Raw genomic sequence first — 72,089 nt, 5'->3', positions numbered from 1 at the left:
TGTATTCAGGAAGGCTATTATTAAGTCACAGAAACTGTCCTGATGTATAATGGTGGAGAGGAGCTGGGGTTATGGAAAACGGGCATCTTCAGCTCAACACCTATTTTGTTTGTAAATTATGGCAACTAATATGTGAATGTGAGAAGTTTTATCAAGGTCAAGCTAAATAAGTATGGCCCTGGCACGTGTGTGTGTGTCCTCAGAGGAATGTTTAGAATGTTGCACTCATAGCAAATTAGATCAATAAAAGGCCAGACCACAGAACAGTGTGAGCTGCTCCAAGACAGCGGGTTGATTTTCCTGTCATCCAACATGAGCAGGAAGGCTGGCCCCAAGCAGAGGCCTATGAAGGAGATCGATGAATCACGTGAAGGACAAATTCAATTATCTGAGTCCGTGGGCATCTAACACTATGTAGGACCTCTTCAAATAACAGTTTTCGCCTTCCTGGAAGACTCTTGTAAAAGTATCTAAGGATACAGAAATAGGCGAATGAGAATAATAGAATGGAAAAAAATAAATGAGCAGTGCAGTTCAAAATAAAGACTCAAAGTCAAGAGGAATGCCTGTGGTTGGTTGGTATAGCGGATTGGCTGTCTGTGCGAACTCTCCAGTTCTTGTGTGCACCCAGGGCAGGTCTGTGAATGCATCACTCAGTGCTTCTTCTAGAAAATGATGCAGTTAATCTTTACCAATCTAGTTATAGGCATAGAGTATGTCCGTAGTGGGCTCGTTCTTAAAATGAATTCAGGTACTGTAAAACCATTAGACAGAAGGAATAAACATGAGGCCAATGGCCTGGAAGGGAGGCCTGCGGGGAAGCATTTCTATAGTATTGTAACTCCAAGCATCGTTTGAAACCTGTGGACAAAATTGTATCTGTCTGTTTGTGTTCCCTATAATCAAAACTTAATCAAATAGACATTCATTAAATTCTAATTATCTTTACACAAAATAGCTGTTTTCCCAAAACTTTATCGTTAATGACAATAATCTTTTAAATTCCCATTATGCGCTGGAAACAACAGTCTAAATATTTTTGAAAAAGCAACTACATCTACATGCATGTAGTACATATGTGTGTAATTCCTTTGGAGGCCAGAGAGGGCATGGATGCCCTGGAAGAAGAGTTACAGTCCATCCTGTGTGGCTCCATTTGGGTGCTGAGAACTGAGCGCAAGTCCTTTGGAAGAGCAGAAAGTGCACCTAACCATTGAGCCATGTCCCCAGTCCCAGAAACCATCATTCTTTCTTCAAAGCATAAATAAGAAATAAACAGGCTATTTGTTAAATGCTATGAAGTGAAAAACCTCAGTTACAAACTAACTTAGAATGAGGAATACCCTGTATAAATTATGATTGTCTATAATGAACATTCACCTGGTAATAAAGTTTATTTTATGATTCAAACTCTCAATATTATAACATCCTCAAGATGTTTCTGGAAATCCCTTCAGTCCTCATTGCCCCAGCGCCTCTGTAGTTGTAGAACCCTGCTAATATCGTAGTTGTCTAAGGTGTCTGTAAGGCGTGTTGGTTAGCTTGCTGCTTCTCTTTTGATGTTTTAAGCTCCCCTTCCCTGGGTTCAGCAGCTCCAGTTGCTGTAGAAAGAAGGAAAGACACCTCTGGCTCCCCAGAGCGTGCCACGTCTGTCCAATCCTGGAGCCTAGAGTGACTCTTAAGAGCGCCCTCTGTGGTTCTCCATGGGTAATTGCTTGATGTTCTATTATAAACCCTGGTGAAATTGCTTAGCTCGACCCACTAATGTCTAAGTAAATAAGGCATTTTTGGTTTTTTGGTTTTGGGGTTTTTGTTTAGTTGTTTGTTTTTACCAGATAACGGATGTATTTAATACATGGAATGAAAAGTGCAATTTGTAGATTTTCTTCGTAATTGAGGGTCTGCTAAGCTATGCAGGATTAACAAAGAAATCCTAAGTCTGAGTGGCTAAAAATCGAAGATTAATTTCTTGGTCACATTCTCTGTTTATGCTGGGAGTCATGTGCTTTGTTTATGCTGGGGGTCAGTCATGACTTTAGGGGGTGTGGATCAGTATGGAGAAACTAATTGAGGGCCTCTTCTCTATAATAGCCAGAAGTGGACAAATTGCCGTACATATTGTTAGTTGAAAATAGAAGGAAAGATTCTGGAGAATGTATGCAGACTCACTGCTCACCACTGGAAGAAGCATGTACCACGTAAACTCACAGTGCCTTGACCAAAGCAAGTCATGAATGAAGGGACTCTAGCCTGCCTGAGCATGGCAGGCTTAGCTTTGACAGGCATTGCTCTTCTCCCCGTTCCCTCTCTCTGCCTTGCTAAAAACTGTTAGATTCCATTCCTAAAACTAGCCACCAAGGTCTAGTCCCTTATTTGACCACTTGAGGCTGCCTACCAAGGTCCAACTATCAAAGTATTGAAGTTCGGCAATCAAAAGCCCCTTTGGCTACCTTAATTAACATGCCCAATAAAAATTAAACACCTCATCCTAACACAGGCTTTCCCCTTACCATTTTTCTATGGTCCATGTCTGTCTCCTCTCCCTCCAGCATCCCATCCCCACTGCAAGACAAGTACTTCTTCCCTTCTCCCTCATCCTCTATCTCTTGTCTTTGTCTTTTATTCCCTGTCCTTTGTCCCTCTGGGGCAAATAAATCTCCTTTGTGCTGAGAACTTGGTCATGGGGGTCCTGAGCTGATTCTGTTCCTTTCTGTACAGTCAGTTCTAACTCAAAGAGCAGTGATATATCATATTACCATATGCCTGGAAGGCGAAGTGCTACAAATATTTACTATGGACCAGTGATTATCCTATTTCTTTTTAAAATATGGTACTACTATTACTGCAATTATTATTATTAGTGATGCGTATGTATGCTGGAGGAAGAGGTGCTCACACAGGCCAGTGCTGGAACTTCCTGGAACTGGAGTTGCAACTGACTGTGAGCAGCCTGATGTGGCGCTGGGAATTGAACTTGCATCCTCAGGAAGAACAATATGTGCTCTTTACCACTGAGACAGCTCTCCAGCCCCCTGCTATTATATTTCAAAACAGCCTTCTGCAAATTAGAGTCTCTACCTCCAAAGATGCCACATAGAAGTTCAAAGTCTACCCTCTCTGTTCCCTCCTCCTCTCAATGCTTAAACCAACAAAACAAAAACAAACAAACTTAAAAATTAGTCGTATCTAGTAATTCAACTTAACTTGTGGCGATATTCTTGTGATAGTTGTCTCTTTTGTCAATTTTTGACAGGGTTTCACATTGTAGCCCTAACTTGCCTGAAACTCATGATGTAGACCAGGTTGGCCTTGAAATCGCAGTGCTCTGACTGCCTCTGCCTCCTGCATTCTGGGATCAAGGGTGTACAGCACCATACTTGCTACGGCTAGTGGCTAAGAAGATTGAGTAGACTTTGGTACTGTGTAAATTTAGGAAAACAAGAAAGGCAGATTCTGGACTGGACCTCCAAGGAAAGGACTTAGACAAGAAGTGGATGAAAAGATGGATAGAGAGGCGGCTCTTCTACAGGACCTGGGTTCGGTTTGCAGCACCCACTAGGCAGCTCACAACCATCTGTAACTCTAGTCTCAGGGAATCTGATACCCTCTTGTGGCCTCCGAGGCACATATAAGGTGCCAGGTCATATATGCAGGCAAAACACTCATACACATGAAATAAAAACAAAATATAGTAAGAAAAAATAAAGAAGTGAGTGAAAGGAAAAAATCTGATGAAACACTATACATGGGGACACATAGAAAAGACTGAGCATCCCAAAGAGTGCGGAGAATGGGGGGGGGGTGGCTTTGCCTTGCCAACAGGTCTGCAGTGCAGTAATCTTTGACATAAGCTCGACTGGCAATTAGGAAGCAGGTCATAATAGGCCACGATGAAGAATGTGCTCTTTGTACGATACAAGGGTCATTAAAAGTTTTTGGAGACAGGTTGCTGATTGCAATGTAAGAAGATAAATCTGTTTGTGGAGTGTTTGATGGATCTGGAGAGGAAAGCCCGGTAGAGGGAAACTAATTAGTGCACTATTGCAATCATCGAGGCCCAGGCAAGAACGATGACAGCGGGGACGCTGGAGGAAACTTGACGGGGAGAGACTTCTGAGCATGGGATGGAGGATGGAAAAGATGGGAAAGGCATGCTAAGGCATGCCAAGCAGGCCCTTGCCTACTTATTCTTCTTAATGCTAACACAGCCATCAGCAGTCTACGTGTGTGTGTGTGTGTGTGTGTGTGTGTAAGAAGGAAAAAAGAGAAAGAGGGAGGGGAAGTTCTTATCTGACTCACTGTTTCATCTTGAAATGTCTCAGAGGTTCCTGTAAAACTCTCATTCCCATCTAGTCATGTAACTAACCAGGCTGTAGGTACTAGTGAGGTGGGTTGGATATGCAATAGACAGATTGTGCTATCGGGCCAGGCATCTACTATTTCTAGGGTCAACCATAAAATTTACTTATTAACTGTTTTATGGTGAAATTTGTAGAATTCCACATTTTTGTTTTGGGATTACATGGTTAATCCCTCTTCCAATTCTGAAAGTTAATACTCAAGCTTTGGCCACAAGCTGAACTAAAGGAAGGTATCACGCTAATGTGAAAAGACTTATCATGAGGCCGGGCGGTGGTGGCGCACGCCTTTAATCCCAGCACTCCGGAGGCAGAGGCAGGAGGATCTCTGTGAGTTCGAGGCCAGCCTGATCTACGAGAGCTAGTTCCAGGACAGGAACCAAAAGCTACGGAGAAACCCTGTCTCGGAAATCCAAAAATAATAAATAAATAAATAAATAAATAAATAAATAAATAAATAAATAAATAAAATTATCATGAGCATCATTCAGGTTAGGTAAATTATTACTGTCCAGGGTTTTGGGTTACATCAGGTCTGTCTCCAGAGACTGCTCTCTGGACTATCCATTCATTCATGGGTTCATTTGCTTATAATCTGTCAAAACGCAATGCAATGTTAATAAAACAGGGTTGAGTAACCATCATAATGGATAGATGGACCACTGAAGTAGAAAATAGATTGCAAGATGGCATTCGTATCTATGGAGATTTGATGTATGATGGTAAGGAAAGAAAATAGTTCTATAAATAGGATTTGGAAAATCTAATACAGTTAGGGCAAAAATAAATTGTGATCTCATGTCAAACAATGTACAGAGATAATTTTTGAATGATTAAAAACTTCAGTACAAGCCAGGCTTGGTGGTGTGGCCTTTAATATGAGCAGGCAATGCAAGAAGGCTGGACGTTCAAAGTCTTTCTGTTCTGGAGAGTGAGTTCAAGACCAGTATGAGCAGCCTAGACTGTCACTCAAAATGAAATGTGAAAGCAAAATTCAAAACCCTGGGTTTAATAGTTGCCAGCACTGGGGCTGGGGAGTGGAGGGGGGGAAGCTAAATAGAAAGAGAATCAAGCCTCCAAAAAGAAGTAGAAATAATATAGAATTATCAAAGTAAAATAAAACTTTAATGTTATTTTGCATGTTGTTATTCAAGTATGAAGAAAAAAGCTTAAGACTGGAAAGATGGCTCAGACAAAATACTGGTCATAAGTACAAGGATTTAAGTTCAGGTCCCAGGAAGCTCCGTTAAGTCAGGCAGAGTAGCACACTTCTGTAAACCCAGAGCTCCTATAGTGGGATGGGCAAGGAGACAGGAGAATTCCCCAAAGCTGGAAGGCTAGCGAGCCTGGTACACAGAGAATGAACAGAGATCTCACCTGAAAAACAAATGAAAATCAAGGAGCACCCAAGATTGTCCTCTGACCTACAGAAAGGCATGGTAGCATACATGTGTACACACACACAGATATACACACATACAATTACATGCACACATGCAAAATAAAGTTTATGTTTGCTAATACAGAAAACTATATAAAGTAAAAAAGTCCTGATTATACATATACATATATATTTCTTTTATGTAATGTGTAATATATACATGTAATATTAAACATGCATGCATATCTCTGTGTGAACTATATATACTCATTTGTGCTCATAAGAATTACATGCATACATGTATTTATATGCATGTGTGTACACGGGAAAAAATAAAGATAGATAATTCTCAATAAGAAACTGGTTAAAAAAAGGTTTGTGGGTAAATGGGATGTAATTACTTTTTCTCTTGTCTCTGTTGTCTAGACTATATTTTGGTTCTTAAAAATCAAACCAACATTATTGCTTTTTAAAATAAAATATTTGTACCATTTTTTCAAATAACAAATATTTTAATTATTTGATTCCAATGAAGTAAGGCAACCGCAATATTGGTTACTTCCAAAAGTTCTTCCTGTCTGTCAGCTTGGGACACATCTGTCAAATATCGCCTCATAGGGCAAGCTACAGGAGATGTGCTGCAGTCCCCAGCTGCGCCGGCTCAAATGTCCTGTTCTTCACAGATTCCACAGTCCAAACTGGGGTGACATCTTAAGATGCCCTACATTTCTAACTGGCATCACAGGGTGATTTACACTTAGCATTTTCATAGTTCCTCCTTCAATGTTTGTTTTACTGTCCTGTAGACATCGTGAGAACAGGGACCGGGTCTGTCTTATTCCAGACTGAGAGCTCATCATTCAACCCACTTCCAAGCAAGCAGTAGACAAGTTGATAATAAAACAGTAAATATTGAATAAATGAATGAACGAGTGAATTACATAAGTGATGGAATTGTGTGCATGAATGAGGAAATAAGTTACTGAAGACAGAAACCACTTTTTATAATGTATATATGCTAAGTAGAGAATATAAACACAAATACCATTTACATGCAAAACACAAGTACCCAGAAAAGAAGTGAGCACCGAATAATCAGCATCTCCTGATTTTTCTAGTCTTTTCCAATAAGAACCATGCCAAGAAGTGCTGAGTGAGGGAGGTTAGATCTGTTATTTTTCCAAGGCTCCCTGAATTTTCCAGCTACATTTCAGATCAGGATTGGCAAGATAATAGGGTACCCGGGAGAGTTTTGTAAGTGGGGGGTTCTAAAAGGAAACCTACTGGTGAAATATGCAGCCCTCAGACCCTGGAAGGAGCTTAATGCAGGTCTGGCCCGAGGGAGCAGAAAAATCAATGGCTTCCACAGCCAATGAGACCTGCTTTCTCTAAAGCGAATGTTGGCAAAGAGGGAACCCTCGGGACACAAGTTGGCACCATCTCCATCAATTTCCTCTGGCTCCGCTTGGTAGCAGATAACAGCAGGGCCCGAGGTGAGGAGGGCTTGCCTGAGCCAGGGAGAAGACACCAGGGAAGCCCAGCTGGCTTGTAGACACGATTCCTTACCGCTTGGCTCTCTCCATCAGCCGTTGGAAACCCACCGGGCAGGGCATCTACCAGGCAAGAGCCTGACCCTGGGAACATTAATTATAGTCTTGAATTGAAATTAGGACTCAAGCTTGAGCCTTCCCTCCATCAGCCATTGTACTCCGCCACGTAATGGGGAAAAGATGAAAAAGATTTTCACAATTAAGGCCCCACCGCTTAGGCAGATGCCTCAAAAATGATGGGAGGAGCTCCGGGGGGGTGGGGGGCATGGTATTCCGTCCCATCTGTTAATGCCACAGAAGTTTTCAACCCCTCTTTCCCAAATGGTCTGTGTTCCTTCCAACAAAATAAGAATACTTTTCCCCAACAGTATGCCCTAATCAAAATCGATAGTCCCAAAGCTATATTTTGTTTCTTTTTGAGTGACAGGCAGAGCAATCACCTCAGAAGAGAACCCTGAACTTCCAGAGGCAAACTTTCTGGAACCATCCAAAGGAAACCATCCCCTTATGCCCTTAGCAGGTAAACCAGGGCTCCTTTTTCTAAAACAATGATATCGACTTACTCTTTAGCCATTGGTACAGTCTGATTATTTGAGTTTATGTTTATTTTTCTTTATTTTTGGTCTGACTTTAATTATAGCATCAGTGTAAAATTACACAGTTGAGAGAAGCTGGTCATCTCATTATGGTTTCTTTTAGAGGTAAAAACATCTCCACAAACATGCCTGTCTCATATCCCTGTGAGAGCCATTTTGACCCCAGTTTTGAATGTAATACACATTCAATTTTCATTTGGCTTGTAGATTTAATTGTTTATGGGTTGATACGTTGATTGTAATATATGCTAAAGGTAATCTAAAACTAAAGAGAATTAACTCAGGATTAATTTGAATTGACGTTTGTAATATTTAAAAACAATATAGGGTAAAAAAAAAAACATTAACTAAATACAAAAGAAGAAACCTCTGTTCTTTCACTGTCTTGTGGCTAATGGTTAAGGCCTGACTATAAACCAGCATTTTCTCGTTTTGCTATTTATAGGGTGAACACTTTTGCTGCCCATGCAATTTCAGTGCCGTCTGTGCCAGTGTATCCACTAGACTCTTCTGATTTAGCATGGTTATTTCTGGAGTGAAACTCAGAGAAAGTCGACCAGGTCTCAGTCCCAGACACACAGGCATCTCCCTAAAGCTGAGATTTATTGGGCTGAAGTTCTGCCCCTGGTCCTTGCTGTTGACAAGGAAATTTGAGCTCTGCTGGCCTTAAAGGGAGGGATTGGAATGTGTGTGTGTGTGTGTGTGTGTGTGTGAGAGAGAGAGAGAGAGAGAGAGAGAGAGAGAGAGAGAGAGACTCCAGTCATTTCTCATTCTCTCGTAATTGCCCATATCAGTACTCCAAATACAAAGCATGCATGACTTTTCAAGCCCAATGAAGAAGGCAGAATAATGCCAGCTACAAATATTGAGATCTCAAAAGTTCTGGGTTCAAGTACATGTTTGCTACATAAATATTCACAATGTATTTCTCTTTGAGGGTTAATTTCTAAAACTTTAAACCTAACTTGAATGATCAAAATAACACACATGAAGTCTTTGACACATCAGTCAGTGACTGTCATTTTGAATACATTGCTGATATTGAATTAAGACATACCCTCAAAATAGAAACAATGGTTTCCAATAATGAACAATCAATACACTTTTCTCCTTTTCTCGTGATTGCATTTGGCCAGATGGTCTTGATAGCCAATATTTGACACAAGGTGAAAGCATCCATAAATGTTTTTTGAAAAAAAAATTGCAGTCAACAATCCAGTTATGGCTGACTGGCTGTGGCTAGTTGAAATGCTTTTCTCAACTGCATAATCCCATGACTACATGCTGTAAAATTAGGGAAAATGGTCATTTATTCTTGTAATGAAACCAGCAAGATTGACTGGTTCCTCAGTGACTCCTAGCCTTGCCTGTAAGTTCCCCTGTCAATCTCCAGGCAGCTGTCCATCCCTACAAATGCCCTCCAACTTGCATTCACTTATTCACACATGCTTGTGTGTATTTCCCAGCAAAATATTTATACTTCATGAGAGAAAGGAACCTTACATTACCTGATTGTAATTTACTTTAAAACATTTCTTTCAAGAGAGGTCATCTATAAGCATAGCTGTATAACTGTTGTATCAAACATTAGCATGTTTACCTTTTAGTGTGTGATATGGACATGTTCATTGAGGCAAGCATTATTATTATTAGAAACACAAACTTTTTAAAGCACTCATTTCCACTATACAAATGTAACTGCAATTAACCATGGTTAACAGTAACCATGGGCTTTAGTTACTACACAATTTATGTACACAGTAACTGTGGTGGTTAGGGTTAATTGTCAACTTGCCAGAATGTAAAATAACCTGAGAGATAAGCCTCTAGGTGTGTCCATGGGGAGGGGTTATATTAATTGCATTAGTCTAAGGTGGAAGAGCTACCCATTATGGGGGACATCATTACCTTGCTAGGATCCTGGGCTATGTAAGTAAAGAAAGGAAGTTGAGCATACATTCATCTCTGCTACCTGATTGGCTTATGGGTACAAAAGACCAGTTGCTTCAAGCTGCTGTAGTGGGAGGGGTTAGAGGAAATATCAGAACAAAACAGGACCAAAGAACAGCTGGGCAAACTCCAAAGTCTGTATCTCCATGTTTGATACCAAATTGCTCTTCAGATCTCCAACTTCTTTCAGCTTTGTTGACTGCAAGGTATTTCTTTCTCTTGGTCTTAGTCCACTCTCTGTTATCAACTCTCCTCATCAGGCTTCTCATGGCTCTGGCATTATCCAAAATATTTGGATCTCCAAGGCAATTCAGGCTTCAACTTCACAACTTCACCCAATGGCCTTTCTAGACCTCCATTCATGGACACCCCTGACACATGCCTGGTCTCAGCAGCTTTCCTTGGTCATGGTGGCAAATTCCATAGCCCCTTTCTTCTATCCTTAACCCCAGAAACACATGACCAAAGTTGTTACCAAGTTCTGCTGCTTGCTGAGGCTGGAACATGGCCCCCTTGTTCAAGTACATCTTCACCAAGGTTCTGTTTTTGATGGTTTCATTCACACTTAGGATGATTTTCCTAAGCTTGGTTGTCCTAGATCTTGCTCTTATACAAGGCTGGCCTCAAACTTAGAGATCCACCAGTCTCTGCCTTCCAAGTTCTGGGCATTAAAGTGTGTACCACAAACTCTAAGCTTTTCTTTAAATCTTTTTCTTAATTGAAAAATTTAGCTGAGTTGGAGCTAGGTCATGACTCTATTCCATTTCTCAATCTGTTTATCTCCTTGAACACATAACTTAGCTCCATTCTACCTTCTGGCCCTCCTTTTCTCTCACATATTCTCCCTTGCCCAGCTTGCTCCTTTTCGTTATCTATCTTCATTACAGTCAACACTAATAACCACGCAAGAGTCTATACTAGGCTGTTTTGAGATTTTTTTTCTACCAAGGGAATTAATCTAAAACTCTTCATTTTAGCCCCTGGCAAGCTTTTCATACAGGGGCAAAAAGCAACCACATTCTTCACCAAAATATAACAAGAACAATTTTTAAACACACTAAAGCTCTTCTCCTCTGAAACCTCTTGAACTGGCCCACCACAGATCAAATCACTCAAGACTACTGTCTTCCACGCTCCTACTAGTATTGTCCTTTAAGAAGCTCTTAAAACATTTGACTCTTTTTCTAATCCACAGTCCCAAGGTCCATATTCCTTCAAACAAAAACGTGATCAGTCCCAGGTACCAATATCTATCTTATTCTATTGTGAAGACGCACCATGTCCACATCAGCTCTTATAAAGGAAAAGAGTTAATTGTGGTGGCTCACTCACAGTTGGAGGTTTAGTCCGTTGTCATCATGGAAGGAAGCAAAGCAGCATGCAGGCAGTCATGATGCTGAAGAAGGGGCTGAGGGTTCTTACATCTTGATCCTGTAGGTAACAGGAAGTAGTCAGAGATACTGGGTAGTATTTTGAGCACATATAAGACCTCAAAGTCGGCCTTCCCAGTGATATACTTCCTCCAACAAGGTCATGCTTACTCCAATATAACCACACCTCTTAATAGTGCCACTCCCTTTGGGGGCCATTTTCTTCCAAACCATCACAGTAGTACAATAAAAAGTGAACTTTAGGAGTTTTCATTTGTTTTTGTGGGCTTTTAACTTAGTTTCATTTTGGTTGGACATTGCTTTAGTTTGCTGGGTTTTGATTGTTTGTCAGTTTTGTTTATCTGTTTTTGTTTTTTAGGCAGAGTCTCGTTTTATACCTTTGGATGGCCTGGAACTCACTAGGTAGACAGGCTGGCTCTGAACTCACTGAGATCTACCAGCCTCTGCCTCCTGAGCACTGTGATTAAAGGTGTGTGTCACCATTCCCAGCTTATAATTCTTGACTTACCATTTTCTCCCTCAAAGCTCTGTATAAGTTACTCTGGTATTATTATCATTATGATGTTTTGTTATATAAACTTCATGAAGTATAAACTTCATTTCATTTTAAGTAAACTATCTTTTTTAGATTATTGAATATCTCTCTCTCTCTCTCTCTCTCTCTCTCTCTCTCTCTCTCTCTCTCTCTCTCTCTAGCTGTGACTGAGTCTCAAATTCAGAGATATCCACCTGCCTCTGCCTCCTGAGTGCTGGGATTAAAGGTGATCATTCAAGAGAAAGTTGTTTTAATTGACATTTTCTAGACTATGGAGATTTCAGGCAATGTGGACTTTCTTATGTTTTTAGGGGGTGGTTTGCAAATTTTTTATAACATTATTCTATTTTTCAAAATGATAATGCAATCACATCCTTTTCCTCTTCCCTGCCTCTCCCCACCCCCCATGCAACTCTACCCTTACTCACTCTCAAACTCAAGGTCTCTTTTTCTTGAATTGTTCTTAGATATATCCTAAATGCATAAATATAACCTGCTCAGTCTGTATAATATTACCTGACAATTTGGCATTGGATAATCAATTGGAGGGCTCTTCCCTGGGGAAGACCATTATCCAACTCTCAACATTCCCAAGTTGCCCATAGTTCTTTGTCCAGGGTTGAGACCCCACAAGCTTTTCCCCTTCCATGTTAGCACGCCCATCAGTTGTCACTGTTCCTCAAACCTACATAGGCAGCAATGTTGATGAGTCATGTGTCTGCTAGAAATGCCAATGTGTGCATTCTTAAGGAAGGCTTTCTTCTGGGATATATTTGTATGCTGGTTTTCTCCCCTTCCTCTTCTACATTATACATTCAGTTTGTTTCCTACTCTACACCTTGAAAAATTTATCTTTCTGTCTTAACTAGCTCTTATATGTGAATTAATCCATATTTTTATTAATCTACAGTCTACCACACAGCGTTACCTCTCTTTCATCTTGTACTTCCTGCCTCCTTTCTGTGTCTGGCTGATGGCTCCCAAGTGCCTAGACCTTCCTCCTGCCCTGAAAATCCTGCCTGAACATTCTGTCTAGCTATTGGTCATCCACTTTTTATACAGCAATACACCTCCACAAAGTGTACAAACATCCTACAGTGTGTGTGTGTGTGTTGGATCATCTCTAGCATTGCTGGTTCTAGATCCTTCGCTGACCCTTTTTGGTTCCTCTCAACCATTCTCATCTTGCTGTTGATGTGCTTTCATTCAAACCTGTTACTCAATTTCCTGCCAGAACATCTACTCATTTCCTCTTAATAATTTTTTCTTATTTTCTCATATCTTTTTTTCTTATCACTCTACAAAAGTTTTTCAGATTTGTCTTGCTGCTTTTCTTTTACCTTTACTTTTTTGTTGTTGTTGTTGTTTATTTGTTGAAAGATAAGACCCCACTCTACAGTCCAAGCTGGCCTGGAACTCACTGTGCAATCCGGGCTGGCTGCAATCCTTCGGCATCAACCTCCTAAATACCTCCTTTGTCACTGGTAGATTTTGTTCCCTGTCTTTCCACAGGTTCCTGTTCTCTCCCTGTTTCTCCTGGACCCAGGAAGAGGTGGAACAGTTCCACGGTCACCTCCAGACCCGCTCCACTCTTCTTTCTCACTCACGCCACAGCTTTTTCTGGTTGTCAATATACAGAAAGGGGCTGATGGAGAACATGATTCGTGGTGGAAAGCATCTGATGAGCAACCCTGGCTGCCCAGCTCTTCACTATCACAAGCCACGGGGATTGCAGTAACAGAACCCTATTAGGGATGAAACATTTGCCTGCTTTCTCCAGTGGACCCCTCCCTCAAGACACACACTGTGAAATACTAAGAAATATTGTGCCAGAATGGCTAAGAGTTCAGGTGTTATGCCTCCAGTGATGAAACTCTGTTCCAAGAAACCCAAAGAAAATTGAAAATAAGTCCTAATTTTGCAAATTCATTTAACACATCTAATGGGCCCAACATGGCCTGAGAAAGCTCATCCACTTCCATTAGCTTAGCCTTAGACAAAGCTCCTCTAACATGGAGCCCACTTTGTAAGTGTTAAGAATTCTTGCAGCTCATGATGGATGCAGTGAAAGTAAGAGCCCATGGTTAGGAGGGAAGCTTTCGCACCATTGGAGAGCTTAAGAATCAGAAACCTTGCTAACTCCAGCCAGGCACCGCCTGCACAGGTGTCTTGGATAACATGGCAGGGTCTCCAGTGCGTGAGTCAAATTAACTTCTGCTGACCTCAATGAAGCAGAAGGAAAAGCAGTAGAAAGTATTTTCTTGATTTTCTTTGTCTGCTATGCAGATCAAAGGGTGAATGGGAATCCACCTGTGAATGCTGTACCTGGCAAAGAATAAGTTTTACAGAGCTGCCATTGATTGAACTAAGACCCCTAGTCACAGGCAGTCTGAATCTTTTATGTTAAACTCAATTAGCCCAGACCTTAGTGGTGAGTGTTTTGCACATTAGTTTCTGCTAATGTTTATGTGTTTGGAGTCTTTGTCATCAGAGAAAGGTTTTGAGAAGCTTGGGAGGGATCTTCAGACCTTGGAATAAGCCAGCCCTACCAATAACTCATGCACGGGAGTGGTATTTCCCTACATTCTGAAGAACTTTTTTCTTCACTAAAGGCATTTTGAGTCATTTGATGACTTATTTGAAGTAAAACCTACAGCCCAAGAAACCTAACAGCACAGTTTATAACTTGGGAGGTGTCTCATTCTGGTAGAAAGTGGAGTGTTTTGACAAAACCAAACTGATTTAAACCCCGTATCTGTAGTTTTCCACATCAAGAACTGACCAGTTCTCTCCAGCTATCAACCGATAGCCTACAATTTAACTCAGTTCTGACACTAACTGCCAACAGTAAGTATAAGCCTGACAAATGAAGGGTTCTGCACCACAAAAATGCTCCTACTTCATACACCAATTGCAGATCTCAAGTGGTGACCATTCTGACCAACTGGAGATGTATGTGTGTTGTGTGTGTATTTGTGTGTGTGTGTTCTGTCTGGAGTTGACGAATTTGCCAAAATGGCTCACAACTCAGAAAAAGTGGGTTTGTTTGTTTTTATTAATTTAGTATAAAAAGGTACAGCACAGTCATAACCAAATGGGTGAGAGGCATTTAGACAGGGTGTAGGGTGAAAGTCCAATAAACTCCTTTGTCCTCTCCGGTGCACCACCATTATAGCCCCCTGACCCACTCAGAGCTGCTCAAAAGGACATTTTTACAGGCCTTCCTTACACGGGTCCTGTTCAACCATTGGTGAAGGGTGATTAGGTAAACCTTGAGAACCCACCTCCTCCCATAAGGTCAGGAAGTTAGACTGATGACTGTTCCTTCAGCAACCAGCCTCAGGCCCCCTAAAGCTACTTCATTAGCATAAACTCAGATATAATTAGAAGCATTTTATTATGAGTAAATAACAGGTGCTTTTTTCACCTCTCCACTCCAAAGATTCTTTCCTAAATGGTAACTACATTTATCATGTAGGCATGTGTGTGCACAAGGAGGCCAGAGAACAAATTGCTGCTTCTCTCCTCCACTCCGTGCGTTCCAGGCATCAAACTCACGTTTTCAGGCTTGGCATCAAGCACTTTTACCCACTGGAGCATCTCAGCCATCCCCACTCAAAAGCTCCCAAGGATTTTAACCATTCTGGGTCTGAAACTGGGGACAGGCACTAAAAGCACATTTCCCATTCTGTCCTCAGGGCATAGAGCACTCTGCTCCCTTGGAAGAACAATATCACCATGTGCTTTGGCCAACTCTGGACATCCTGGGTCGAAGCTTCAGATCCTACCAGTCAGCTTCCTTGAGTTTAACGGGGTTTAGGCTTGCTCAGGGCTATTTAGGGGAAATGATAAAGGCACAGACTATATTAGCCTTAGGCAAGACTAGAGCAAGCAAAACCGCTGCTTTCCCTTTTATCTCCTTGAGTTTACACAAGCTATTTTTTAAGCAGCTTAAAGAAAAGAAATACAGATAAAAATTGGCCTTTAAAGACAGCTATGACATCGCATGTATTTTTAATCCAAGCCTTTTTTTTTTTTGTCCTGACTTTATAACACTGCCTTTGATCATAAGAAAGTTTAAGTGCATACGAAAAAAGCAGGGGCCTGAGAGGTGACTTAGTGATGAACAGTTGCTCTTACAGTGGACCCAGGTTCAACTCCCAGCATTCCTAGTGCCTTTGTAGTGACTTGGAGGTGTCCATAACTCCAGTTCCAGGGAGCCTGGAGGGCTCTTCTCACTCTACAGACACCACACGGAAGGCAATTTGGTGCAATGTTAATAATTAAGTTAGTTTCATAAGTAAATTAATATTTATATTTGATTTTCAAAATTTCACTTCCAAATTTCATGCCCTGCCTCTTTATACAGATTCACAATGTGGAGTTTGACCTAAATCCCCAGAAGTCCTAGCAAAGGGAATGTTCTGGATCCCAGGAATTAATCTTTAAGGCTAAGTAATGTCATTATAGTTGTATCTGGAAGCATATTAACAATTTAAACAAGTCAGACAACTGGGCGGGCATCGATTATAAAGATTCAAAATTAATATGGAAACAAATCATTCCTACAGTATTATGACTTTTAGCTGCGAGTAGTGATCGGGACTCTCTCCAGGGGACCTAGGTTGTCACCACAAGAAATGTACACAAAGGGCAATTTGGGGAGCAGCAGTGTGTGCGCTACCTGACACCCATGGTGTCGTATAGTTTTCAGAGTCTCACGTGAGATGCCAACTTGAGAAACATATTATCAAGTCAGGGAAAGAATTAAGATTTTCTTGATTGTATCTGTTGTCGGTGGGAGTTGTGACATCTCCAGAAAGAGGTTTGCTTTTGGTGCTTTTTTTTTTTTTTAAAAAAAAGTCTCTGCAGAGAAGCAGGTGAGAGAGACAGCAGACACTGATAGCGGGCGTCTCCCTGTGAATTTTCCCTGGAGTGCAAAATACAAATATTCTAAAATTGAAGAACAGAGAGGACCACACATGTCAATGAAAGCAACATCAGAGACGAAAATAAAACTAATTGTGTATGCAGAATTCTTTCTGGCACTGTGTACTTTGTAAAGGGAATGCCAGGCACTTTCATGTGTGAGACGCTGCAAGGCTGCTCATGTCTTCAGCCAATAGGCGTATGTCAACGATGCCTCATTTCCGCTCCACATCAGTGGCGGAGCGAGTTTTTTGGTTCTGAGTTAACCCGTACAGGAAACAATTGTGCTTCTGAAGATGAAAGCCTGGCAGAGGTCCTGGGAACCAGCCAAACCCACCAATGTCTCTGACAGGAAGTGGTGGATGAGTTTTTAAAAAATGAAAAGAATAGAGATGTAATCGTAAGGTGAGTTAACTGATCTTTTGAGAAGAATATTTAAAATATACGTAAGTATATAAAACCTTGGGCATTTTAGCATCCAAGAATAAAGAATTTATTTCAGTGCAATTGTTACTTACCCAGTTGAAAAGCAAATATGAATGTCTCAATAATATAATTACCTTTAAAGTGATATCTTTAAACAAGATGTGGCTTCAACATGTAGTTAGATAAATGCTACACATGACTTTTAAAAGCTGCTATCTTACATTTCTATATCAAACTTAAAACAACATTTCCCTTGGTAAAATTTCATGAAATAGAAAGTTCAAATTCCTATGCTATCACTTGAAAACTGTTATTTCTAAGATTTGATCTCAATAATTTAAAGCACAAAATAATTTGTGTTTATGATCTCATTTTTTCTTTATGTTTGTCATTAAGACAAACTGTGGCAATAAGCCCCTCCCCTGCCTTCTGAAAATAATCTGTTGTGAAAATATGATATGTTTTTGTATAGTATAATTTATATAAATTTACATTTAATATGCTTTATTAATAAGATACAATATATTTTATATTTTAATAATTTATTTTCTTCTTTTAAAAAAGAAAACAAACTATCTCCTTTCATTTTACGTACCAATCTCAGTAAAAATATGCAACGTTTCATGAATTTGCGTGTCATCCTTGCATAGGGGCATGTTAATCTTCTCTGTATCGTTTCAATTTTAATATATGTGCTGCCAAAGCGAGCACCAATATAGTTTACATTATATGCAAATACATATTTACCATGTCAGTGGTTTTGAAAGGCAAAATTCAATGGTTCACGAGCATTGCACAACCATGAGCCTTGCCTGCTTCTGAAACTTTCACATCGTCTCAGGCAGAGACTAGGCACCGAGACACTTAAGTCTCCATCCCCTGGCAGTCTATGAATTTTACCATTCTAGGTATATTATATAAATAAAACCAAATGGTACTTGTGTTTTTGCATCAATGTCAGTTAGTCTGGTTGTTTCAAGAGTCACCATTTTGTAGTGCTATCAGAATACACTGTTATCGTGTCAACAATTTAAATGAACCACGTAATTAAATATCAACTACACATATTTAAAATTAATATGGAAAGAATCATTTATGTAGTAGTGTGATTTCAGGTGCAAATAATGATCTGGGCTTTCTATGGAAGATTTAGTGCAACCACCACAACAAATGAAGACCACACACACACACACACACCTTTTCCAGTGCTTTGAATCAAACCCTGTACATTCTCAGCATGTGATCTACTACTGAGCTGCATCCTCAGCTTTGGCACTTGTGTTAGACCAGGTTGTCATGTGTAGTCTAGTCAGACCTCAGTCTTAAGGTTCCCTGTCTTAAGGTTCTCCCAGACTCCTGGAATTACAGGTATGTGCCACAGAATTCCATTCCACTTCCATTCAGAATTCCATTCATTTTTCAAGCCCTTGGTTCCTGCTTGGCTCTGTGCTCCCTGGCTCACTCTGCAATGGACAGTGTCTACTATAGGCCTCCACCACAGTGAGCTCAGCTCTTCCTCCGTGCCTTCTGCACCATGCTTGAAACTGAAACAAAAGTCAAAATTAACCCCTGGTTCTTTGAGTTACTCCTGTCCTGTATCTTATTATGAAAACATCCAATGTGTCTTCCACAGTCTCTCATTTAATTTGTGTTTTTTACTTTTGTAAACATCCTTTCATGCATGCATGATTTTTTTTTTTTTCCCCGAGAGACAGGGTTTCTCTTTAGCCCTGGCTGTCCTGGAACTCATTCAGAAGACCAGGTTGCCCTCAAACTCAGAGATCTGTCTCTCTGTCTCCCAATTGCTGAGATCAAAGGCATGTACTCCACCCTACCTGGCTCAATCCATGCAATTTTTAAGTTTTGCTTAAAGCGGTTGCCTTTTCTTACAGTTGTGCGTTGAATGTCGCATCTAAGAAATTTTGCCAAAGGCCATGCCATAAGAACACTTTCCCGTGTTCAGGAGACATTTCTGTCTTACACCGCATGTTTATGTCTCTGCTCCTTTCAGCTGACTTTTGTACGTGGTGCACAGCAGAGGTATATCTTCTTTATCTTCATGTGAGCAGCCAGCTTCCCCAGAACCAGGTGTATCATGGCCAAAGACTGGGAGTCCTTGTTAAAATAGTCACGTTGTCTAGAGTAACTTTCAGAAGCTGTGCACTCCCTGTAAGATGCTTGTCTCCTACTGAGTCCCCTTAACACTTGTCAGCCTCAGCTGCTCAGGCCTGGATGACTGCTTTTGGCCCTCACTGCTCTTTTCTTTCCCTCTAAGAGGTGATTTCATTTTTATCGGTTTGTAGCCAATTTTGAAATCAGGAAACTAAGTCTTCCAATATAGTCCTTGCTCCAAGATTGCTTTGTATACTCCTGGTCCTTCCTTATGACCTAAGAATTTTAGGACAGATTTTTCAATGTCTGTGGAGGACACCCTCAAACCATTGATGGGAAGTGCTGAATCAGGATTTGCTGAATCTGAAGGTTACTTTTGATAATACTCCTGTTTGAACAGTATTGCCTTTAATATTTGGTCATGAATGCATTTTTATTTACTGTTGTCTCTTTAAATGCCTCTCATTTTCTTGTATTTTCCAGTGTACTAGTCTCTAACCTCCTCATTTAAACTTATTTCTACACCTGGTTAATATTTTATTCTTTCTAATGCTGTCAAAAATGAGATCATTTAATTTTCAGATTGTTCACGCTTAGTAAGTAGAAATTTAACTGCTTTTGTGTATTGATTTTGTAGCCTGAAATTTTCCAGACTTATTTATTAGCTATAATAGGAGTGTGTGTTTGAGAGAGAGAGGGAGTGTGTGTGTGAATGTGTGTGTGTGTCCCATCTCCTTACCTACATGGTGAGCAAATCACTTTATACACTAGTGTATTAAATAATTTATGGGACGGAGTCGCTACCATAACTGTGATCATAGAATAAATGTCAAGCATTAAATATGCTTCAAGGTGCACATTAAAGCCTTCTTTAATTTGATTCCCTGAGCCTAATGCCAAGAATTCCAATGGTTTTTATCACCAGAGGAAACAAGATGGCCTATTATCTTTATTAGCTCCCCCAGAAATGAAGTGAGATAAAAAAGGAGTCAGGAGTTTGGGTTTTATCTACTGAATTCTTAGAGACTCAACCAGAGAGTTCATAATAAGAGCACATTGTCCTGTTCGAACAACCAAGTAATTCCCCTAAACCAAGATATGGAGCTGATAAGAAGCCAGGCCTGCATCTAAAGTTGAGACATCCTGTGCCTCTCAATTGTTTTCCATTCTGTCGTTCATTTATTCATCAAAAATTTATGGAGGGTAGGTTCCGGGCACCAGATGGGGTACCAGGAAGACATTCATCAAAGAGCTACAGGTGTCAATACAAGATCAACGATGTGATAGGCTAAGGAGGGTACAGTGTCCTTGGGGAGCAACTGATTCGGCAAAGAGACATTGTCACATGGTTAGGAAAAGTTTTCTTTCCACGATGCCAAATATATGAGGAAAGAAATGTAGTCAAGATACTTGTAGTAAACTTGTAGCTATTATCATATATCATATCACTCTCTGAGAAGAAAAAGTCGAATCTCAAAATCTCAGATGTACCTAGCAATGATACAAGCAAATAAATCCGGATTTGACCCCATGACTCTGTGATTTGTACAAGCCAGTGTGCATATATCACACCAGGGGTCTATGAGTCCCTTTCTTACTTCAGGGAGTTCTGTAGATACACCTGTTTTCTCAATTAGACGGCGTTATAGTACAGAATTCATACTAAAATGCGCATCATATAACAGAGAACTCAGTAACGTTACTCTGCAAACTGACTAAGTAATGAATGTATATTAGATAGATAATGATAATATATTTGGTGTTGTTCATTTTTCAAAAGTATACTTTTAGACCGAAGTGATTTGGGAGAATTTTTGTTGAAAATGTGATGTGTCTATCCCCGCCCCAATAAGAGAAGTACTTATTTCAAATTTGTTCTGTGAAACCCAGGCTGGTTATACATTTTTCCTATTCTTCAAAAATGGCCTTTGTGGCCCATAGGTGTTTGATGATTCCCTCTTTTCTTTGCTGCAGAAAATAAAAGACAAAATTATGGCCTATTTTAAAACAATCACCACTCTGAGTGATGAACTTTGGATCCATTTATTTTCTTCTCGTATCTATTCCATTATCTTGTTTGGTACTGTGTCATGAATTATCTTTCATATTTCTTTGCATATGGCAATATATAAGTGAATAAATATTCTCTCCAATGACCTCATGAGAGAATTTAGATTTGTTTTTAGAACCAAAATTCCATAAATTAGATTCAGTATAGTTTTAGAACTGAAATTCCATAAATCTGATTCCTTTATGATCCTAATTTCAATGTTAACCTTGTTGTCTAGAAAAACTAAGGGAAGTCATTCAGAAGAAAATAAGACAGCGAAGGAGAAAAGTGATGCATGCAGCCAGAGCTTCAGACGCAGCTAAACCGCTGTGTCTGGGGGATGCTGAGGGCTATGATACTGATGGTGAGGAAGGGGGTTTATAACATCAGCGTGGGAACATAGCCCTTAAGACCTCTGTCCCAAGAGCAAATGGTTCTGTCATTCACGTCCTGATTCACTGCCAAGTGACAAAATTGACTGGGTGAATAAAGGCAATAAAAAAATGAGCTATATGTGTGCTGTGACTGGCGAGTGAGAAAATGAAATGAGAAAGGAGGCAAAGTTGGCATCTTGGGCAAGGGTGGGAGACAGAGAGGACAGCATGACACATGTCACACTGGGGTCACAGGGGACTTTGCTTTCTTGTTGTTTTCCTAAGAGAAGTATGGAGTCTACAACTTAGGTACCCAGCAGAGGAGCACAGAGCCACTGTGAGCTACCTTTGCACATCTGAAAGTTCCCTTGTGTCTCTGTTCTTGCATATACAGTCATGTGTTAAGAGTCCCAATCTGATTCTCTCTAAAGTCCCCAGGCGCTGTTAAATCCTAAATCAGGACACATCAATTTTCAGAAATCACAGTCTCTTACTTTAGAATGCTTTAGTCTTTAGTCTAAACCAACTACAAAGACCACTTAGATAAGAAACCTGGAGTCAGGTGGAGCCACCATGGAGATGCTAGATTTTATAAAGTGGGCTCCGCACAGTTTGAGGCAACAGTGTTCTCCAAAGGCGTTCTTTCTGATCACCCAGAGTGGCAGACAGTCCCAGTTTGAAAAAATGCTTGAATATTGTGAAAATATTCCTCAGGACTAATTTCACTGTCTAATTTTGTACCTAGATATAGACATCTGAAACAAAGGAAAAAGCCAGGGAACCGAGGAAATGACTCCAAAATTAAAATCATTTATTGAATTCCAGAAGACTGTCCCCAGCACTCACATCAGGTGGTTCACAACAGCCGGCAGCTCCCAGTTCACGTTTCTAAACCCATGCACAGACAACACCACACACGCATGCACATAAATGTGCTTACACACGCACGTATGCACACATGCATGCTCACGCACATACACACATATACACTCACATGCACACATATCAAACACCTAAACATGAAATAAATGCTTTAAAAGTGAGGATTGTCTTTAGGGACTCATATCTTACTATATGTGCAAACAATCAACCTTGTCTCGTAGAAGATTCAGCTTGCTTCTTCACCAAGATCAGATAGAGCCGTTCCTAAAGAAAGAGGGTTAGTTACCAGTTTCTACCAAACTAAGTCACTCATAAGGCAAAAGGAGGTAAACAGGAAAGGCAGGTAAATCAACTTCTACATCATTCATCCCTCACTAAGCTGTCTGTCAACCTGCGAGCATGAGAGAGATGGTAAGCACAGAGTCCAGGGACCCAGTCCTTCCAACTCAGGCCTGCGTGGGAGCTCCATCGAGATACACTGTGCTGTACTAGATGACGTCAGTGAGGATCTAAATCCCTTGTAAGTTGCAATGCAAATTAACCGATACTCTTAAAAGATGTGTCATGTTTTGCCTGTCCACTTTATTCTTTTACTTTGGTCACCACAAGGAGATAGGACCAGAAATCCCTGGAATTCCTATCTATTTCCATAGAAAGGGATACCAAATACCCAATAGGACTCTATGCTGTTATGTAATCCAGTGGTTCTTATTGTGCACACTAAATTGCCCAAGCATGCTTTACATGAAGAATGCATTCACCTTTGAGGGAACAGGGTATTTTCTTGCTTATTATACAAATATGTATTGATTAAACATAACACAAGGATGCTGGCTATAACATCTACCCTCGTTTATTTTACTATTCCTTGGTCTTTCTTTTAATAGGACACATGACAAATTTTGGAAAATTTCACAAAGGAGTTCAGATTTAGGGATTAGGCTTCTTAAGAATTTAAATTATTTTTATTGTGAAAACGTTTTGAATCCAAAATGATTATAAAAGGTTTGTTTTTTTTTTTTTTTTGAAAAAAAAAAAGGCTATCGGGAAAAGTGTAATTAGGGAGGGTTATTCATAGTAACAGAAGCAGTGACGTTGGCCGAGAAGAACAAGGCCCTCAGACAGTGAGAGAGAAGCAGACAGGGTCAGAAATGATAGGCAAGCTAGCCAGAAGAGAACTCACTGCTGTGTAATTATCTGTTACTCAAGCATGTGGTCCTTGTGGTTTCGGGTAGACTTGTTTGGGGCACGTTTGTCTGCGGGGTTGGACGAGATCGGAGGTGGGGATGGGAAGATGAGGAAAGATTAATCCACACTGTGAAGTCTTCCACCTCTAAACGTTTCCAGTTGTCTCCTAGAGTGTCTTGTTGGCAGGTACAGGAACTACACACATTTGTGAAGGAGGAAGAGAGCAAACAAATGAAAAAGTCCTCATGCTATTTTCCATAAGAACAATGGGGGGAGGGGAGGTGTTCCTAGGCCCAGACATGGTGCAGTCACCTGAGGGCTACAAGGGACCATATTTTGAAAGGCTTCATGAACCTCAACTCTGGACAGGTAAAGTTCAGAGTCTACCACTTCCCTCAATGTCCTTTCTGATTCTCAGGCATTCCCATTAGCAAGCTTTTCTTTAAGGCCAATTGTATTTCAACTGCATCTTCTGTGAGCCTCTATTCATAATTCACTAAGGAAAGATGTTGACCAGACTCCCTCACAGTGGAATAGACAGTGGGTCAATCAACCCAAGTTCCATGAGAGCCTCCTTGGACAGCACGTATCCTTACTTCATTTTCTTACCCTGAATTCCCACGAATCACGTGAGGTCAAGAATGAAGCTACTCCTCTTCACATGTAGAATATCTCTGTGCCCCCTAGCTGTCCCACAATGAGGTCTACTCTTGACCCTTGCAGTCTCCCCTTATCTAAAAGACCTGATTCTGGCGTCAGACTAGGTATCAGTGAGACCATCTGAAAAGTTTATGGGATAAAAGGTCCTTCCAGATATTTCTTTCCTCACCACCACCCCATCCCAAGACTTTCCGTAGTTTAAATATAACTGCTTGCTTTATTATGCATTCACTTGAGGCCATATTAAAAACATCCTAGGCTATTTGTTTATTCTTCATGTATACTTAATTATATTACATATTCTGTTTTTGTAATTATCCCTGTCTCCCTTCCCTAAATCCTGTGTTTGGATATCAGTTTCCTTCTCTTAGATTTGGATGAACAAAGCCATGCTGTGCCATTCCTTTCTATTTAAGTGGACTGCTATTGGAAGAGAGAATAAAAAAAAAAGCATCCTTATTCAATTAATATATATATGTGTGTGTGTGTGTGTGTGTGTGTGTGTGTGTGTGTGTGTCTATTGAGGGCCTTATGCTTGTAAGAATCATGCCAGAAACTTAGTTAGAAGGGTGAATAAGACAATTACATGTACACTCAATACACTGGGATACACTTCATGGTGTGGGATGCCTCATAGAGTCAAATAACAGGAACATTTAACCAAATTGTGTGGACAATGGGAATATATCTGGACTAGTCAAATTAATGTTGAAATTTGAGCTAGCAGCTTGAGTTTGCCACATAGATCTGGCCAACCCCAGGAAAACCAAATAGTGCTATCAGCAGAAGAAACAGTAGATGCGGATGTCAGAGACAAGGAGACAATGAGACAGGGCCTTGCTTCGTCTCTCTATTAAGCCAAGGAATGTAGAGCATACATTAAAACTTTATTATTTTATTTGAGAGGGGAAAGAAATCTACACGATGGCTCTCATAGCATGTAAAGAATTCCATTCTATAGAATAATGGTCTATAACTTCAAGACACCAATTACGATCCACTTGGAAGCTCTGTTAAGAAGGACTAGTGAGCCATGAGTCATGTGCTTCATGAGCTTGAAGAGTTTCAAGAAACATCTGTAGCTGGAGCAGAGACTACAGTGAGGAGGATGGGAAGAAGGCTGTGGCATGAGAAGAGCCTGTGCTGAGGAGAGGAGGTGGGGAGGGCTGCTGGGCCTTATGGTCCCTGCATGCGTTCCATCGTCATTGGAAGGGTGATGAAGACACAATTTCAGGTCAGCTTCTGTCGTTGTACTGAGATGGGTAGTAGGGGGGGTCATTCCATTCATTCCTTCTCCAGTTACACCCACCATTCTCCACGAAAGAGCAATAAAATAAATTGTTAGAATTGTACATTTTTATTTCCAGTTTTATGAGAAACAACCTTGCTGATAATGCCAGTATAATTTAACTGAAAAAGAAAGTCTATGCATAAGTTGTCTACCAAAAAGAATTTCTTGGCATCTGTATTTGACAGTACTATTTGGAGGAACAGAAGCCATAGATATGTACATTATAAAGGGAGATTTAATATTGGCTTGCAGGCAAGTGGCTGGGTAGCCCAACAATAGCCATCTTGTCAACATCTACTAGGAATTCAGTAGCCTCTCAGTCCCCAGAGCCAGAGGCTTCAGCGGTCCCACCCTGCTGCTGGTCTGGACTCCCTGAGAGCAACTGGTCTTCCGAGTCTGACATCGAAAACAGTGACTGCGAGATACTTTCAGGACAAAGTTCTGGCATCAGGCACAAGACTGTGTTCTGGAACTGCCAGTTTAAAAGCGCTACAGTGCCGCCGACTTCCAGGGCAGGTATTCCCCTCGGCCTCCGTTTACTCCTCCCTGGAAAGGCTCTAATAGACATGTGCAGAGGCGCGTCTCTTAGGTTAACGCCTCATCCCACCAAGTACGCAATTAAGACTTTCCATTACAGCATCTAATTGTGGAAAGCACTTTAGCAGGTTGAGAAAAAAAAAATAGCGTGTCAGGAGTCCATTGTCTGGAAACTCATCCTTTATAGGATGAGTCGTGAACTGCCATCATTTCTCCACCTTCCCCACAGCCTCTTCTGCCGAGTTATGGAACTGTAGCCATGCCAGAAGGCTCTAAGAAAGGTGTTTCAATATTGCCAGCTGAAAGGGCTTTCCTCCCACCTCTCTAAGGTTTCTGAGAAAGGACCAAAGTAGCCAAACTCTGAGAGGGAATAGCAGCCAGATTTATTCATTTTTCTTGGATTCTGGGACTCTCCTTTGCCATCTGTTTCCAGACCTATGGAGCTGGAAAAATGACTTGACAAATCTGAATGCCCCTTTAAGAACAGATGTGTGTCTTTTTTTAATTTTTGGTTTTTTGTTTTTGGTTTGTGTGTGTGTGTGTGTGTGTGTGTCAAGTTTCTTGAGTTCTTGGTATATTTTGAAGATCAGGACTCTGTCCTATATGGGGTTGGTGAACATCTTTTCCCAATCTGTAGTCTGTGTTTTGTCTCGTTGACCATGTCCTTTGTCTTAGAGAAGCTTTTTAGTTTCAGGAGGCCCCATTTATCAAATGTTGCTCTCAGTGTCTCTGCTACTCAGGTTATATTTAGGAAGTGGTCTCTTGTGGCATTGCATTCAAGTGTACTTCCCACTTTCTCTTCTATGCGGTTCAGTGTGGTTGGTTTTATGTTGAGGTCTTTGATCCATTTAGACGAGATTTGTGCATGGTGATAAATATGGATCTATTCACATTTTTCTACAGGTTGCTATCCAGTTATGCCCACACTATTTGTTGAATATGCTTTCTTTTTTCCATTTTATATTTTCATCTTCTATGTCAAAAATCAAGTGCTCATAGGATTGATATCCGGGTCTTTGATTTGATTCCAATGGTCCTCCTCTCTGTTTTTATGCAAATACCAGGCTGTTTTCATTACTGTAGCTCTACAGTAGAGTTTGAAGTCAGGGATGGTGATGCCTCCAGAAGTTCCTTCATTGCACAGGATCGTTTTTGCTATCCTTGGTTTTTTTTTTTGCTTTTCCATTTGAAGTTGAGTATTGTTCTTTTGGCATCCATAGCCATCAGAGAAATGCAAGTCAAAACAACTCTGAGATTCCATCTGTCAGAATGGCCAAGATCAAAAACACTGATGATAGCTGATGCTGTAGAGGATGTGGGGTAAGGGAAACACTCCTGCATTGCTGGTGGGAGTGCAAACTTGTACAGTCGCTTTGGAAATCAGTATGGTGATTGCTCTAAACCAAGAAAGTCCAGCTCATTTTTTTTCTTTATTTTAGACCATTTTAAAACATAAGAATGGTCATATTGGCTGATTGCTTTTGATCTTGTTTTGAAAGGCTAGGTTTAATTATGAATGATGAATAATAACTCATGATTATATAACAACAACGATGATGATGATGATGATGATGATGATGATGATGATGATAAGTCTTAGAGAATAAGTGAATAGAAATTAGGACTGGATGAGTTGCATACTAGGAAGGCAAGACCAATGAAAGAAGCATACAGTAGTCAGGAAATACACAACAGTGTCTTAAGAGGGAAAAGCTCTCACCGCAGAACCCTGATGGTGGCATGTAGCACTTCAGCCTACTGGTGGCGCTTACTTAAATTGCTCAGGTGACTGTCAGTTCCGTGGGAGCCACTATGTTGTTGGAACTGACTCTGGTTTTCTATTTCCTTCCCTATTCTCTGTGATTGTGTGAATACCCTGTGTAGAGAAGTAGCTCCCTCTCAGGTAACTCCTCAACATGTCAGATAGCAATTTATTGAGGACATGCCTTGGAGAAAATAAAACTGAATGAGGCAGCATCCTCCTCTAACCGGATTCCTCGAAATAAGGACCACGCAATTAGCATAATATGGTTAATGCATCTGACGGCCCCATCACTACTCATCATATCCACCAACCATTCGGCACAAAGCAAAAGATTTCTAGCAGTTAAGGTCAAATCATTTTCTTTTCCAGTTTTTATTTCAATGCTGGTATCCACAGCGTCCAGTTAGGTTGGATTCCAGAATTATTGCTACGGAATTCCTTAGTTCTTGCACAATTCCTGGAGCCCTGGGTTGTGGACGTCACGAATGTTAACCATTGGTGGGGCTTTTTCCGTCTTCGGGAAATGTTCCCACCTCTCAAGAAGCAGGGACAAGATAGTGATGAAAGAAGGGAGGCCACAGGCTGACAGGTGTGAGGATACAGTGTGAACCAGAGGGAGCGTTAGAAAGCATGAAGAGCTAGGGAGGCCAGGGGAGATGCAACCACATCCTGTGGCTCACACAACAACTCTGTGGCTATGACGTTCTTCTTTCGCATGTCCCAACACCACACCACACTCACAGATTAGTAGTGTTCTCCACTGATTGCTTGACTTCTATTCTTGGGTCTTCCAAATAGCCCTGTAGATGACCAATTTGGGTGACTACTATACCCAAACACTGATAAGATGCTTCTTCACTTACCACATATACTTGTGTTGGAGCATGGGTAAATGGTGTGAGATTGCTCAGAATTATATTTTAGATTGTCACAAAATATATATTTCTTTTTTTTTTATTCTTTTTTAATTAAAATTTCCACCTGCTCCCCATTTCCCATTTCCCTCCCCTCCTCCCAAATATTGCCCTCCCCCCACTTCCCTCCCCCTATCCCCACTCCTCTTCTCCTCCCCCCACTCCATTCCCCCTCCCTCTCGATACTGAAGAGCAGTCCAAATTCCCTGCCCTGGCTTTGTGGGAGCTTAGCCTGTTTGGACGCTCACAAAATATATATTTCAACACTAAATAATGAAGCCTCTACTTTCAAAGAAAGGATGCCTATAATTAGATTGTACCAATGCTTTAGAAATAATTTCAATTTTATAATAGGATCCTATGGATTTATGCCAATTTAAATTTTTATTCAGCAATTTAAGATTCTACAGGAGAAAGGTCCAGGTACAAAGCCAGTACATGATATAACCAATGGCTCTTTGGGGGTGTGTCCAGGCTTAACTGAGGAGGACTGTCTCCTAGTGACTCTCGAACAACCTACTAAAATTTTGGTCATTGTGCGGACTATACTGTGATGACTGGCAATAGGTCATTGCTCTTCTGTCGTTAAATGAGGCTCGACATTAAGGTGCACTAGGAATTCATCCTGCACACTGAATTACAGCATGGTGAATGTGGCTTAGCAGGTGAGCTGGCTACTCACAGAAGTGTTTATTACCAGCAGTCCGGCACCCATGAGTCAGTTCATGCCAGTGTGGATCAGCCCATCTTGGTGTGATCTACCTGCCTGTCCGCCCTGACTACATTTCATTATGAATTCTCCCTGACTCTCCATCAGAGAGTGAGTTTTAATTGCACTAGATGCTCAACTCAGCAAAGTGCTGAGCATACCAGGAGGGACTCAAGAAACATCTAGTGAACGAATGGAAAAATGACCAAAATAAAAACTGTGTGGTTTGAACCATTGTGGATGTCAAAGTAACCTACCCAGAAGAAGATAAAGCACACGGAGAGTTTCAACGGTCTTCAAGGAGGTCATTCAAAGCTTGCTTCCCATACACCCAATCCGCAGTTCACACTCAAAACATCCTCTCTGTAAGACTAGAATCTTCTAAGCAACTGCTAATGGAAAAAGACTAATAGAAGTGAGAGAGACATAAAGTCTCACTCTGAGTTGAAAGACCACTTTTCAGTATTTAAAAAGTTCTCGATTGTAATCACCAATAAATTGAAAGGACTGTGCACACAGTAGGCAGAATATGTATGCCAGTGCCAGAAGTCAGGGCAAAGGTAGACCAATGAAGTCAATGATGAAGACACACTTTTTCTCTTTTAGCTTCAATAAATTGCAGTGACTGAGAGCTGACCAGAGGGGACATTACTGCCAAGCCAGAGAAGCAGTCAAGGTCAGCAGAATTTTTCCTCTCCCCAGCTCCCTTTCTTTGGTAACAGAGATTGTTGAGAAACAAGTTTTTTTTTTTTTTTTTATTGCAAGTCTGACTTAGATGTAGGCATGGAAGCTTCCCGGTGCTGGGTTGGAACAGTGTTTTTATTTCCTTTAGTTCCCGACAACAGGAGTGAGTTACAAACATATTCAGTAAATGTCTGTGCTCCCAAAGCTTTCAGCCAGCTATCCCATGATACCCATGCTCTTAAGAGCATTCACTCATGTAGGAGCCTCTGGCTTCCCCTCTGCTTTGTTCTTCTGAGAATTCTAAATAAATGACTATACCAAAAAAGATTTCTAAAGCCATTTTTTTAAAGCCATAGAATGCAGCTTTTATATGAAATATCTAAGAAATATTGAACCATAGTTTGGAAGTCTTACAGAATATTTTTAGGCTTTTGTGTAAACATGTGTAAACATTTTAGTTGAAGACAACCAACTGGACCGATGGGACCTATGCCCCCCTTCCCCTACCCCTCCCCTACGCTGTTCCATGTGTACCTGACAATCTTCATATCAGAATGGATGTCTGCATCCTCTTGTTCTGTATTGAACAATGCCTCCACCATAAATGAGTCTAGTTTTGTTTTGTTTTGCCTCCACTAAGTTGCAGTAGTTGGATCCTGAGCTAAGCCTGCTGCTGAACAAGAATACGCTTTGCAAGGGCATCTCTAGGTCCCCAGGTGACACACTAAGGTCACATTAGATCTCCTTGCCCAACCTAGGCCTGCACCATTCATTTCCACTATGAAAGACTTCCAGGGAATTCTGTTAACTTTTTACAGAATGATCCTATCCAGTATGGTGCCTTGTTTTGTATATGTCCAAATCACTGAAGTATGACCCATCTTCTTGTGTTTTTTTTTAAAACAATATGTCAACATCTTCTATACATAGATTCATCTTTTTCCAAGAAAATATTGCTGAGATTCAAATTCTGAACTTTACTAATTCCGTAAATCTTAGTTCGGATTCTGCTGTCACCCCTGAAGGAACATCGCTGAACAGTTAAGCAGGAGGAAACATCCCAGGTAGACAGACATGGTTACTTTTTTATTTGAAGAAAAAAAACAAAAACAAAAAACACGTACGTTTTAATAAATACTGTGGAAACACTGACCAAACAAACATACAAAGTGACTTCAACATTAAAAAAAAAAGAAAAGCAACAAAAAGTTCTGTTTTATAACAGTTATATAACTTATTTTCTTTTTACAATATTTAAATACAGAAAGCACTTGCCAGCTATTTCGTAATACTGCCCAGAGCCTAATGCCACGCCAGCCAAAGCACGCTGTGTTGGAGGAATGTCTGACTTCTATGGGAAATGACTGAAATGGCATTTTTTTGCAGAGACAAAGTGCTTGTAAGACACAGAACTGGGTGCTGTAATTATCTGAATCTCCCCTCCTGCCACAGTTTAATGGAAACACAGCTTCAGCGCTTCAAAAACGAAGCATCATCATTGGGGATAAAAAAAAAAAAAAAGGCTTGTTTTCAGCAAGCACCACCTAGAAGAGGGTCCTATCTGACATCCTCTCTGGAAGGAACTGCTCAACTATTTTAAATGCTGATTCTCAGTCTATCAATGATCAAGTGTTGAACCTGGCCCCGTCTGAATCTGGCTAAGTGACGTTTAGCAGTCCCTTGAGAAATGCTCTAGGCGCATAGCAGGGCTGACATTATAGGCAGCTTTTTTTTTTCTTTCTATCTGGGGTTTTCGAAATCTTGGGCACATGGGGCCTTTGTTAGGACAACGTTCATTTGAAGGAGGTGGCATAAGGCAACAGTTCACTATCTGCTGCCAGTCTGGGGGGCATAGCAGGTGCCAGAGCTTTTTGCTCTGTGTTATCTGAAACATGCCTTTCTCCCAGACACCCTCACTCACAGACTGTGCTCTCTGCTTCAATTCCTTCACCCTTTATCTCTTGTGGTGAAAACAGTATCCATCTGCTTCGTCTTCGAATTCACTCTACCACAACAAACCAAGACACCTTTTATTTGACTTCGCATTTTTTTTTTATCAGCGATGGCAAAAAAACAAAAAAAACAAAACCACACACTCTCTTTTCTAAACAGCGCACAAAATATTACATTGAGCAATTTACCACTTGTTAATGACAACCACAAGGATGAACAAAACCATCAGACAGAATATAAAGCAACACTCTTTTTTTCTACTTGATCTATGCGATCTTCGCAGTGCTGGTCCAAGCATCCCGTAAGGCCGCGCGTGCTGAAGCCTCGCTTTCAAACCATCTCCCGCAGCCGCGACCTTCAGGAAGTCAAGAATCTCAAAGCCTCGTGAAGTTTTCCTCTTGAATCCCACGGGTCCCGATACAATTTCCATTTTAATGATGAGCTAGGAGGAAATTAGATCACATCCCCTAGAAAACTAAACGCTAAGGTCACAGTGCGAGTTCCCGACGAGGACGGTGTACTAATATATACTTTCTGAAAATGAGATTAAAACACTGGGAAAAAAAATCAAATCGAAGTAGAGATCCATGAATAGGTTGTAACAAAACCAGAAAAAACAAAACCGAAAACAGGCAAGCACCATTCAGAGCATGGATTTTCTTCTCGGAGGTACTGGCGCTCCTCTTCCTCCAGCCCGTTTGTAGCTCCCTTTGTTTTTGGCATATTTGTCAAGTCACACTTCAAAACTCTTCAACATATTCACTTCTCACCACGCGGTCTACATGCCCAACCTAAGGACAGGATTCCAAACACTGGGTATCCTTGCAAGGGCCTCCTAAGCCTGTGTCTATGTGACTTTGGCTGTGCACTTCACTGGACTCCATCTTTCCGGTTTGCTCTTGTTTTTTATTTTTTATTTTTTATCTTTTTTTTACACTAGATGCCCGCGTCCTTCTTACAGACAGCGAAAGTTCACATCACCGTGCAGCTCTTGGCTTTGTCCTTCCGCAAGTCTGTAGCAACTGCTGAGAGTTCTGGTCGGCTAGGCATGTGTGAAATCCGCTTTGTGGCCCTCTGAGATTTGTTCCGCTTAACGTTTTTATTTGTCTTATTTACACACGCCAAGGTGGCGACGTGAAAAATGTCCCTGACGCTGTTTTCTGACTGTAACGCCGAGCATTCGATGTAAGTGGCGGCTCCGATCTGCTTGGCCATATTTGCTCCCTGTGAAGTAGAAGAAAGAATTTCCATCAGCAGGGAGACTTTGGAGAGATGTCGGAAAGGGTTAAGATGCCACAAAACAATCTTGCATGGGAAAATATCTAATATGCCAAATGAATTTCCCAAATCCATTGTGCAAAAAACTTATTTTTTTTTCTTAATGAGCTACTTTGTAACTTTCTAAATATTCAATATTCAACCCTAAGGCCCTTACTTATGTTACCCAGAAGAAACTGCTCTAGCTCCCCACAGCTTCCAAAATACTGATTTGTCCAAACAGTAGAACCCTGAGCACCCAACTCCTGAGAGGACAATTCAAAGAAACAGCAGAAACACTAGGGTATCATGTGACCCTCATAGGTCACAAGCAGGGCCACTGTGAAGCATAGTCTCATACTGAAACCATAAACACTGTCTTCCACATAGATCTGACAAAGGTGCTTTGGCCCCCAGAGTCCATTCCAGTCCTTCATGAGGCTCTCATTCCTCTCTTACTATGAATGAGCCTCAACCCCAGTCAACAGGCTATACAACACACAGGGCTGGTGAAAGTTAAATAATCAGTTTCTATGATTATATTGAGTTTGTCAATAGGAAATGAAGAAGGAAGCTTGTGTTTAATTAGTAAGTAGATACCAAACTTCAGAGTGCCCATATAATAAGAAGGTGAGTATAGTCATTTTTTTTAAGTTTTTTTTTTTTTCTTGCTGGGTATGGAACCCTAAGCCTTACTCTTGCTGGGCAAGCGCTCTACTACTGAGCTACATCCCCAGCCCTAAAACTGAAAACCTTAAATGATACATACCACGTACAGCTGTAGATACTTTGCCATGAACAATTTTAGAATCTGGTGGTGAGTTTTAGGAGAATGTTATTTTTAAACAGATTTTCTTTCTTTTGGAGCCGTCCATGTATGATGAACGTCCAAAAGGTGTATGGCATCATAAAGTGGTCTACTTTATTAACAACTTGACTTATTTTACTGGACATCTAAGGACATTAACCTCTCTTCAAGAGAACCACTGATTTTGGCCACATTCTCTCTTAAACACGCTGAACTTTAATACCATTGGCGAGCAGAAGCATCCAAGTGTATCAACAATATATGCGCCCTAATTCCTGATGGTTTTTACTACAGAATGGCAGAACATGTCATATTTCAGCTAACGGCTGTCTCACCTCTTGAAAAACTGCTACATCGTATTTATTACCAACAATATTCCCTTCCTTTCACTTTCGCTGAAAGGGGACTTTTCTCCACTGACAGCACATACCTGATCGTATGACACGGGTGTCTGCCGGTGATTTGAGAGCTCCACTAACGTACTGACGTCTGTCCGCAGGTCAGACTTACAGCCAACCAAAAGCATCTTGGTATTGGGACAGAACTCTTGGATTTCACCTTTCCACTAGGGAAGAAAGAGAACAAAAAAGGAAATTTAACAAAGTACTGACATGCATACAATGAAAACAATTTTCTCACTGGCAGACGTTGGAATGCAACTTCAAATGAAGAAGCAAGTTGGTATTTAATTAGTAAGCAGATACCAAACTGTAGAGTGCCTGTGTATATTGCTTTATATTCGGTGTGACTCACTGGTTTCTCCCACAATGAATGTATTGGGAATCAACAGAAGGTGGCTTCAACAATGTCTTAATTATGGAGGGATTTAAAAGACAAAAGCACCTTAATAATGACATATCCAAATGGATGATTACATCCTCGGATATGCTGAGTTTCTTCTTACCAGGTGGAAGGCTGGGCATAAGAATTAGCCCACATCAGCAAAAGGATGCATTTCACAGACTCCATCATGAAAGACTGGGCCATGTTACCATGTGCTGGAAGTTCTAAGAATCTGGCCTACGATTAGTAAAGGAGAATGTGCTTCAAGGAGCTTCCACCCAAGTGGCTGAATGGACGCAGACCGTAGCTTATGCAGAGAATTAGTACAGGACAGCATCTAGTTTTGTAGCCCATAGGACTTTGAATTTATTTTTTAACTGTTAAGCACTAATGTCACGTCTACAGTTTAACTATTTCCCGTCCTAACCAGAATTATGAGAACTTCCCTGGCATGGAGTCCAGCTGTTTCCTTTACAGACTTTTCATGGCTTTGCATTTTCTAACTTGAGATCTCCATCATCAGGATGGGAGCCAAGCATCCCAAGAAAATCACTGCTCCCAGAGGTGAGGGGATAGAGGGCCTGAGACCCCTCTACGCCCATCCACAGAAGTCTCTTGTGCTCTGTGAAGTACTGTAATGATGATAAAAATGTAGCTATATTTCTCTGAGGATTCACAGAGCAGTAGGGACAATAACGTTTTCTAAGTGGAATACCAGAGAAGAGGGGCATTCTGGGAGAGTGATGTAAGAGGCCACCAGAGGAGGAGGCCTCAAGTCTCAAGGTGTAGCATAGGCAACAACATCTAGTACCAAGAACCCTAGAACAATGGAGGGCGGTAACCCACAGAGTGCCTGGTTTGCTCTTTCTTCTCTCCCATGGTTATTTAAGAGTCTCTATCTACCACATGCTCCTAAGAAACTGAAAAACAGAAGAAATCTTTTCTACCTTAAGTCACTCTGAACTCTCCAATGTTAATGGACTTCAAGACTCGATTAAGACAAAAGGCAGATGAAGTTACCATGAGCCTTAAGCCTCACACAAACATCAAACACTTGTATTAATATCTACAGGTCCAATGCCATTATTTGTTTGGTCTTAAGTAACAAAAACAAAGGAGGACATGAGAAAAGCTTTCTGTCATAAATTATGTATAAGCCAATACTACATCAAGTACAACCTCCAGTAAATAAGAGCCCCTTTCATCTTCAGACTCAGCCAGGCACGTCGTTACGTTGTTATGAGTTGTGTGATGTTTCTGGCTTCCCCCAGTACTTGTTTACAGGTTCTGGAGACAGGGAAGGTGTATTCCTAACAGATTTCAGCAAAAGTCAACCTGTGTTTCATATAGTCCTCTGAATGGAAAGGAGCGAAAAACTAAAAAAGGACCCTTCAATCGTGCAGAGTCGCTCAACTGCTGGCGAGGCTCTGGGCGGTGGGTGGCGCACACCTTTCATTCCAGCACTCGGGAGGCAGAGGCAGGCGGAACTCTGTGAGTTCGAGACCAGCCTGGTCTACAAGAGCTAGTTCCAGGACAGGCTCCAAAACCACAGAGAAACCCTGTCTCAAACAAAACAAAACAAAAAAGCCAGGACATCTACACAGGTCCTTCTTATTTTCCTCCTCCTCACTCTGACCAGGCCCCAGGAACCCACTGACACTCTTCACTCTTAGACACCTCTGCCGTACACAGAGAAAAGGCATAGTGTAGCTAGAGTCTCGCTCTCAAACCCCACAGCACCCACAAGAGTGGGTGACTAGTATGCTGCCCCATCTACAAGCTCTTATAAACATCAAGAACTACCAAATAACAAAGCCTAGATTGCTTCGGGCAAAGCAGACTCCTTGCCCACACTGAACTCTATGAAACTTCTTGACAAGTTCCTATAACTACACTGGGGGACAAGTCCACCAAAGGTGTCCACCTAAAAACATACACAGTGGCCTTCTTAGGCCTCAAGACCCAACTGCAACAGGTACCATCCCTCTTAGCCCTGGTTCCTTCTGTCCATAGCTTCTGTTACTTTTGCCTCCACCTACAGGATCTCATCCACCTTTGCTTCCAGAAACCAGGGCTCTGTGATAACATATATGTTCGGCATAACTGACGGTTTACTAGTATTTGGTATGCACCTGATTATAATTCACATTGTGTCACGTCTAGGGACAAGCCCTATTACACATATTTCTCTTATATTATCTTCACTTATGTTTCAATAAGTTACTGAAATACAACTTACTTGTCAAAATAACTCCTATTGAATCAAGGTCCATATCTGAATTGAGATCAACATCAGACACATAAGGGACAGTCTGGCAAATGAAGAGAAGGCTCAGGTAGGACCTTATTGTAGGTCAATACCATTTCCTCCCCGAAAACAAACAATGGAAGATCATAAAAAGCATTTTGTTCTGAGCTTTATGAAGCAGATTAATGACCCAAACTCGTGGCATTCGTGTGTGGGAACCTTGTTCTGGTGTGGAAGTTCCCGGGGTTTCATCAGAGAACATAAGGCAAAAGTTCAGACTGGGCACTTACCTTTTTTAAGACACTGTCCAGAGTCTCTGGTCTACTGATGTCAAAGCAGATGAGCACAGCGTCAGAATCCGGGTAAGAGAGGGGACGGACGTTGTCGTAGTAAGGAGAACCTAAGAAACAAAACACATAGGTCTCAGACAAAAAACCTCCATCATCTCTCAAGTATTAACTTTACCCTCGGAGACAAACCTCTTCCCCGTTATAATATAACACCTGCTGTACTCGTTCATTCCTGACCTTCACACATAGCCCTTCTTGTAAAGAAATGCAAACACGTACACAAAAGATAGCTTCATTCACTTGTACTAGAAGATCAGAGCGTCCTTCCTATGCATGGGACTTCAGTTCCTGGGAAGGTCAGGAACTTAAGGTACAAATTGATAGAGTTCAAGAATTAGCGTCAGAGGGAACCTAGATGAAGTGGAGAGGGCGTGGGACCAAGGAATCTTGAGTACAAAGCCATTCTCACCACTAAATGGGGAGAAGCCTGCACTTTTAGGACTGGGTGTGCCTCTGATTCTTCAATCCTAAGATGAAGAGAGTGACAACCTATATCCGTGGGATCTGAGCAAACCCAGGTGGCCGCTGGAATTTAGGGAGAGATATGTACATATTAACCAGAAGCATTGTGACTGTGTTATCGCTGTGGTCAAAGGCTAGGGGGCAGTGGCCACTAGAAATGGAGCTGCTTCCTGGGAAAAAGATCCAAACTGAAGATTAGTCCCATAGTTGAATGGGGGTGAGGGAGGGAGAGAGGAAGAAGGCAAGACTGATGATGCATAGAGAGCCACAGCAAGGCACATGGGTGTCACTCTGTCTCCGGTTACAAGGCTGGCTAAGCCATTGACCTTTGAGCTTGCTTACACTTAAACCCAAGCCTTGTGTAAGTTTGTTTCCTGCTACAACCAAGAATGTCATAAATGCCATGTTTGGACAATGTGACCTTTTCTGCACAGTTCTACCTGCCACATGACAGCAGGACATAATCCAAGGACCTGGCCTTGATGAAACCCAAAGTCGTCTAAAAGTGAAAGTCCGCACCCAATCAGCCGAACCACAGAACTTTCTGGTCATTTAGAACTTTCTTTTTCAGACATCTTTATGAATTCCAAGAGCTGGGAATTCACGCAAGGCCAATAATTATGAATTATGAAATAGTTTGACTATAAAGTTGAAGATAACTTATCAGTTGCTGCTTTGATGAACCGATTTCCATCACACAGCCCTTTTTGCAGACAACACGGAAACCACCTTACTAGGCAAACGCAAATACATTCAAAGTTCTTTGAATTTAGTTTTGATATAACTTTGCATTTCTGGCAGAAAAAAAAAAACATAGCATGTATTCCCTAAGTCAAAACTTCAGTAGTCAAAGTCAAAATGAGGAAGTCCCCCCCCCCGACTTTCAAAATAAATAAATAAATAAATAAATAAACCATTTGTAGGCCTGGTGGAAAAGTTTCTAACAAGCAGGAGGATTACAGGTGTGAGGCTGCCTGAGTGGACTAAGCTGGTCTCATTCCACACGAGGACACTGGTATTTCCATATTAGTTTTCCATGGAGCAGCTCCGTGATACCGTGTCCCAAGGAAAAAGTACAAAGACAACAGAACTTCTGGAGCCTGTTCTCGTGTCCTAGAAGTGAGTATAGTTGGTGCAGGTGTTCTGAGCCCTGGGTACTCACTGCAAACCCTGGCCACAGTGTGCCTGCTTCATGAGATGTTTTAGAGACGGAGAATGTGAGTCTGCTGAGCTAGGAACAGGAGGACGTTCTAGGGGTCAGGAGGGAAAGCGCCACCATGGAAGGCAGTCTAAGAAGTTCTCAGGGAAGGCAGCAGCTTCCCACTGGCTGCTGGAAGGCAGAAGTGCGCTAACAAAACCTGCGCGAGAAGGTACTTTCCCACAGTTAGAAACCTGAACTGAACAAGTCTTGTCACTTGAAATATCAAGACGTACATTAAAAAAAAATGAGGCCGTTGCTAAAAGCGGTCACCCTTTCAGCCACTTGAAGAAATTCAAGGTGATGAGAATAATTCACTTGAGTTCAGTTTAAGCTTTTCTTGAGAGGGGCGACTTTACCCTATACGAATATATTGCTGTTTTACATTAGTTCTGCAGTTCCGGCTTGCTCCACTCTCTTTCCTTGTTTGTGCGTCCAAAGTCTAAGTTCCACCCAGCTCTGGCTGTAAGCATTAGAATATCTCTTTTTTGATAGCCAGTCACAAAAATCCCAGACAGGACAGGAAGGAGAAGAAAATTCAAACGAAGACAGAGGAACCTCTCTTCTCCTGTTCAAAGCTAGATTAAATGACCTAACCCGACCCGCACAGTCAGGACCAGCCTGTGTCAGCTGAACAGGTGTCAGAAAGCTCAGGTCTCAAGCTTTCCAATCTCCAGGCCTATGGGACAGAACTAGCATCCGCAGGTGCCAGGCTCCCTCAGAACAGGATGCTGTACGCACTGTGTGCCAGAAGCCGGGCTATTGTCCAGGACAATGGAGACCATCTTGTCCAAAGGTGACTGAAGAAAGTCAAAGGGGCAAAACTAATTTAATTAAACTTGGGACTGCTGGGAAAATCTAGAGAGCCGGGTTGCAACATTCCAGTCACCATGTGGCTGCAGAGAACACCCTGCCCTTTGTGGGCTGTTTCCCCTCCCCCACCCGTCTTAAGGCCACAAAGGGATCTGGCTTTGTGTGCTCTGCCCTCTGTCACAGGCAGGGGATTGCTTGCTTATGAGAAAGAAAGAAAGAAAGAAAGAAAGAAAGAAAGAAAGAAAGAAAGAAAGAAAGAAAGAAAGAAAGAAAGAGAAAGAAGAAAGGAAAAGAAACCAAGGCAGCTTTTGTGCTCAGTGGCTATATGCAAATAAGTGAGAAATTTACCCTCTTGATTGACTTTAAAAGAAAACAGTTCTCTTCACATCAACCAGGATTCTCCTGGAGGCCTGTTTCTGCTTTTGTTTGCATTTGACTTTGCAGTTTGGATGAAAATACATATGTAGTGTAACACTCCATGAGAAAGCAGCCACTGAGCTCGGAGGTGAAGCGGGAACTCTGAATTCCCTTTAATAAGGTCTAATTAAGAGCAGCACTTTGATCTGAGCCTCATTCAGCCCCTGACAGTAAACAAGACAGCTTTTTGATCAACAAGTGCCCAGGGGTACTAATAAAACGGATCCCAAAATTCATTAGTCATAACTGTAATGTGACCACCAATGAGAACAGTGACTTGACACAGAAGATGTGACAATCGATGTTTTTTGAGAGCTTACGGTCAATTTGTTTCCTTTTTTCTTCTTCTCAGAATAAGAAAGTGAACGATAGGATTGCAGAACCAGCCTAACAGGAAATGTCTAACAACTCATTGGGTAAGAGGATCCTTTCTTCGGTGTTCTTCCCTATAGGGCCCTGCAATTGCACAAGGGGAGTAGGCATGTGTGGGAAGAATCCTAGGAATGTCCTGTCAACTGAGAAGGCCAGAAGACAGGAGAGACTGCAAAAGGAGTAGAGAGTAAGCCAAGAAGTGAGACCACTGCCAGTCCATGACTCCTGTAGCCTGCTGCATCTCCCAAGAACCCCGGGGAAGGCAGGCTTCCAGAAAGACTCATTTCTGCAGACTCTAGTTTAGCACATCAGACACTAACTGAACGTGTCTTCTAGTGCGCTAAATGGTCCTGATGTTGCGTGCAGTCTGTACTTCAATACCTAAGGATGGACTATGGTTAAAGTCCAATAAACCTAGATTATGAAGCTTTGCTTGTCAAGTCAAACTTTCTCTGCATTTGGAATAGGCTTCAGGCAGAGGGACCTTTTCAGGGCAGCATTTCCTTAAAGACAGCACTGTTCTTAAGGTCTTTGTTAAGTAAGTAATCTACCAGTCTCTCCATAGGGAAACGGCAGGGAGCTGTATTAATTTCGTGTAAAGATAGAACTGGACTATATGTGAAACAAGTGTCTCATCCTGTCCACCCCCACCCGCCAGCTGAAAGACTTTATCCAGGCATAGATTAGAACAAGCCTGGTTTGGGGGCTCTTCGTTGTCCAAGTTTGACAAACATCGACAAAGTTCCAAAAGACTTTTGCAATGGCACGTCTATACACCCTTGTCTTTTAAGATCATTAATTTGGGGCGAGAGGCAAATTTCCAGCCCAAGAATAGTCACCCAGTGCCTCACCTTGAAACTCCCTCTTCAGACACATACCTGCCTGCTGAAGTCACCCCACTGCGGAGGTGCAGCACGCCATATATGTACATAACTAAACGCATGTGGAAGAAGAGGTATGCCTGAAAGGGAGGCGAAACCAGTTCAAGCACTGAAGCTTTAGAACAGTCTGCAAACTGGGAATCCTTCTCACTGGGCATTTTCAAAGCATAACCCCTTACCCATAAAGTAAGATGGATGCTCTCCCTAAATAAATTCCTACCAAGAACAAGATGTTGGGAATAGTGGGTGTTTGGAGCAGAAAAAAAATACAGTAAGTTGTGGTTCTTTTAGTGTTAACCAAGGGCACATGGGTAGGGAAGCAAGCCCCATGAGGGGCCATCACCAGAGGGGATGCCCTAGGAGAGCAGCAAGCTCACGAATGGGAGTCGAGTCTAAACAAGACCTTGAGACTCTGTTTCAGTGTAACGTTCCGCTGAATCCTTCCCCCAAATGACTGTATCACAGACATCAACGCCCCCAAAATGACACCACCACCCGGCACGTTAATGATATTTTGTTTGTGTCTTTTACTGAATCAGACTCTTGGAGATTATGAAGAGATCTTATGAAAACATGTGGGCAGTTCTGTGTGTTCTAATTCTGCGGGCTGTACAGGTACATAATTGGATATAAGTTCAGAGGGGTAAAACTGACGTCGCTAGTTGAGGGCTCTAAGTAGCATTTTGATGGTAATTCTCAATCTCGAAATACTTGAAAATAATAGGAATCCTCCCATTTGACTGACAGTGGATCCACAATAAATCAGAACTTGATGGGATAAGACTATGTAAGTTTTAAAAAGTCATATTATCATTCAATCCAGACTAAAGCCATTTTGTTTCCACGGCTATGCAAGAGTCCATTACCTTAGCCTGGAGTCCCTCAAGTGTGTTCACTTTCCACATGCTATATAACATTAGGCTTGTGTTCCTAAACCATTGTGCTCAACACTTGCCCGAACTTTTGAAGCAGCTTTGTTTCTGTGTTGGAAGTATGAATTTTTGCCAAAAGGGACTCTCTGAATGTTGCCAATATGTTTAAACCAGAAGACATTTCAAGAACATCAAAAAAAAAAAAAAAAAAAAACACAGAGGCCCAGCTGATTGATTTGGCACATCCTACCATGCATCATGAGCTACATGGAGAAACAGGGGGTCCACGGTGTCCCATTTCCATGCAAGAGAAACTACTATTAATGAAGAAACACTTGGTTACTTCAGGAGCGTTAGAATGACCGATCTGGACACCTTGCTCAAATGTGCAACTTAGAAAAAGCCAAATCGGAAAAGAAGCTGGCATTGAACGGGAGAGAAAAAAAAAAAAGAAGTCTAGAGATAGATGAAATTTGCCTCCAGTCAAGCTGTTTGTCTAACCCTAGCCCACATTTGAGTGTAGGAAGCCTCAGTTTAACAGCTGGGCATGATTTAGACACCCTAGGTCCCAAGGATTATCGTGACTCAGCGAAATCCCTGGTTCTGTGGAGTGTGTTCTGCTGTTCAGATCAAAACCATTTTCTGATGAGTTTGTAAACTCTTTAGCCTATTCTGAATTCTTATCTACCTCTGAGGCGCTCAGGTTGGAAATCTCCACTTCAAGAATCTGGGTTTTTTTTTTCTTTTTCCCGACCACCATTAAGGGTAAGCATATTTTAAAGAGCAAGGGACTTTAAGGACTCTGGGGGAGCTGAGTCAATTTGTAGAGGAGAGCTGTAACTATGGGAGTTTTAATAGACAGGAAGACCTGAGTTGGGGGCTTGGATTTGGCACAAGCATCCAACGCCTCTTGAGTCTTGTTGCTGCAGGTGAAACCACCATTCCCTCCTAGGTGCCTCTTCCTGTAACCATGGTTTCCATGTTCCTGTTTGACTATGGAGAGTTCATAAAAGATGCCCTGGGAAGGGTTCCTCATCATGTCTAAATCCACAGGCATTTGCTCCTGGCGGCACCCCATACTTTCTCTGGACTTGTCATTCGGTTCCTTACTTTACCCTGGAGGAAGTGTGGGGTATTTTAAATTTCCACCTATAATCACAGCATTTTTGTCTTGTCTTGACACCCTAAGTAGAATGGAAGTAGCCTGAGGACAGGAGACAGCCCGCCCCTTCCCCATCACAGCACCAGCAGGGCTGGCAGATGGCAAACCTGACTCTTTTATAATCACAACTTCATATCATGCCCAGATGTGCTCATTTATATTTTAAATCACAAATAATGAATAAGCGGTCTCCTTTTAAACCGCTTCCCTTGGTTAATACAAAGATGAGTCTCCAAAAACAGTTGAAGCATTTCCATTCTTGCCAGGGACTACTTCGTTAGGGCACTTGCCATCAAGACTGGCCTTTGAATTTGATGCAAAGGCTGAAATATACCTTTCTTGTTAGATTTGTGTTTATTCTGAAGGCTGTCTTCAAAGAAAAGTAACTAAGATTTTTATCTGTTGTTCCGAATATAAAATGTGGGGAATAAGGTCTTTTTAAAAATAATACTAGAAACAAATGTAGGAAGTGTTAACTTTAGGATTCAGAACCAGAAAGGTGTTCATAGCATATTAAGATTCAAAAGAGTTTTCACAGGGCAATAACACAGTTATTAACTGGGAATCAACAGTAGAGTCGAATACTTTAATAATATGCCTTAAATAAAACGTGCATTAACTTGCCCTAGTTAAAAGCTGACATGAATGGCTATTACTCCCTAAATCACATATACGGAAATTACCCTGCAATTTAGTTCTAGGAAAAGATATGGTGATCTTTACATGACAAACTTTCTATTATTAGTAGGCATTTGGCTTCATGTTACAAATGGCTTCAATGTTTGGCAAGCGTAGCAGATTTTTCAAACAGAAACTCTTAAAACTACTTTGGTTTCACTTCTTACTTTAAAATACCAAAACTCTTCTCTCTCTCTCTCTCTCTCTCTCTCTCTCTCTCTCTCTCTCTCTCTCTCTCTCAAACACACACACACACACATCTCATTCGGGAAATTCTGAATATTCTCCAGCACACTTCTGCAGTCATTAATAAACTCATTTACTAATGAAAAGAAAATATTTCTCAGTAAAAAGGAAGAAGGGGACCCCAATACTACCTTTAGAAATCCCTCATTTTAGAAGATTTTCCTATTTATAGTAAGATTTTGTTAACTTTGGAGTATTTTAGTAGCCCTAAGAGTCAATCGGCCCCATGCCATTGTGGCTGCTGTGATTGGTGAGTGCCTGGGAGACTATTCCTCACCTAAAGCAGTGGCTCTCAACTTGTGGTTCACGACCCCCCGGGGGGTGTCCAATGAATCTGTCACAGGGGCCTAAGACTCTCTGCATATCAGATATTTACATAGTGATCCATAATAGAGGCAAAATTACAGTTATGGAATAGCAACAAAAAATAATTTTATGGCTGGGGGTCACTACAACATGAGGAACTGTAGTAAAGGGTCACAGTGTTAGGAAGGTTGAGAACAGCTGACCTAAAGACTGTGTTGACTTCCACAAACTAGTGGGGAAGCCTCACGGGGAAACACATTGGGAACCAGTTGGAAGAGGTCACTAGCGTTCAAGAATGAAGTGCTTCCTAAGACGGAATCATCCTAGGTCTAAAAGAGGACCTGCTTAGAGTAGATACAGAAAGAAGGAAGCGGAACAGAGAGGAAGGAGATAGTAACTGCCTGGGCCCCCAAAGAGCAATGAATTCTCATATTCTGCTTCTATCTGGTATCCTTCCCCTCGTTCCAATTGGCAGTTTTGCTTATGTATGATCACATGACTGCTTCCGGGGGGAGGCAGACACTTAGGAACTGTGGTTCATGCATTGGAAGCCTGGAAAAGAATTGCTTCTGTTTCCTTAATGTTTGTCCCTCGGTTGGAAGACTGAATACAATAGCAATTCCACCAAAGGGCACAGTTTATATTCTCTCCCCTCCCAATTTTCTCAACAGTAATCTCTCTCACATAGTCTTAGAAGAGAATAAAACATTACATTCAGGGCTCTATAAACTTGGTTTGGATCTTCTCTCCAGAGATAAGACAGTAGCGTAGGGAAAATCAAACAGAAGAAGAGGCATAAAGTATATGCAACTATTTTCACAGCCCAACAAAATAATGTCTTTGTGGGTGAGAAAATGTTAAAAAAAATTCTTCAGGAGCTTGTCAGCAAAAGCAAGTGAATAGGAAAGATGGCAAGATTATTGGGAAGCATGAACTTCCTACTGGAGGCCACTTTTGATAGAAACAACCTATTCCTAGAATTTAAGCAATGTTCTGTAACTGTGTTTAATTAACTAACATCTCACTTCACAAACAACACAGTGGAACCCCAAATAATTCCCTATGTCTCCTTTTCCATTTGTTTAAATCTAAATTTTAAGGAAGGCTTCACAACTGGATAATTTTGCAGTACAATACTGCTGCAATCAGCTTTCAAACCGTCACATTTTACAGAAACATGTGTACGGTTTCCTTTCACTAAATAAAAACATAAGCCATTGTTTCACTACTGATTTCATTTCAGGTGATTAATTTGATGAAAATCAATATTTATGAAGTTGCCATTCTTAAGAATCAGGTAACAGTGACAATTAATGCCAGGAGCCCTGTCACCCTGGCAACTATGCACATCATTATTAATTTGCTCATTCTTTAGGTTTTATTGGGTAACTATTGCATGCAGAGATTGTGAACTACATAGTTCTAAGGCTTGAAGATATCTGGTGATATTTGCAACAGTCTCCCACTATAAGCTGTTCATACACATTCGTTTATTTGCTAGGCCTTGAAAGGCTTGTGCTTTTGCTCTCTTAAAAGGAAGGAGGTGGCAAGTTCAGCCCATGGGCACCCAATCTAAAAATCTCCGTTGGTGGTCTTGTGACTCTTGGAGCTTGAGACAGGGATGTACAGCCCAGCATTCCTAGGAGTCCACCCATCCCCCTTCTTATCCAAATAGTCTCATTCCTAAATCCACCAGGAAGCCTGGCTCAGCTTAGAATCTGGCTTGGTTTGCAGGCTGTGAGAACCTCAGCACGGGATGCCAGATCCACTGAGAGGAGGAGCTGAAGCCAGCCAACATCCCGGGAAACAAAAAGACCTGCCTGTCCAGACACTAAAGCCAAGACGTGATGGCTGGGGGAGATCTTGCATATTATCCAGCTCAGCGACTACCCTCTTTATACAGATGATGAAAATGAGGCCCAGGGAGGTAGAGATTTGCACACAGAAATCCCTGGTAACCAGGAGCTAAGACCTAAACACAGCTTTGTATCAAAGACTGTATCAGACCCCACTGCTCCTCGGCACGACTAAATAATTTTTATCGAGAAGTCCAAACAGGGCTGTCCAAACAGGGCTCGGTGGGAGAGGGGTAGTGCTGGTGCTAATTACTGGTACCACACCAGCTGTCCTGCCCACTAGGCATAACAATTACCGTGATATGTCTGAGAACGGGAACCTAATAAAATACTACGCTATGCCATAATTCTGATACTAGAAACTAGTAGTAAGAATTCCACTAGCACTTTCTCTATAGTATCAAGTCTGTGTATGTAACCTCAACAACACCAAAAAAAAAAAAAAAAAAAAAAAAAGCCCGCTCTTGGCGCAGCTCAAGGAAGAGAGCCTGGCTCTCCAGGGGGAAACTAGATCCATCCTTCTTACTGCAGCAGTCTGAGCATCTGGCACCGACCGTGAGAGGCGCCGGTGCGAGACTTTCCTTTAGCCTTTGTGCCGAGGCTGCCTCTGGAGACCTTGTGACTCTGGCCCCTTCCTCCCGCTGTCTAATCCCCCAGGTCCCTCAGAGGTTCCAGCCCAGGGTGTGGGAAGCTCGCTGAAGCTCCACGAGGCCACTCCCAGCTGAACGGGGCTCCTCCTCGGGCCACCCCGCCTGACAGCAACCCTGCGTGTTGGCGCTTGTGCGCTGCTCCTCCTTGCCAGTTTCGCCCGAATCTGTCTGGCAGCCCAGTTCCCCACGCGCACTGGTCTTTCCCCTCCCTTTCTGGTAGCTTCTGCTCCTCTAGAGAAGGTATGATTTTTACAAACAGCACGCCTTCTCCCCGGGCGCCTCTGGCCTGGCTTGCTAGAGCTTGGGTACCAGGAGATGCTCAGTGCTGTCCTTACTGTCTCTATCCCGAAGTCAGCCTGGGCGCCAGCCTTCCCACCCGCGGAGATCTGTCCTCCCCACCTCCGTGCCACGTAGGTGGGTGGGCGCGTGGGAAGGCAATAACCCGGCCTTGAACCCTAGACCTCTGGACAGAACCCACCACGGCGCCAATAATTCAAGTAGACAGGAAGGTCAAAGGCGAACGATGCTGCCTGCGGCCCTGCAGGCTGGCGAGGCCGAAGCCATGGGGGTAGGGAGTGGCATGTTCCGAGAGCTGGCACAGAGTGATTCCCGGGCAGCCGCAGAAGCAGCTCTGCGCCGGTGACACGGAGGCTGCGGGGGTGGAGGCTCCGCGGTGGCCGCTGCCCGCACCACCAGCGCATTCCTGGCAGTAGGCGTCACTGGGCGCCGCCGGCCGTTCACCCTTCTCCCCCAGCGCGGAACCCGCACGCAACCGGGTGGCTTTGGGGATCTTCTCCCAGCTCAGCCTGCGCTCCTACACCCCCCCCCGCCCGCTCCGTAACCAGATGGTTGATGACACCCACGAGGGTTTTCCTCTGCGAGCGGGAGGGCTCCACGCTGCTCGGCATGCACCAGCACCCGGCCACCCTGGCAGCCTGATCCGGCACGGCCCCAGGGACGGACAGCACAGGCCACGCGGCCACAGGAGGCTGCTCCAGCAGCGTCACCCCCGGACACACAGCGTCCTTCTGGCCCCAAGGCCACAATCACCCCCATCGTCACCCCTGCCCAAGAAGGACAGCATTTTCCCGCGGCTCGAGTCCTCTAGTGGCCACGTTAGCAGACAGGGCACCAGATCCCGAGCCCCGCGGCGCACCGGCCCAGAGAGCCACGCGGTGTGTTCTTACCTGAAGTGTCCCACAGGCTCAACTCTATTCTTTGTGTGTCGATTTCAAAACTGGCCGTGTAATTCTCAAATACCGTAGGGACGTAATTCTGGACAAACGAAAGGGAGAAGAAGGAAAAAAATGGCAGAGTGATTATTAAAAATATTAACATGCATCGAACACTTCATGGGAAACACCCCAAGCCCCCAATTTAAAAAAAACGCACCCCCCGCTACACACTAAACACGCAGCTCCCTCCCAAGAGCCCACCCAGGTTTCCCTATCCGACTCGCCACTCTGGAACCAGCAAGTTTCGGGGGACCAAGAGCCCAGGGTGCTGGCACATCCCAGCCCAGAGGTTTCCAGGGCACTTTCCCTTCCGAGCAGTGTGGCAGTGGAGACCGGCTCGGCGTGAGGGCGACTTTGAAGAGGAAAATCACAGCGAGCGGACGCTCTCTTCCAGACTGGGGACCCCACCGGCCGCTCCCCTCAGAGCCGTGCAGGTCACACTCACTTCGGGGAAGCAGTCCTTTGCGAAGACGTGAAGCAGCGCTGTTTTCCCACACTGGCTGTCACCCACTACTACTATCTTGCATTTCACGTTCTGATTAGGATCCATGATAGATTTACTGGATAATTTCTGGCTGGCTCTTCTCTCCTTCATTGATGTTGCCTTATTTTCTCTTGGAACAGAAATTTTTCTCTTCAGAAGAAAAAATATATATATACTTCTCTCTATAAAAAGCAGACTAAAAAAATAAATCGCAAGGCCGGTGGGAACCCCTTAAGCGCAGCGCAACGGAGAGGCAGCGGCTCTTAACTCCCCTCCAACAAGTTTTCTGCCTGACTCCGCGACTCTCCTCCCAAGTCCAATTCCAATCGGTCTGCTTTGTTTCACGCTCTCTGCGCGGCTTTATACGCCGAGCCTTCCAATCCCGTCTGCTTTCTCAATGAGAGAAGGAAACTGATCCGCCTCCTCCCCTTTTATGGAGCCTGGGAGCCAGCGCCGCCGCTTAGTTGGCGGAACGTGTAGGCAGTGCGCCCTCTAGGGTAGAGTGCAGGATGGCTCGCAGGCTTTGCTGGTGGACAAACAGCTCAGTACCAGGGTGGGGGGAAAGGGATAACTGTACACACTCGGTGCTGGAATTCTTTGCAAACTGCTTTCCAAGGGGCGCGTCTCCAAGAAGCCCCGTGATTATCTGTGAAAATAAAAAATATTTCCCACTCAAAGCCTAATCATGAAACGGAAGTAAATCTTGGAATGGGAAGAAACTAAGAGGTTATACCGAAATAATATTAACAAAATTAATATTAACAGAAGAGATTATGTTAGGTACATCACATAGAGGGTGTGATAAACCGACTTATCTCAAAAGCAACTGGTTTTCCTGAATCTGTGCGGAGGACTGGCTATTCAAACTTGTTGGCTTCAGCCATTCCAGAGGGGATACAGCAAAGGGGGGCGGGGGGAGAGAATAAAAACTATCAGAGACTCAGTCCCACCTGCCACTCTCGCTGTGAGAACGCTAGAACCGGGGGTCTAAGTGCTCTTCTGCCCTTTCAGCTGCAGCCCCCCCCCCAAGGATCAAGGCACTCTGCACTGTACCCAGAAAGCATGCATGACCACATTTGAAAACTCAAGGACATCCCCCCCCACACACACATCCATACCACAACCACTCCCCACAAACCTCAGAAGGGACAAAAATAGAGACCGTTTGTTCTCTTGTTTTCCAAGGGCAGTGTCTTCATTGCCTGTAACTCCAATGATCAGAAAGCTTCAGTTATTCAATTTGTAGTGATGGTGTTTGGGAACACAGTTCAGCCTGTAAGGTGCTTGTTCTGCAATCATGACTTGGGGTTTGTCCCCCAGCACCGGTTTAAGGAACTGAGGAGGCTGCTTCAGGGGATCCCTGGGACTTGCTGACCAGACAATCCTAGCAAATTGGAGAATAGAGATTCAGTGAGAGACCATGACTCAAAACTAATGGAAAGCCAATTGAGGAAGACACCTAGTGTCAACCTCTGGGTTCCACACATATAAACATGTATACATACACATAAGTTTACAGACACACACACACAGAGAGACCTCACACATGACCATTTATGGAAACTTTCGGGCACGTAGTAAAAATTGAGGATTAAAATGAAAAGTATGGTGACTGAGTAAGCAGTGAGTTGCTAGGACTATGAATTCAGGGGACCCAGAATGCTATCTTATTTCTTTGAGAGCTGAGAAATCTGGATCCTTCCCTTAAAGGACAGTCCTGACTCTATTGTCCTGGATAGGTCTGTTTCATATAGGCTGACCATGGAAAGCGGAAAGCTTGCCAGCGTTCATAGGGCTGCGTTTGCCAAAGTTTGCTTGGGAGACCTCTATTCTTTTCTTCACATAGCTCACAAAGGAGGCACTGGCCAGTATCTTCTGAAGACTTACTGTGCACTTTACGGTTACAGAGGTGAAAGCATCTTCTGAAAACTTAATGCAGTTGAACCTATATTCAACTTCAATATAGTTGAACGTAACATTTCCCTAATCTGACTAAGTGCAGTGATCAAGTTATTTGTTTGGTGGAGAAATAATGGCTATAGTAGTGGGGGCATGCTGTCAGAAAGAGGTGTATTCAGGCTCCGACATTCATGCCTTCTGGCTAAGTGACATTGGAACAGTTATTTCACCTCTGTAAGCCTCAGTTTTATCCTCTTTAAAACAGGATTCATGATGGCATCTGAAAGGAAATGCAAAGGAAGTTTGGAAAAGAGTCTATGGCAGAATAAAAGCTCTGTCCTTATTCAGTATTTCTCTATAGCTTCCACTTGCTCTCCCAGAACCAAGACACATACATATCTTGGTGAATCCTGGATCCATCAGTCAACTTACTGATAAGAAATGGGCACATCCTTTTGTTTTTAATCATAACACCTTCCTGCTCCAGAAATACGACTTGATCTTCCACATTCCTGAATATATGTAGTTTATATAGTTAAAGTCCCACTAACTAGAATTAATTATTAGTTATTTGAATGGACTTAATGAACTGGACATCAGATAATTTGTCATCTGAGCTGTATCTGAGAGCAAAATGAGACACCAGCAATGGTACAGTAGGCCTCTCTCTAGGTATGAAGGAGTTTACTTCACCAAATAGTAGTGCAGTCATTTCCCCAGAGAATAATCTAGAAACATAGAGGATAGCTATTTTTGGAAATCAGGTGACCCGAATCTCCAGAAATCTGCCAGCTGCCGAGTGAAATTTTATGGATGTACAACTAAGTAGAAAAACCAACCTCCTGAAGCCACCAGATTTGATTATTTCTAGGAAATGAATTATTTCCTTTTGTCTTTCGAACATTATTTTTTAACACCCAAACACTTAGTTTTGCAATTATTTATTAAATGCCTGTTATCTGCCAGGCACTGTCCTAGGAGTTTCAAACAGAGTTTTAAATAAGTAAATATGCAAATTTCCTTCTGTTCCCACAGCACATACACTGCAGGCTTTGCTCAATGAAACATAAGGACGAGAGTACACAGGTCAGAACAAATGTGTTAAACACTGCAGAGAAAACCAGGATCCTTTGAGAAAACCTAATCTAGTGGGGACTTCTCAGTGTGCCTGTTTGGAGATGGATCCTTAATGGGGAGGAGAAATCAACCACCCGCGGGTCTTCCACAGGCAGCTCCAGGCAGGAACACGCAACAGAAAGGTCATAAGGAGGGCAAGTTTGAGAGGTTTCAGGGACAGAAGCAGGACCAGACTGAGACGCACTGAAGGAAAACCTTCAGGAGTAGGAGATTTCAGCAAGGGTGGGGGCTGAGTAGCTGGCCTTAGAATTTGGATATTTTGGGAAGGGCCCCATGAAAGCAGTCACAGGAGTACTTGGAGCAGGGGCACAGCGTGGATACAGAAATGAACAAATGAACAAATGGATGTCTGGGGATCTGGGCCTGCTGTAAAACCCTGTCTAGGGATCACCTCTGACCTACTGGTCTACCTTGGGTGTTTCTCCTTCTTAGCGTTTCCTTGTCTGCTGATAACTCTTTCTTACTTTGCTAGACCTTGACAATCGAGGGAAAATAAACAGAAAAAAAATCTGTATGGTTTTGTTCATTACACATCTTCAGCTGCTCCTAATGGTTTGAGCTGAAACTTCATTTCTTTCTTCTGTGGCTAACCCTTTAACCTTTAATACTGGGGAGGGGGTCTTCCTTCCACAGTCAGTGCTGTAATTTTAGATGATTTTACTCCAGGAGAGAGACTGAGAGCCAATATCTAGGTAAAACACAGACAAACAATAGTTCTGGGTTCTTTCTATCAGGGATTTTCATTTTAGTTCTGACTAACCCAACATGCTTATTGTCCGACCTCGGATAGTCTCTGAGGTCTTTTCCTTACTTACATGAAAGGAACCGTCACTATGTGACTCCTTTACATTGCTCAACAAGGTTTAGGAAATCACGAGCCCTGCTCTGTAAGACATTCCTCTTTAGAAATACACCACAGACCACCCGGGCTCCGCATTCCAAGCTCAGTGTGTTCACGGATATCTTATAAGATACACCAACGGTGTGCGATAAACCATCATTCTTTGTCCGGATTGCCTGTCCGTCTTTAGACATCAGCAAATACATTGGAAAAGCAAATACAGTGGAAAACTGAGCGCATAGCGAGGAGAAAGCACAGGTCACCTGCAGGCCTAACCCAGGAAAGGAGAGAAACTGGACTTCAAAATAAGAAAAGGAACTGCCTGCCCTCAAAGACATTATGTCAGAAAATATGGACATGACTCATAGGCATGCTCTCTGAGAATTTAACAAGGTGATGGATAGTAAATAGCTTCCAAGTTGTGGAGAATAAGGGCAGCAATATAAACACAAACTTTCCTACACTGAGAAGTGTTGATTTCACTGCTGTCTCTTGGAAAGTAACCGGAAAAGGATGCTTGCTGGATTAGTCTGACACATTAACTGCAATTGGTGTTTTTGTTTTTGTTTTTATTTTTCTGGAAAAAGAGTTGAAGAAAGAAATTATGGCATTCAATATGTTAAACCTTCTATTTGGAAAAAACTTGTTCTCACCAATACCAATCTTTTTCTTCATCTTCCCTTAAAGAGTTCACCTATATGCCTTGCCCAAACGCACTGGCCAGTTTTCTAGGTTGTGTAGTAAGAATGCTCCAGTCTGGGTTGAAGTAACTGATCTTCTTTGTCTTCCTTAATGCTAATACAATTTACTGCTGCCATGTGGATTTAGACCTGTCTGTGGTCAGCAGAAGACACTGTCCTGCGAACGCTGAATGATAAGCCATTGGCAACCTGATCACCCTTCTCTTTGTTCATAACACATTTGAGAAACAACTCCTTGCCTTCTGTAGAGACAGCTAGAAAGATTTAGGTCTATGGATTTTAGAGCACTTATAATCCTTTCCACTGCCTCCCCCTAAGTCCAGATTCCTAATTTTCAACTGCTGATGGCATTTTCTATACTTCAGCATTTCCCAGAAAAAGAGAATGAACAGCAGATTACTACAAAATCGTCCAGCGGGTGCCAAATATTCAATCATACTTTGTGCCAGTTGGAAAATAGAATATAAAATGTATATTTGAGAATGACCTCTAAGAGAAAACATTTTGAGAGCGTTCCTTTAGGTTGCTTTCTTTGAACAGAGCAGAGTGGTAAGTTCTAGAGAAGTACCCTTTTGAACATCTTAGGTGCACTCAGAGAATAGCAAAAGTCTTACTGGGAACAAATCAGATCACCTCTCAGCATTGCCTGGACTTCCCTGTCAGGAGATACACTGAGTGAGTTATTGGTGGCTATGTCAGTGGTCAAAGCAGCATTTGATATTTTAACTTCAAAGATGCAAAGAGAGATATACTATTAAAGGTTTCTGGGGGGGGATCCCCTTAGGGAGTCCCGGTCCTTTATGCAAATCCACTTACCTAGTTGGTATGTAAGAACTTTATTGAAGTTTGTGCTTGCTTAATCCAAAAGAAATACCTATTAGATTAAAAACTATTAGTAAATGAAAGCATCATACAGCTATTATTTGGTCATTTCTGGCCTCAGAGTGGGGAAACAAAAGACAGTTGTCTGGGATAGCTGGAGAATACTTAATCCTGTGGAAAAAGGGGGGGGGGGGCTAGGGTACTTAGTCTTGATCTGCTCACTCACCCCCTTTTTGTTCATAATGATTAGACAAAGAATTTGTTGCAGTGGCTCTCATATGTATTTGGAGCTGTGAACCTCATCTCTGCTCAACAGAAGCAACCAACCAGTAAAGAAAAACACAGATATGCTCCAAAGTTGTTCTCTGCTCAGAATTAGAGGGCAGGTGGCAGCAACCTTGATGAGAAACCTAGGAAATTCTGAGTCATTTGCTCTTCCTTTAATATTTCTATCAAAATTGAACTGAAGTAGAGCCGGAATCTTCATGGCACAAAAGCCAAGGTTCACGGATGTATCCTGGCCCAGAGTGTGATGAGGGCTGTAGACCATTTGGAGAAAGACAGACATGTAGAGGTGGGGTGGATGGGTGGGTCTTTTCTTTTGACACAACCAATTTGACTCCAGGAAAGCTAATTCCCAGCTGGAGAAGGGAGAAGGGAACACAATCACCAAGTGTGTGGCTTACAAGGTAATGACAGCAAAAAATGACAATGCTGGCTCTTTCCAGCATACAAACAGAGGCATAATGGTATCATTTTGGTTTCATTATATTATTCAAAATACATTGATTTTGAATCATAAAAAATGCTGCTAGATAATGTTTGTATAAGTCCAGGCTGTCAGTTGAGACACAGACTCCTATTGTTTCCAGTCGGAGGAAGAAGCCATACGTAAAATACACCAACGTGCTAAAAATAGCACAGAAGGCTATCTAAGTAATGTAGGCAAGGTCTAACAAGCACTGACATTTTTTTAAAATTATATTTGCTTTTATCCATCTACCATGTTGGTCCTGAGAACAAACTCAAGCCATGAGGGTTGACAGCTAGTGTCTTTATCCACTGAGCCATCTATGGGGCCCCAAATATTGCTTTCTAAAAAAAGATTTCTAAGAGAGAAGGATGATTCAGGTCTATTGGCATAAGTCTGAGGCAGAGGGATTGCAAGTTCCAGACCTACTTAGGCTACAAAGTCAGTTCAAGCCTGGGCAACTAAGTGAGACTCTATCTCAAAGCACAAAGCAGAAAAGAGCTTGGCATACGACTTAGTAGTAGAGTCTAGCATGTGTGAGGTCTGGAGTTCCGTTCTTAAAACAAGACAGAAAGAGGGAGGGTCGGCAGGGAGCATCCTGGATGTGGCTGGCTTGACTCTTGCATTTCACGTGCTGCAAGTCTGATGGTCTGAGCTCCATCTCCGGAAACCACGGAGCTGAAACTTATTCTTTGACTCCTGTCCCACTGAAACAAATACATATTTAAAAGAAATCTAAAATTAAAAACCAAGAATCTTGCCTCTTAGAAACATCTCCTGATCTTGACAGTCCTCTGCCTTTTCCTGTCATGGCTTCTGCGACTCGCTCTGTAAAGGACCGCTTCTCTAGTGCTAGCTGAAATATCCTTTCTATGTCATTGAGAGAGGACAGCTAGCACCTTGGAACCTGCCACATGAGCAGAGGGAAAATGACTCAGTCTAATCCTCCTCTTATGTAATATTTTCCGTAGGTCACATCACTGTCACCAAAGCAGGTTGAATGAATATGTAAATATTATGATGTAATGTCTGGTGGCTAGCAAGGTAGGTGGTACTGGGGGCAAGAACTGTCCTGTCCTTTAAAAGGAAAGAAGAGGTCTCAATATATCCATAATGTCATTCATCATAATTCTGACGCAGAATAAAATGTTGCCATCAGCACATAGTATGCAGCCATCGATCTTAATAAATATTTACCAAGCTTTACGCCGGCACAGTTGGTTCTCATGTATAGTTTCAGAGCGTCTCAAAAATGCATCATAGTGCATCTGCATTATCCCAGTAGCTCCGTGGAATCAATCAAACGCCTGCTCTCGGGGGTATCCCATGTCATCAGGTTTGGCTGATATTGGATAAGGTTACCCGAGTCTCAGCACACCGGCAGCAGGGCACACAAGGTGGTGCATGCATAATTAAAACTTTGAATATATAGCACAAGACATCCTAAAGGGGTTGGAGAGACTAAAGTTAGTGTTGGAATTGAATGCCCTGAGAGATTTTTGTTTTGAAAATTATGAGTAATAGCCGAGAAAAGACATTGCCATTTTAGTTTCAAATTGTTATTAACTACCTCTGTGTTCCGGCAAATACTAGACTTCTCTGGATGTCAAGTTCTTCATCTTACATTTGGAGGAATAGCCTCTAAGACTCTGAGCTCTTGTATGGTTATTGATGCCATGTCCTATTACCAGATTGTTTCGTTGATCAGTAGAAGAAACTACATATCCTCAATTGCCTGTCCCTGAGAAACCAAGAATCCATGTTTCTAATCCAAGATTATGACCCTTCTTAAGCCCTCGATCCTTTATGCATTTGTACTTACAAACTTAACTTCCTCATTGGTTAATAGTATTGGCAAATAAAGGATCAGACTCCCATCTCATATGATTAATACAGTTTATAAATCATTGTAATTGGTAATCATTGTCTGCTTGCCTAGATTTAGAATCACAATGGAAGTACACACCAATACATTTATGAAGACGTTTCTAAAGAAGTTTAACCAGTGAGTGAAGATCCATCCTGAACATGGGCAGAACCATCCCATGACCTAGGATCCCAGACAGATTTAAAAGGAAAAGTGAGCCGAGCTCCAGCACTCAACTCTGTCTGCCAGCTGATTAATAGGACAGTGTGAGCAACTGCTTAATGCTCCTGCTGCTTCCTCGCCACTGTGATGGGCTGACCCTTCGAACTGTGAGCCAAAAGAAAACCTTCCGTTAGTGGTTTTTAGTGTGTATGTGTGTTTGTGGTGTGGAACTGAACTTAAGACATTCCACATCCAAGCTGGGCAAATGGTCTACCACATCGCTGCATCACCCACATCCAGGCTGAGCAAATGGTCTACCCCATAGTTGCATCACTCACATTGAAGCAGGGAAAATGGTCTACCATATAGCTGCATCACCCACATCGAAGCAGGGGAAATGGTCTACCACACAAGCTGCATCACACACCCCTCCCCCAAGCTTCTCCTCATCAGTATTTTGTCACAGCAGCAACAACAAAAATTTCATTACAGGCAAAGAGGAAAACCCACTCAAATCCAAATGACAGGGAGGATTGCAACCTGGCCAAGCAAATGGTTTTGTTATGTGTTCACATAAATATTTTTGCATAAATATGTCACATCACACATGCTATGTTGACTTTATTGAGGTTTAATTCCAGAAAAAAAAGCACAGAACCTTAAGTATATACTTGAATATATTTGGACAAATAATATGTGTTTGTGTCTTCAATGTCCAAAGGAAGGCTAAAGACTGTACTAGAAGTTTTCTTCATGGCTCTGCTCTATCAATCTCTCTTCCACTCAGTCCAGTCAGGGTGCTGATTTTATCTCCATGGGCTAGCTTTATTTATTCTTTGAATATATATATATATTCACACACACACACATATCCTATCAGATTCATATATGAGGGGACAAGTATTTATACTCTGTTTCCATTTTATGTGAGCAGTAACCTACTGGATGAATATATCAGTTCACTTATGTGCTTCTTTTGAAAGCTATTTGGAGTAATTCCAATTTTAGGGTTATGAATTAAGTTGCTATGGGCATTTCTATCTGTGACTGCATGTGACTCTTAACAGAAACATTCTGATCTTGAGAAGTAAACACATAAGTGTAGACTGTCAGGGACAAGCTTTATGTGAATGGTTAACTTGAAGAGAAATTATTAAATGATTTGTGGGAGGGTTATACTATTCTATAGCTCACCGGCAATGTATAAACAATTTCATTCTTCTACAACCTGACAGGTATTTCATAGTTCATATTGTAGCCATCCTAATGGACAGATAACAGAATTTCTTTACAGTTTTGATTTCCATGCTCTACTCTACTTATTCCTCTTTTATGTGATTATTATTGGTATCTTCTTATGAAGTGATCTAAGATTTTACCTGCTTTTGCAGATGCCTGTTGTAGGGATGTCACTTGTTCATTTCCCGGCTACCCAGACTCCTAAAAAAAAAAACACACAGAAACTATATTATTCAAATCACTGCTTAGTCAATCACTTAAGCATATTGCTAGCTAGCTCTTACATCTAGTATTAACCCATTTGCAGTATTTTTTATTTTACCACAAGGGTTGTGGCCTACCGGCAAGGTTCCACTATATCTGTCTCTGGCGACAGGTAAGTGGCTTCTCCTTGACTTCACTTTCTTTCTCCCAGCATTCAGTTTAGCTTTCCATACCTAGCTCTGCTCTACCCTATCACAGGCCAAGACAGTTTCTTTTTAAACCAGTGGTATTCATAGCATACAGAGGGGAATCCCACATCAGATGTCTATCTTCTTATTGATAAATGAGAAGTTAAAAGTCTAGATTCCAGTTATATGTGAGGTATCCATATTGATATTTTTACCCAAATTGTGACTTGAGTCGTTTTTAATATTATTCTCCATTTATTTCAGTCTTTCATTTTTGACAGTATTTTACCACTTTCATTATAAGAAGTCTTGTATACATTTTGTTAAATAAATCCCTAAACATGTTCTGTTTTCTTCTGTTATATTGTAATTTCAAACTGCTCAGCAGTAGTCCATAAAAAGAGAATTGGTGTTTGTAAATTGATCCTGAATCTTCAAGCCATGCCTAAGTCACACACAATTACTATGTATGTGTATAGTAGATCTATTAGGACGTTTTATGCTTCTCTCTCTCTCTCTCTCTCTCTCTCTCTCTCTCTCTCTCTCTCTCTTTCTCTCTGAGTGGAGATTCCCTAAAATTTTCCTCATTTACATAAAATGTTTTCATTATTCTTTCCAAAAGTTTGGCCAATCACTTTTATTGCAATATTAAAGAAAGTACAATGTTGAATAGAGTTAGCAAAAAAATAAACAGATTCATTATAGTCTTAGAGGACAACACTCAGGATGTGGCAAGTCCTTCAGATTCCCCTTGTTAGAGCCAGGAAATTCCCCACTTCTCAGTTTGCTAAGAATTTGTTCCGTATTTACTGAAATAGTGAGTTTTCTTTGTGTCATGGGAATATATTAATACTGTGTTTGAAACACAAACTCACTCTTATATGTGGCTTGATTATGCTGGATCCTGACCTGCAAATCCTCTTGTGGTACCCCTCTCTGATTTTGGCAACAGGGTTATATGGTCTCATAAACTCACTAAAAAGCGCACCCCTCAATACATTGATTTCCTAGGTGTACATAGAGTTTTAAGAAATGGTCAAATTTACTCTCAAGTCATTTGGATACACTTTCTTACTGAGAAAGCCCGCCAAATGGTGACCCCTCTCCAGCGAGGGTCAAGAAAACCTCCCTGGGAAAGGTCAAGACCACGCCCACACCAGATTTTGATCCTACTGCACGTACTGGCTTTGTGGGAGCCTAGTCTGTTTGGATGCTCACCTTCCTAGACCCGGATGGAGGGGGGAGGGCCTTGGAACTTCCCACAGGGCAGGGAACCCTGACTGCTCTTAGGACTGGAGAGCGAGGGGGAGGGAGAGTTGAGGGGAGTGGGAGGAAATGGGAGGATGGGAGGAGGTAGAAATTTTTAATAAATAAAAAAAATTAAAAAGAAAAAAAAAACTCAGTACCAAGTGGAAAAAAACAACAATAGCTCAATTTCCAAGTATGTGGAGAATTTATGGAGTTTGTTTGTTTCATTCCTCTGAAACCTATGGAAATTTCCAGATTTACATTGTTCTTTCGGTTACTAGCTCATGCATTCTTGAACATCTGAATCAGCTGTATATAGAATTTCATTAAATTCATGAAGTCATTTGCTGCCAGCGCTGTCCAAATTTAATAGAGTCCAGCTGATTTTTTTAAAATGTACTTATATTCCAAATGCTGTGTCATGATGAGTGCAAATTTGTCTATTTTGTTTTGTTAATTTTTTTCATGTACTTTAGGTGAGTCCCATATAAAATTGTCATTTTAAATGAACTCATCCTTTGCTACAAAAAAAAAGTTTCTCTTTCCATTGTACAAAGTTTTGTGTGTATGTGGCGCTAGCGAGAGAATTCAGGTTTCACACGTGTTAAGTATGAGCTCTTCTACTCTCTAAGACACGTCTCAGTGTCGTCTGATACTTCTTGATTGACCCTGTACTTCCTCTTATGTAAACAATGTCAGGTATTAGCTCTCTAGATTAGCACTTGAATGGTGCCTTTCTTTCCCGTCTACTTAAACTATCTGCGTCTTACATTTAGATATCTGCTTTTGATAGTATACAATTGGACCTTGTATTCTTACTGTATCTGTTGTGAAAATGGATCCTTAGCTGGTATTTAATATTTAGACTGAATACGGTAATTGATTCGATTTGATTAATTATGACTTTTTATTAGCCCTTTCTTCTTTTTTCCATGTTGCCGTCTAAATGTTTCTGGAAGTTACCACCGAGCTGGGACTACTTTCTGTCTCTCAAGAAAAATAGATGAATAAAATATAAAGCACACTAAAGATAATCAGCTGAGTAAAGTAATGGACCAGTTCTAACGCTGGGGGCAGCACTGGCCCTGGCAGTGGGAAACACTTTGTTTCCCTTTTGTAAAAACAACAACTAAAGGCATAAATAATGTACTGTTATCTGGAACAGTTGGTCTGTCTGGATAGCCCAGACCTTAATATAACATGATACGTTGAAAAAAAAAAAACAATTAGTAAAAAAGTAAAATAAATGAAATGAAGTACATCTTCAACAGATGTGCTACAAAACAATGCTAAATCCTTTAAAGTTGAGAGGATGTAAGAAGTAAGCAGGACAAAAAGTCTTGGCCACAGTGGCAAGGCTAGGATTCAGATTCAGTAAAGCAGCATTTCAGAATGAAGGATGCTGCATCCAGTTCTAAAGTCCCTGATCTGCAGAACCAGTGGATTTCAGTAGGGAATCAGAACTTGATATAATCGGAGACAATTTTGTCCACTCTACATATCACTGTTCCTAACAGAGAGAAAGGCTGAAGAAAGTTAGGCAAAGGCACAGAGTTCATTTGTGTGCAAGCTGTGTCGGAAGCCCGTCCTATATTGATCTCTCGTAGGGTGTCTTCCGGTTCTCAGTGTGAACTAGGCATCCTGAAATTAGAGCAGATGAGAAACAATACAGAAATGTGATACAACTCACTTTTGGGAGAAAAGACTGAGAGAAGAAATATCTATCATGAAGTCTGTAGAATACAGAAAGAAATAATTCCATAGTAACTATTATGTAATGATAATAGCTCCCCAGAGAGTTGAATTTAAAATACATTATTGCATATATTTAAAGTGGAGAAGTTGATTTTACAGAAGACACACATACACAGTAAGTCGGTTCCTACTGTAGATTGAAAACATATCATTTTGCATAAATTATGTGGTGGTTTAAATGAGAATCTCCCCTTTATTTTTACATACTTAGTCTTGAGTTGATGTGCCCTTTGGAAAGGATTAGAAGGTGTGTCCTTGTTGGAGGAGGTGTGTCACTAGGAGTGGCCTTTGAGGTTTCAAAAGTCCATACCAGGTCTAATGTCTCTCTTTGTCTTTCTCCACCTGCTGTCCATGGACCAGGATCCAACTCCCAGCTACCTTTTCAGCATCATGACTGCATGCGATCACATTTTAGGATGATAAGGAACTATGCTTCTGAAGCAAGCCCCACGTGAACACTCAGTCATGGCTTCTCTTCACAGCGGTAGAGCAACCAAGACAAAGAATTCATATTTTTGTGGCAAGAGCAGTTATATTATAATCAACCCATTCAAAAAATTCTGAATGAGAATATTAGTAGTAATTATAGTCTGCATACATTAGGTGTTTGTAGGTCCTTTGGTTTAAGGTGGCTTTGAGTCAGGTGAAGTACTGGTGCTGTGGAACAATCTTTTTGTACACTGTGAAGATAGGTCGCTCTGATTGGTTTAATAAGGAGCTGAATGCCAATAGCTAGACAAGATTTCCAGGCACAGAGGATGCTCAGAAGAAGAAGGACAGAGCTGCCAGGAGACACAAAGCAAGCTAAATGGGCAATATGGAGATGAGGTAATAAAGCCATGAGACAGAAAGTAAATTAATAGAAATAGGCCAACATACGTTATCAGAGATAGTTAGAAACAAGTCTAAGTTATCAGCAGAGCTTTCATAATTAATAATCTCCGTGTCATTGCTGCAGAGCAGATGGTTCTGACGAAAAATCTGCCCACATACTGATTAAATTATTTTACAGTTCCATGCTACACATTATTACTTTCTTGTAACCTTTGCTTGTTTCTTATTCCTCTTGTAAAATTACTCTAGGAGCTGGAGCTACAGCATGAGGCCAACTGAATATTGTCATGATACCACCCAATGTCATTGCCCCAGTAAGCAGACTGGGTGCTAAGCCTCACTTGTGGTGTTCCCATTTCTATCTTATATTAATTACGAGCTTATGGTATTAGATTTAATTTAATTTAATGATGTCCTCGTCTTAATAGGCTGAAATATGTTCACAGATACGTGGGAGAGCATGCCACTCCTTGTCATTAACAAATGGAATCTTTGATAAAATCTAGCAAAATGTTAAATGGTTGATTGGTGATATATTTGGCAGAATAGCCTATTGTCGGTTTACCTGAATACTGCAACATATGCAAAGCTATAATTAATATCATTACCTATGGGAGGGTTGCTTATTTGTTCATAAAGGAAAAGCACGTCCAAGTAACATTAAAGTCTGCACCACGTTACTTCAAAGACCCATTTTAATGGCCCTGGAAGTTCAGAGGTTCCTTTAGACTGTTATTTATCTCCTCCCTAGAACACTCTCTTCTATAAATAAAACAATACAGACTTTTTGATAGCTGAAAGTGAAATGAAATTCCTTTTTAGACCAGTGCTTTCAGTTGAGAAAAATCAATATATTTCAGTTCATTTCAAGGTTGATTCTTTTCCATTATGGAGGAGTGTTTACAAATGTTTCTGACAAAGGGCACACCAGCAAATCATTATTCTCCTCTCAAGAATGCACCTCCGTAAGAGATAACAAAGTAAGGACCAACCGAAGAAAGCAAATCAGCTTGCTTACTGCTTTTGAAGGGCTGTGGGGACCATCTGACTTGTCCACATCCCACCTAATTTACAAGGAAGAAAAACAATGACTCTGTAACCGCTGGCTGATGAGAATTGCTTTCTGTTTTGAAAGAGCGGCTAATATTTAGGTGGGCACCCATTGAGTCATATGTTGGATACTTTGGAATCTGTAGCATACATTTTAGGCTCAGTGGCTCACACATAAAAAAGTATCTGTGTATATTGGAGTGTGTAAGGGCTTGAACAATGGAAGTTGGCAGACTTGGTTTCAGATTTTTGCTTTCTCTGTATTTCCTGTGAAGGAGCACTGTGGGAAAGCCCCGGAACCTCCCACTTCTTTGACTTTGTGCATGACAATATAGGCTCTTTGTGCCATAACTAGAAGGTTCATGCTCCCCTCTCTGATTCCCTAATGTTTTTCTTTGCTCTAGTGCTAACTCACAATGGACAAGCCGAACAACTGCATTGGCAAAGAAAGTCCTGAATGACCCTTGCTGCCCTGTAACATGTACCTCTGAGTCCATGCTCTCCTTCCTGGAGGGAACACTTGTGTCTTTCTCTATCCTGGACAAAAGGAGACTGAAGAGTTCTCTTGCAGGCAAATGCACAGAACTTGCCATCGTTTAGCTCAAAACTACACATGTGGTATACATTACCCCAAAAGTCATGCTTATGTGAACTCATGATAATCCTAAATGTACTGGGATCAGACCTTCCCTACTACACCACATAGGGTAATTTGTTGTTCATATGACTCACGTTTTCAACAGCCAAGTGTTTCATTGCAATAGAGCTATTCTGAAGATGGCCATGGATTTAATAGCACAATACAATTCTTTTCTAGTACTTTTATTGTGTATATAAAGTACCTTTATCAGCTCAGAAAGCCATAACAAAATATTGCAGACTCTGTGGTTCAAACAAGAGATTTTTCCCCCTGGTTCTGAGGGTTTGAAAGCTGAAGATTAACTCTGGGGCATTTCAGTTTCTGGAAGAGTCTCTCCTGCTGGCTTTCAGGTTGCCACCCAATAACAGTGGCCATTGTTGTCACCCAATAACAGGGTGCTAATGCCAACTTTTCTCTGTGCATGTGTTGAAAGGGGTATCACTGTTCCAAGAAGGTACCTGTACCATCTGGAAGATGCCTTGGATTTTGAACCTCATTTAACCTCTATTACTTCCTAAAGACCCTTCCTCTGATGTAATCACATTGGGAGTTAAGAGTTTCAGCATTAAAATTTGAGGGGAGTGAAAATCCATCCATAAAACAAAATAAATATGTAGATTCAGTAGCAGCAATTTGATCACTTTAATTCATTTTTTAAAAAATAAGTGATTTGATTTTTGTAAATTTTTGCTAGGTTTTCAATGTTTTGTCTTATTGTATTTTGTTCCTGAGATAGCATTATAGTGCAGCCAAGACTAGCTTAACAAACTTTATCTAGCCTAGCCTTGACTCAAACCCATAGCCTTCCTATCTCAGGCTTGCCTTACCACCATGAGCAGCTACTCCTAGCCAGGGAGTTTAAAGCAGTAGATTTGCAGTGCTGGTTTGGATGAAATTGGCCCCCATAAGCTCATAGGTAGTGCCACTATTAGGAGGTGTGATCTTGCTGGAGGAACCATGTCACCAGGGGTGGGGTATGAGGTCTCATCACTCTCCCTTCCTGCTGTCTGAGGATACAGACGGAAAGCTCCCAGCCTCTCTCCAGTACCATGTTTTCCTGCATGCTGCCTTGCTTCCCACCATAATGAGAATGAACAAAACCTGTGAAACTGCAAACCAGATCCAAATAAATGCTTCCCTTTACAAGAGTTGCCATGGTCCTAGTGTTCCTTCATAACAATAGAAACCCTAACTAAGACACTTGCATGCATTTATTCCGTTTTGCTAAACACTTTATGAAGTAGCAAATTATCTTATTATATTACAGCTTGGGGTTCATAAGATCACTGTAGCCTTCATAAGCACTATGTGGGGTGAGAGCATTAACACCACAGCATAGGGTCAGCCAGACACAGGTCAGGGCCTCTACTACGAAGATCACAGAATAGAGGTCTAGAAAAGCCCAGACTAATTAACAGCCAGACACGTACGCAGCCGCAACCACTGACCTCACTTCGCTCTCCTCGGTTCACTAGTCTCCTGTGCAGATTCGTTAGAGCCTAGAATCAGCTTAAAAATCCTTCTCAAGAACTGGTTCAAAGTGTTACTGAAGTCTGTAACTAAGAGTCTCTTGGCTGTAGAACAGGAGCACACTTCTGACGTGATCCACGGATGCAGCCAATCTGAATTTCAAAGAAATCAACTCTGAAGATGATCTCACTTAGAAAAGCAGGTGACGTGGTAAGCATTGTTGGCATATTTAACTACTGCTAGGTAGACCAGGATTGGGATATAGAGATATAACCACGTACAAGCTACTGTATGAAATGTATTTATAGCAGTAAACCAATCAGCAAGCGCCATTTACCAAGTGATTTCTGGGGACACAGTGCTAAATAAGAAAATGACACTACAGCTCCGCTTTCTGAGCCACAGACAACATTCTAGTGGCTCTCGGAACCTTTTATGCTAATGGAAGACATTCTCAGCCGTTAAAATCTGAAAGGCAAAATCATAGAGAGTTTGAAGCATACGTACTGATAGCTATTTTATCCTGTCTAAAGAGGAAGTGCTGCTTGGCAGGGGGCAGGTACCAGTCAGCTGTCACTGAAGGGCAGACACAGAGACTGGAGGAAGCCAAAGGAAAGGCCTGCACCGCTAAGGAGCAGCTTGTCCGAGCTAATGTGCCTTCGGAGTCACTTGCTCATCCAAAGGACATCTGACAGCAGTGTGTTAGCTTGCTCAACCTCCCTGGTCTCTTGCCCCAACTCCAGGTCCTCAGTGAGAGCTCTACCTTAACGGTGAGTGGTAAAATGCTTGGGACAATAACAGTGTATGTAGTTGGGTGCCTGGTTCAGAAGGGGTTAAATCAAGGGCATGGAACATTCCTGCTTTGGGTGGAAGAACCGCCAGTGGTGTCACTGGGTACCAATGTCACACTAACTACTGAAGAGCAATAATTAAACTCATACCTTTAACTTTGTCAGATAAATTACCTACGAGGCTCCACCCCTTCTAGAAAAATAAATTCAGCAGTATGAGTGTGCTGTTAGCAGCTGCAGTGATTACGTGGGAAACATCGCTCAGGATTAGTGGGTTTAAGAACAAACTGTATGTACAGAGCGTTCGAACACTCAGGAAACAGGCTGTTTCCAGAACAGGTTCAGTCTCTAGGTTGTGAATACATATCAGATAAAGCCAACATCTCCTCCAGAAAGGATTCAAGTCTCATTTCATAGTGATAATATTTTTAAATATGAGTAAAGTGTGTATATTTTCATTTAGTTCTTAATAAAGTTGTGCACTATAAAATTTTTACTAAATGCAACTAATAAGGGGAGTGTTTCATATAGACCAAGTGAGAGCGATTGAATAAACTACAGTGAGAATGGTCTAGATTTTTCATAATACAACAAATTCAAGGTAGTGACAGTTTGATAAATCAAAGAAACAGAGACCTCATTCAATCTAAGAGAGAAGATTGAGGGATGAAGGCAGACAGGTGCTACATTCGTCATCTTCCACTGAGGTTATAGACTTGAAAAAAATAACCCTGTGTTTTGCTTTGAGCTGGTTAATCAATGCTCGAGCGCAAACGTGTGTGTGTGTTATTCTAAATTCAGCACCTTTCTCTTTCCTTTGTGTGGTTTATGTTTTGAATCTTCTAAAGCAGACAACACAGAACTCTGTCTGTTGTGATATGCTGAGGGGGCCACACGCTGGAAGAGCCGATCGATGAATGACTTTCCCTGTGGAAGGTCACCACTTACTAATTGATCTTTACTAAAGAAGCACAGAGGAGCCTTCCCAGGAAGACTGATTCCTCTGACCTAGAGGAGGTCATTTTCCTAAAGAAGAGTTTACTTGTTCTGTTTTCTCTGCTGAACTGACACCAGAAAAATTATCTGGAGATACGCAAAACATCCGTAGACTCCGGTTACCTCATGTTCTAGAGATGTACCACACAGATACCTAGAGGCATCTCAGCTAAGTGGGCATGACTATTCCAATTAGGCAAGAGTCCTCACCATTAAATGTCATTAGATTTAATTTGATGCCCCAAGAAAATTGTTGATGAAGCCCATCCCATGACGGGCAGGGCTTTGTGTACTTAAACCCAAGCAGGATGCTCAGCACATACTTCTACAATAAAATCCATTTAGTCTCCAACAATAGCATTTGGCAACATATCAATTGCATCCAACACTTTTACTTTACAGATGAAGGAGGTCTGGCTAATTAGGAGAAATAAGCCTAGGTTCTGAGCCTCATTCATTGTCCAGCCAAGAGCTCTTTATACGATACCATCAAACCTCCTAGACATTGCCTGTGATTGAAGCGTATCTTCAAGACGATGACCTCTTCGCATGCTTGTGTTGATGGTTGTGTACGCTAATCATGAAATCACTGTGCTGTGAGTTCTGACTAGGGCTTTACCCTTGAGGAAGTCAGTCTTAGACCAATGACATGGCTCCTCCAACGGACACACTTTCCACCGAACCTGACGAGTGGAGTTCAATGCCCAGGACCAATATGGTTGTCCACTGACCTCCACATTTGTGCCATGCCTCATGAATGCTCACTCTCAGATAAACATAATGTTTCTTTTTCTTTTTTAAAGGAAGCCAATTTTACTGCATCTCATTTTTTAACATTTATAGAGATAATCTTTTGTATGCCATGAAGTCAAGGCAAAGAGGTGAAGATTTATTAAAGGAGTACATAGCATGGTGCTTTACAAGAAGTACATATGTCTGAAGATATGTTGCTGAACTGGTGATGAGAAATTGCTTTTAGAACCTTCTTTGTGTCTTTTAATTCCAGGGAGTGGATTATATGCCTGTTTCTTCTACTCCTACTATCCCATTTTCACATGAAATACCTCTAGAAATAAGAGAGATGGAAGAAGACAAAATTCTACAAGGAAAAGAGATAGACTTTAACATACTAGTGACTTAAATACTCATTTGGAAGACATACATGGATAGACGGTGGATTAATAGATGATAAAGTTGGTCACTAGAAAACTCTGCTCTAAGTTCATGTAGAGCCCTGGTTGGAGCTTATCGTTCCTGAAGAAGATTAATATGAAGAGGTACCAGGCCGTGATGGACAGAAAGGAGACATGTGGGGTGATAACAGTAAAAAATTCACAGTTCAGTTCATCTCTACTAACAAGATGCCCAGCACCAAGCTTCTACCCAACACCCAAACAAGACCACCACAACCCCAGAAGCTGAGGAGTCCTCCTAAATAAACTGAAGCCACACAGGGGAAGTTAGCGCAGAGCTGTGGGAGCTGTCATTCCACAGAGAAAGCCTCTGGACTCTGCCTCTTAGGAGCACCAAAGCGGTACCGCCCATTCCCTGCTGGTTCTCTGCAGAAAGATTATTGGTAGAAAACTCCTCTACTTGATTTGTCGTGGACATTACGCTGCCTTTCCCATAAGTATGATAAAGAATTACAATGAAGAAGCAGTTGTGGGAAACTTACAGTGTGACAGAGAAAGAAGTAGCTAAAACATCTAAGTCCAAAGAAAAGCAAGGTGATTGAGGAAGTTGATGATAAGAAGACTACAGATCTGCAGCAGCATTCTCCAAGTCGATTGGATCTTAACTCATGAAAACCACACTGGAGGATCTGGACAAAGACAAATAAAGAGCTCCCCAAAATTGAAAAGACATTGTTTAAACAAATAAAATGTGCAGAAGAAAAAGAAGATAACATCTTTTAGGAAGTAGAGTCAAAGCACTCAGTGTAAAGGGAAGGAAATATGTGAACGATAAGAAAATAATCAATTGAACATGTGCATAGTCCAGGTAATGAAATTTAGCAAGAAAAAATCAAGGTCAAACAGGACTAATTCTTAAAAAACAGACAGAAAAAAAAAAAACCCAGCAATGACTTTGCAGGGAAGATATGAGCCTTCAAATTGCAACCTCAGTAACACATACCCGAGTGATGCTTTTTGGAAATGTCAGGATGTTTAATAGAAGTGAAGCATATAAAATTTACAGAGAAGACATGGAAACAGCAATCTGGATACTAGAAGAAATAAAATGCCAACATACACACACACACTCACACACACGCAACAAACAACCAACAAAAACCCAAAGTTCAACACCTTCAAAATGAGGACATGGATTATAACCCAGTCAGACCATCGGTGCCATGGTGTTACAATCAGCTGTCTACCACAGCTACAGAAATGTAGGAGATGAACAATGTCTTCATTTTGGTTTATTTTGGCTCACCGTTTTGAAACCTTTAGATCGTGGTCAGCTGATTCTGCTGCTTTCAAGCCTGTGGCAAGGAAGAAGACACCCCCATACCCACCCCCACTCCCCACAAAGACAAGAAGGGGTTAGGAGCCCATTATCCCCTTGAAACGTGCCCTGTTGGCACTTACCTTCCTCTAGTTAGCCTACACATTTTAGAGCAGATGGTACTCCACCTTCCAAATGCTGCGACCCTTTAATACAGTTCCGCATGGTATGGAGCCCCCCAACCTTAAAATTACTTTTGTTGCTACTCCATCACTATAATTTTCCTACTCTTATGAATTGTCATGTAGATACCTGTGTTTTCTGATGTTTTAGGTGACCCCATAAAAGGGTTGTTTGACTCCAAAAGGTTGCAACCCACAGTTTGAGTATCCTGTTTTAAATGTTCCCACCTCCTGACCTTATCAAAGGCTTTCAGCACCTGAGTCTTTGAGGGACATTTAAGAACCCCAGAGTTACACATGGTTTTAGAACAAAATTGTTTTTAAGGCTCCAACATTGCTAGCAAACTTTCCAGGAAATTTGAGAGGAAGTTTCTTGGCAAAGTACAGAAACAAACTAAGAGAGAGAGAGAGAGAGAGAGAGAGAGAGAGAGAGAGAGAGAGAGAGAAGCAAGCACTCTAGTAAATGGGATCCTCAAGCCAGAGTAGAGTTGAAAGTGATCTTAGAAGGGCAGCTGGGCAATCAGAATTGTTTTAGGTTTTGGTTTTAAATTTATCCTTTTCTGACAAATATTTCTTCTTTTCAGATGCTTACTAGTCGCCTGTACTTTTATTTATATCTTTCAATTATTATTCTTTTACCATTTGGCCATTAGTCTTTCCCCTAATTCTTTCACTCTTTATCTTTTATTACAGCTGATGCAAGAATTTCCCCACATTTAGTTACTTCTTTGAGACTTGTTTAAATTTATAAATATCCCAACTGAGGACACAGACCCTTTTTACTTGACTTTTCTTTACCTTCATCAGGAATAAGCTATAGCAAATAATAAACTACTGAGTGAATCTTATTGAATCTTCACTGGCCAATCATCGCAGAGCAATCCAGTGGGGAGACCATCTTTGACCACAAAGGGACCTGCTACGAGGAGCGGGTGGGCCTCTAAAGAAAGAGGTTATAGCCAAATGCATCCTGGGACATAAGTGTTATGGGAAAAGAGCTTACAGAACTGGAACAAGTTTTTCTATTTCTCTGGATTCTTACCTTATTTAAACACACTGATTTGACTTGAGTTCTAATTAAACATCAATACAGTATCAAAGAAGCATGCTTAGTAGGTACTTAGCTGATGTCATATATGGTATTTAAATTCTTCTGAACCTATTCATCTTACCAAGCTTTTGTTTTAAAGAACAGTTGAAGAGCTGACTTGGAAACTTGAGAAGTCAATTTCTTTGGTCTTTAATAATTTCACCTAATGTTTTTATTTCTATTTTTTTATAGATTGAAGCTCTTTCATTTCACAGAAATATGAGCCACCTAGTAACTTTCTAGAAAATATTATACTTGACTTCTCAGGGATAATTTACGCATTCATGTGATTATGAAAAATAATGTTTCCTTTCAACATTTTGCCCAGCAACTCCATCCAACCCACCACTTTTAACCAAAGAAGGAAGAAAACACGCAGCTGAGTGCATCTTCCCAACCTCCCGTGGCTCGCCCTCACCACTGACTGGCATTTGAGTTCGACATTAGTCAACAGTCAA

The 72,089-nt window shown here is 41.6% G+C and overlaps 1 protein-coding gene and 1 non-coding gene across 2 annotated transcripts; both read right to left on the bottom strand.

Moving 5' to 3' along the window:
* Positions 1-17,721: 17,721 nt before the first annotated feature.
* Positions 17,722-17,827, bottom strand: LOC130864979 (U6 spliceosomal RNA). Its single transcript, XR_009056023.1, has one exon. It is a non-coding gene; the product is annotated as a U6 spliceosomal RNA (small nuclear RNA).
* Positions 17,828-31,403: 13,576 nt separating this feature from the next.
* Positions 31,404-49,633, bottom strand: Rnd3 (Rho family GTPase 3). Its single transcript, XM_057755134.1, has 5 exons — positions 49,275-49,633; positions 48,782-48,869; positions 37,622-37,731; positions 34,731-34,865; positions 31,404-33,459 (listed from the first exon to the last, which is right to left on the bottom strand). Exons 1-5 carry the CDS (start codon positions 49,422-49,424, stop codon positions 33,208-33,210), a joined length of 735 nt encoding a protein of 244 aa, XP_057611117.1. The 5' UTR covers positions 49,425-49,633; the 3' UTR covers positions 31,404-33,207.
* Positions 49,634-72,089: the final 22,456 nt, after the last annotated feature.

Source organism: Chionomys nivalis, chromosome 22, assembly GCF_950005125.1.
Source record: "Chionomys nivalis chromosome 22, mChiNiv1.1, whole genome shotgun sequence".
Lineage (NCBI taxonomy): Eukaryota > Metazoa > Chordata > Mammalia > Rodentia > Cricetidae > Chionomys > Chionomys nivalis.
This window is presented reverse-complemented; position numbering and strand designations above follow the sequence as displayed.

Coding starts and splice junctions, on each gene's coding strand:
- Rnd3 (XM_057755134.1), bottom strand. CDS start 49,424: ATGAAGGAGAGAAGAGCCAGCCAGAAATTATCCAGTAAATCTATCATG. Junction 48,870..49,274: donor CAAAGGACTGCTTCCCCGAA/GTGAGTGTGACC, acceptor TCGTTTGTCCAG/AATTACGTCCCTACGGTATT. Junction 37,732..48,781: donor GAGCCTGTGGGACACTTCAG/GTAAGAACACAC, acceptor TTTGTTTCTTAG/GTTCTCCTTACTACGACAAC.